Here is a 72,089-nt window from a genome sequence, read left to right as displayed (position 1 = left end):
CGTTATTTCTCATGCCCAAATTTCTATTAATAAAATTATATTTTGGACATTGGATCTGTGTCGACCGTAATAATTTATAAAGCAATGCGTATTGCTTGATGAATTATAAAATTACGTATACTATAGAAAATGTTAGTACGTAATAAGATCTGATCCAAAAATATTTATATAAGATTATAAAATCTGCACTATGTCATACATGATTCACATATAGGGACATATATTTATTTTTATTACCTCTCTCCGGTTTTATTTTATGATCCACCCATCGCACGAGTACATATATCAGTTTCTATTACTTCCTTTGCTTCAATTTGTTTGTCTGATTTGATTTGACATGAAATTTAATATAATAAAAAGATTTTTGAATCTAAAGTAATGATAAAAGCTTGCAACATAATAATAGGAAAAAACCTCGCTTCGCTCTACATAACATTTTTTTTTTCATTTTCAACCCTCTCTGATATTATTTTAACCTAAAAATAGTGGACACAAACAAATATGGCAACAGTAGAATATCCTTTTTCGTATGAATATATGAGTATTACACAGGATGCTATATAAAAACACTTAATGTGTCTTAACAAGAGAGGAGAATAATGCAAATACAATGACAATTTATAGGATCATTTATGTAGTTTTCCCTTGTGACTTTTCAGTTATATATAACAAGTTATAGGATCTATTCAAACATGTTCTAAAGGACATTTTAGTATCAGTTAAGCGAAATTAGTTGGGGGTATATAGTGTAATCATTTAGTGGGGTATGAATGTAAAGGGACATATGCTTGTAATTATTTTACTTTTATTATCCTAATTAACTTATTAATTTTGCCTTTAAAAAAATATTAAAAGCACTTTTTTTATTTTACCAAACGTTATGTTGGGGCCGTACCTTGACCCTAGCTAGTGATACCTAATATTATTATTTGTATTTATATATGAGTGTAAGGGTTAAGAGAACACTCTCAATATACAAAGGGCAGAGCACTAGCTAGAGGAAATTGAGAAAGTGTTAAGCTAATTGATTTAAGGCATGGCAAACAATCAATTACCAATTAGTAATGGCTCAGAAAAAGAGGGGAATTTTACATATGCAATGCAATTATTGTCATCATCAGTACTTCCCTTTGTGTTGAATTCAACAATTGAATTGGATGTATTTGAGATCTTAGCCAAAGCTAATGATACTCAACTTTCTTCTTCTCAAATTGTTTCTGAAATGCCTTGCAACAACCCTATTGATGCAGCCAATATGTTAGACAGAATGCTTTATGTGTTGGCTACTTATTCTTTGCTCACTTGCTCCATTAATAATAATAATGTTAGACTCTATGGTCTTTCACCAGTGGGAAAGATGTTTGTTAGTGATAATGAAGATGGTGCATCTTTGGGGCCAGTCTTGGCTTTGCTTCAACATAAAGTACTCATTAACACCTGGTAATTGTTTCGCCTTACACTATACCCTCTACGTTTTAATTTATTTGTCTAGTAATTGTTTCATCTTAAACTACACTATACCTTCTACATAAAGTACACATCAACACCTACTACCCTATTTACGGAGGAAAAAGGAAGGTGATTACAATATAGGGAATGAAACTCTCACTAATAAAATAGAAGTTCAAGTAGCCAATCAACTAAGCTACTTAGATTTTTTGTATTAGTACTAGTATATATAATAACCTAACAAATATATGTGTACTTGATTAATAATCTTAACGGAAGTTACATATATACTTCATGTATAGGTAAACTATATTCAATTTTTTTAGTGTACCATAATGTATAGTCAGTATTTAGTTCATATAGATAAGCTATATTGTATAGTTTGTGTATACTTTTCTATATGATTTTAGGCTATTTTCTATGTAAGTAAAATATGGCTATATTTATCATAAATTAATTACTTTATATATAGAGAGAGAGAGAGTAATGAATAGATATCACAATAACTCACAAAAGAAAAGAAAGTGAAGTAATAACAAAATAAGTTAAAGGTATAACAATAACTTAAGATGTTTCTAGAACTATTTAATTTTCTTGTTATCATTCTTGGTAGATTTTTGTTAGCGTGAAATTACATTTTTACCCTTGATCATTATTCACTTCATATATAGAAAAATGTTTCTAAAATTATTTATATCTTTCTTAATAGATTTTTGTTAGAATAAAATTACATTTTTACCCTTGGTCGTCCTCCCACTTCACTCTTCTATATAATAGAAATAGAAATAGAAATATATATATAAAAAATATTCAAATAAGGACCATATTGGGTCCTAGACTATTTCAAAAGATCTAAATATATACACTTTTCATCTACCTATTTTGCTAAAATTATCTGTCCGCTCGCTTTATCCCTTATAACCAACTGTCCTCCTAAAATAAATTTACTTAAAAGGGTATCAAAAAATGAGCAACGGTGATCATTAACTCTCTCAAACTTAAATAAATTTGCCGAGTCTTATTTTTATGGAAAAATTGATAAATTTAACCCATTATTCGCAAAGTTCAAAAGCAAATCAAATTAGAATTTAGATCATATCTCACTCTTTTCTATCTAATTTAAAATCACAGGTTTGGATTAAGTGATACGGTTCTTGAAGGGGGATTTTCATTTGAGAGGATGCATGGTGTAAATTTATTTGAATATCAAAAGACGGATCCCAAATTGAGTAATGTTTTCAACAAAGCAATGATTAGTCATACAACTCTGGTGATGAAAAATATACTTGACACTTACAAAGGTTTTGAGGACATCAAGGCTTTGGTTGATGTTGGAGGTGGTCTTGGAATAAACCTCAACATGATTACATCTAAATTCCCCTCCATTAAGGGCATTAATTTTGACTTGCCTCATGTTGTTCAACATGCTCCTTCTTATGAAGGTACCTTCCTTTCTTCTTTTTTCTTTGTTAATTGAAAAAGGATAAATATACCATCGAACTATCGTAAATGGTATGCAGATACCCTCTGTCATACTTTTAGGACATTGGTGCCCCTGCCATCCAAAAACTAGAGCATATATACCCTTTATACTAATGAACATACACGTGTCATAATCTTATCCGTCAACCCGACAGATAAGATTGCACCACGTGTCCCTATATAGTCTTCCGTTAGAGTGAAGGGTATATACACTCTAGTTTTTGGACGGCAGGGGCACTAATATCCCAAAAGTATAACGGAGGGTATCTGCATACCATTTACGATAGTTCGGGGTATACTTGTCCTTTGTCCCATTAGAGAATAGGCCAAAAAAGAGCATTCATTCATGTCACAAATTAATCATGTTTTTTTTACAATATAAAAATCCTAATTTCTGTGAAAATCATTAACAGAAGAACTAGATTTAATTTGGAACTTAATTGATGAAAAGATACCCCTTAATATAATTTCACATATCTAGAAAAGAAAAGAAAAAAACATATCTAACTTAAATTCTTGAACTGAGGTTTGAAACTCTAGAGTCCTAGTTCTTACTTAAGAGGAACCTTGAACATAATGATGATAATTTTTTTGTGTTAGGTGTGAATAGGGTGAGTTAGGTCGACTAAATTCTCCTTGATATAACTTAAAATTGGCTAAAACAACATAATACAATTATTCATTTTTTAAAAAACTAATTATTGCAGGGGTGGAACACGTTGGAGGAGATATGTTTGAAAGTGTTCCGGAAGGAGATGCTATTTTTATGAAGGTACGTACCTTAAATTAATTAAAAAATTAGCAGAAAAAAATATTTATTGTTTCTTTAAAATATTGACAATTTTTGTTAATGATGTATATATGAAAGTGGATTCTTCATGACTGGAAGGATAGTCAATGTGTAAAGTTATTGAAAAACTGTTATAAGTCTACACCAACAAAAAATGGGAAAGTGATTGTTGTTGAGGCCATTCTACCAGTTAAACCTGATCCTATGCATACCTCTCATGTGGTCATTTCACAAACTGATTTGGTCATGTTGGCTCATACTCCTGGAGGCAAAGAGCGTTCTCAAAACGAGTTTCAATTCCTTGCAACTGAAGCTGGATTCAGTGGCATTAACTTTTTATGTTGTGTCTCTAACTTTTGGGTCATGGAATTTTACAAGTAGCTCTACCGTGACTACTTCACTCTAAATATCATCCATTAAATAATCTTTCCGTTTATTTTTATTTGTCCAGTATATTTTCTCTAATTTATGTTAAGTGAATAGTTGGACAATTTTCATTAGTTTAAAATAAGTGAATTATTCAATATTTTTAGTGATGCACATGTCCTTTTATCTTCTAATAATTATATCCTCATCGTTTACCTTTTATTCATACTCCTATTAGCCCTCATCAACTATACACATTTTATCAGTTTCCACTGCATAGAAAATGATTTTAACAACAATAACTTAATTACCGCTAAACATGTTCATTTATAGTCAATTAACACTGTTTGTAAATGTTCATAAAGCTTGTAGCGATATTGAATCTAGATATTTGTAAAATTACTCTTTGTCTTTTCCCAATTGTGCGAAGTATTGTATGTCAAGAAAATTTTGGTCAAAAGGACTATAAATTACCTTGGGAATTTGAATTTAAGTGGGATCATTTGTGACCTTTTCAATCTTTCTTGTTAACTCAGTCTCATAGTACATTATTCACACTCTACCTCTTAGTTAATACACAAACTTTATAGGGCAATTTAAAAACAAATCGAAATTGATCATAATTTGAATTGAATTTTTTTTATTAATTTATTAGTAATGAATTAGTGGTTTAGCGGTTTCGATAATGATTTTGATTTTTTTTATTATCGGGTTATCGATTCTTAATGATTTGAGATTTTTTTTAACGGGTTAACCAATAACCCGATAGTAAAATAAATATTTATATTAATATCATTTGGTATATATATAAAGTCCTTGACTTAAGTGTAACATCCCGCCTTAAAAAGAACTAAAATTTGAAAGAACTATTTTTGGAAAGAATAAATTTGGAAATTTTGGCAAGTTATGCTAATTAGTATGAGTTTTGGGTCAACTTCAAACAGGGGCGAATATAAGGGTAAAAAATGGGTCACTCGAACCCGTGGTCATCCAACAAAACTCGATATATTATTTGTATATTTTTTAAATATAGTAAATATTAAATAAAGGAATCCATGATCACAAATGATTGGATGGCACACTGGTTCAACGGTTGGTTTTTGATTGTGAGGTTGAGGGTTCGATTCCTACAGAGGACCTCTTTTTAAAATCAATTAAAAAGCATCATTGTTTGTTATTTTTTTGAAAAAATTTCATTTTCTTTTTATAAAGTTTACTTTTTAAATTTCTTGAGATGCGAAATTGCATATATTGTTTTGGTTTCTTTTAATAATTCTTTTTCAATCAATAATTCATATAAAAAATGCATTTAATTTTTCTTGTGACATAATACTCGAGATTTATGAAACTTCTAATAATTTTTTCCTTTAATATTATTTTTTCCCGAAAATCGTATTTAATAATTTTCTTATGAAAAACCTATAATCTATTACTGCTAAATTAAATGAGGCCCTCAAATTTGTGAGCCTAAAATGGTTGCCTTTTTCTTAAAGGGCAGAGTCGCCCCTAACAATGATGCACCCGTCTTTTTGAAATCCTGAATTCGCCTCTGACTTCAAACGACCATAACTTTCAAAAGAATTAGGTGACCCATAAGATATCAAAAGAAAGGTCTTAGAATTCTCTTTCCAACGCCACTGAGTTTGCTAATTTTCGAGCTCGTATGACAAAGATATGCCCGTTTGAAGTCGGGTTATCTAGTTAAGAAAAGTTACCCATATTTAAGAGGGGTATTTTGGTCTTTTCCTTACCCAATTAAGTTAAAACAAAATTTGGTAATATCTAGGGGTCTAAACTGATTTGGTTCAGTTTTACAAATCCAAATTTACGCTAGGGTTTTGAGAGAAGTTCAAGAAGAGGAGAAGAGGAGAAAAAGTCAAGCGTTCGTCAAGTTCTTGAGGATTTTGTTGCGGATTTCGCCAAGGGTTGATCCCTAAGAGATATGTGATTTCACATAGCATTGGGTTTGTTCACCCACACACCAATCATAATTAATTCGGCATGATTTCGTTCTTCAAAGTAAAGGAATTGAGTTATTGATGAATTTTGTTGAAGTTTCATTCATAATCTTGATTGTTGAGGTTTTGATGAGTTCTTGAGATAATCGTATGAGTTTTGAGGTTGTTTTTAGTAGATTCTTGTACACTAATGATAGGTATTCGAATCTAAGTGATTGGGGAGGAAAACCATTCGATTCTAGGTGAATTGGGGTTAGAAAATGAGTAAGGAAATTCATCAAACTTTCTGGGAAAAGGGGTGGGGCGCCGCGCCACTCAGTGCACCCCACATCAAATTCTATTGTTTGGGCTTTGGGGCGCCACGCCACCCAGTGCGCCTCAACCCAGACTCTGTAGTGCAAGGTCTGGCGCCCTTCGCCACTCAATACGTCAGGTCCTCTACCCTTTCCCATTTCTTTCTGTTTGAGTTCCCTCGAATCGTACCTATGTTTTCTAGTTGATTTCTACATTCTAAGGTATGTCTAAACATCATTACATCATCTATAACATGAGATCATAACCCTTGAATCCATAATTCAAATTTAAGATAGAGCTAAGAGTCAAGTCTAGAGGTTATTCGAGTCTTTTTTAGTCAATCCAAATGGGCTCTAATACGAAATCTCAATCAAGAAATCTTTTTAGTTTCCCAAATCAATGATTTACTATAGCTATACATTGACAAGTGCATACATTAGGCCCATTTACCAAAATACTTTCAAAATATTCTTTATATCATTTCACACCTTGGAGTCTTGGACCATGGACATAATATTTGAAATGGAATTTATAGCCCAACATATATTATTATTATTATTATTTAGAAAAACTACTTTATTAGATAAATATTTCTTATATTTACTAATTCTCCTTGTAGTTTGAAATAATTACATATTGTTTCACTAATTAATAATTTCACATAAAATTTTATGTAAGCTATGCATTGATATATATATATATATATATATAAGTTTTCTAACACGTGCGTTGCACGTGATTACCAATTTCAAAAACATATGTTATAGTAAATAGTATTGCTTATTTAAGTGAAGATTTGAATAATACGATTGGCAAAAAATAAGATCATCATATGTATCTATTATTCACGCAAACCTATAAATATGGTCAATGAATAATTTTATTAGTTGAATGCAATTATGTATATATTTATTTCAATTTGATGAGGTTCAATCATGTAATTAGTTTTATGTCACTAATATTACCTTATAGACAATATTTGTTTTGTATTTTTCTTGTCATCTAACCAGATGTATTTTACTTTTACGTAAATATTTTGTTGATTAGTTTAGTTTAAATTATAGTTAATATTTTTGAATTAATTAGTTTGATTAAGTTAATTATTTCATTTAGCTAAGATTAAGAAGCTTGTTAATTAATCGAAAATAATTCATCTTATTTTTAATTATGGATCGAATTTAACCAATTACACCAACTCGGCTAAAATTACAATTCATGTGATTATTCTCCAAATTCAAGTCGACCACACTATGCTTCCTTTTCAAGACCCCAAAACCGGCCCAAATTCTACTCTTTTCCAGCCAGCCCAACAACATTAAAAAAAAAAAAAAATAGACCAAATCCATACAACACAACAGCTAATACATAATTAGCCCTTTATAGGTGATAATATGGATCTGTTGGGATTAGCTGCTAGTCTCTTTCTTAGTCCTGCACATGTCATATTTTGTGTAGATTAATTCAACTATCTTACACCAGCTAGATATATGGTTTAATTCTTTTTTCTTTGGATTAAAATAGTTATGATCTAGTACTATTGTTTTGATTAAATTTCTGAAAAAGTTTAGTCTTAATTTAATTAAGGTTCGAATCCGTTTAAGCATTTATTTCATCTTGAAAGTTTTATTCTATTGTCGAAATTACTGATTGATTTCCAGTAGTCCCTCTATGAGCTAATAGTGAATAATTTATGTGTTGCCTCTTTAGACTTAAAGAGAGCATAGATGGTGTAATCCTTTTAAAATCATGTCATATTTTATCTAGAATTTGCTATTTCTCTATCTAATATTCTAACTCACCTAGCATAGATATGACTGATTGTTTCTCGAAGCTTGAAATTGTGATAAATCCTATTGTTGAAGTTATATAGTCATTTAAAATTGCAATATACAGTGGTGTCTTGTATCTTTGCCTAGTTGCTCTCTTTTGTTTAGTTGAGGAAAGTCTTTTGTTTCTCTTTTGCTCCCTTTTTATTAAAAAAAAAAAAAAAATAGGATTGATTGGTTGAAAAATATGTGTGATGAGTTTGCCTTTTTTTGCTATCTCTGTTGAATCATATAGATAAAGTTAGCAGATTTTTTACAACTTTCTGCATGTTTTTGTCTACTGGGAAGTTTGAGTTTTTGTCAAAATGTGTGATCAAGGCTAGTCCTATCTTTCTGTAGCTCCATATGTATTGTTTTGACTTCCTGAACACAACTTCTAATATTGGATTGCACTATATCACTTGCTTGTCATCAATGCATAGAATTAATTAGTTTTTTCAGATAATTATAATTAAATAATTGAAGCAGATTAATAAGATAATTAAAATAGATATCTTATTATTTCTTTTAAAAAAATAGTTTAAAATAAAAGTTAATGAAAAATTATTTAAATTGATTGAGTGACTTTCTAAGTGAAATATTAATAGTTGGGTGACTTTTTAAGTGAAACACCAATAGTTGAGTGACTTTTGAGTTATAAAACAAAATTGAGTGACTTTTCAAGTGAACAACTCAAAGTTCATATTGGTTTTTGCTTAATGGTCTTGCTAATATTTGTTTCCACCATTTCTATGTGCATGAACCTTTTTGTTCGAGTCTAATGGGACTCCCATCCTTGCATTCGTTTCTCTTTGAGTCAATCTCCTTTAACCCGATTGGAAGGAAGCTAATATTATTGGGTTAAACACCCAAGAAGACAGCAGCAGCAGTAGCCTAAAGGGCTAAAAGAATAGCATTGTCTTGGACTTGAAAAGTCTGAAAATGGCACCAGCTGAAGCAGAGTTGCAACAGCCTTAAAAGGCCGAAAAGTGAAGTGCAAAAACTGTGCTAAAACCCATAAATAATAGAGCAGCAGAGGCAAAATAGCAGCAGTCCCAAATGACTAAAATTGGGAATTTTTTGGACTTTAAAAGGTCCAATTGAAACGGAAGCAACAACATCAACCATAAAGGCTTAGACTTGGGCTGAAATAAATTTTAGCAGCCCCCTCGTTTCCCTTATTCCCTCATTTTTACCTTTTCATGGTTATATATCTTTATTGTAATTAATTGTGGAAGCTAACAACTTTAAGATCTTTGTATTAACTTAGATGAATCCTTTGGAGATTTTTAAGGGCTTTTATGTTTAGTAATTTGTTATTCAAATTTTCAAAACGCAAACTAAGCTTCAAGACTAACTTGAGAATTATCCATATTCTTTCATAGTTAGTATTTAGCTTTCAAAACCATACTTAAGTTATTGTGTTAATCTTTTGGCTCAAAAACTTGACTCGAATAAAATGTTAAATTAAAATTATTGTTTTGGCACTTTAACATTTGACTTATTTCATTACTTGGAATAAGATGAGTGCATAAGTATCAAAGACTTTATTATTTTTCAAACAAGAATTTTCACAAGTAATCTTAAGTTTTTTAAAAAAAAATTAGCCAAACTTTTCAATCCGTCGGTCAACCGCGTGCTAGCGGATTCTCTAAGATGTCTAAACTTTTCCTTATAGGATTATTTGAACCCTTACCCGACTTTGGTTTATTAAAGGTTTTCATTTCAAAACTTTTTTTAAAAAAATGGTTTTCTTGATTTTTTCCTAAAAAATTAAGTGGCAACTTCAAAACTGTTATTTTCCAAAAAATCAGTAAATTGCCAGTTGCGAAATTGGTTTCGAAACCTTGATTTTCGAAATCGGTTCGTAACAGTCATATATGAACTTTTCTTCATCTAAAATACTAAAATATTAAGAAATAGTAAATAAGTAAAACAAATGGATAATGTTTATATAGTAATAACTATTTTGAAGCAAACTTTCTGGGAGTCTAAATCACATAAGTAACATTGATAAATAAAGTCATTCTTTTGTCTTGATCGTCAAAAACAAATCGTGACAATTCTCTAAATTTTGGAAAAAGTTATTTAGAAGCATATATCTACATCACAAGAAAAATTGTTAACAAAAACAAATGAATTTAGACTACATCATGTTAACTTCATATATTGGAACATTACATACTAATGTGTGTATATTAAGCAAAAATATAATTATTATATCATTAAAATTAAACTATTTTCCTCAAGTACTCGAGGTTATGGAATATACCCTCTTAGGATAGAACGACTTACTTCATCAGAATAGTGGTACCTCATATTCCGCTAAACTTTGAACTCACTCAACGACAATAAATTACACAAAAAAATTTAAAATGCAAGAAGAAAAAGAGTAGAAGATTAGAAAAAAATGTGGTTGAAAAATGAGAGAAAGTCCGTCTATTTATAGTAACAAAGGGTAGTATGAACAATTTTTTTTTTGTCTTATCTGAAAAATCATGACATTTTCGAGAAGTCACAACACTTTGGAAAAGTCACAACTCTTTGGAAAAGTCGCAACTTATTGAAAAAGTCACAACTCTTTAGAAAAGTCACAACTTGTTGCAAAAGTCACAACTCTTTGGAAAAGTCACAACTCTTTGAAAAAGTCACAACCCTTTGAAAAAAATCACAACTTATTGGAAAAGTCACAACTCATCGAAAAAGTCACAACCTAAGTTAGGGATATTATAGTAATATATATATATATTTGTCAGCAGATACACTAAAATAGAGAGAGATGCGAGCGAGAAAATGAGGGAGGCAAGATGTATCTCGGACACCAAATACATGGAGAGAAGAGAGTGGCAAGCACGCGAGATATATAGGAGAGAGCTCAGTGAGAGAGTAAGATACATGTAATCCACTTGAATATAATGTATCTTGAATAAATTACACCTAATTTTGACCTCATGTATCGAAGATATATGTATCTGGACCAGGCAGATACATATGTTTGAAGTCTAAAATTTTGATAAGTTCAGTAACAATGAAAAGTGCAGGGAAATGTTGTAATTAGGTACTAGCTTTTCATTTCAAATTTCCTCAATTTATTTGTAATTTTATTTGGTGTTACATGTATTTAAAGTCCAAATTTAGGTAATTTTCGTAATAATGAAAAATGAAGGGAAGGAAGATAATTATGTACCAGCTTTTCATTTCAAATTTCCTCCATTCATTTAAACTATTATTTGATGTTCAATTTGTCAATTCACATTGCCCCTCTAATATACTTATCCCATAATATAATTATGTAAGCTTTTAAACTAAAGAAACTTGCCATGATTTTGAAATATTCGAACAATTTTCGTAAGGATTGTTTGGGATGCTTCGAATTCAATTATGATAATATATGATAGTATTATATGAAAGTTTTCTATATTCAAATTTCACCTTAGTTATTAACGAAATATCTTCAATGTTACGAAATTGACCTTTAAAATGTTACGTCTGAATATAAGGTTGTCTTTTTCTTGTTATCAATTAGAGTACCATATTTCGACTTAGTTATCCTTGCAAAGATTAGAGATGTGTTTGGTAGATAAAAAATACTTTTCAATAAATCTTTTTCCATTTTATTATGCTTAATTGATTTAGATGTTTTGAAAAGTATTTTTCAAATGGACTTATTTTTTCTTAAATTCTAAAAGATTACTTCCTTACATATAGTAAGAAAAACATTTTCAAAATTCTATTCCAACCTCACCACCGAACCCGACATTTTGGCTCCAACCTCGAACGATATACGATACTCCATACCTAATTGGGATGCAACGCCCTAGCCAGGTTGAGAGAATCAGATTCTAAATCGTGATTGGGAGTCAAATCTCAAGTCAGAATCAACATCAAAAGTCGAATTTCAAATCGAGGTCAGATTTCGGGTCCTGAGTCGAGAATCCAAAGTTGAAAGTTAAATTTGTGTTAGGATCAGAATCAAGAATTATGTCTCAAATCTAAGTTGGGATTGAGAGTAGTCCTAGGTCGAGATTTAGGGAGATTTAGATTTGAGGGTATGGATAACCTTACTGATTCAAGTCTTTGATTAAGGTTGTGACTTGGGTCCCGAATCAGGGTTACGAGCGGATCTCCTATTAGGGTATGCCGGTATGGAGTGGAGTCCCTAGAATACTATTGAATAGTACGAGAATTATTTTAGACCAAACTACTAATTAAGAATATATATATATATATATTCAATTTTACATCATATTGAAGAACATTTTTGGTACAATTTCAAGCAATTTAAGAGCATTTTGCCTTTTTTTGGATATAACAATGTTTTAGTCGCACTTCTCAACAAGTGAATCATTTTTAACCGTAAAGAAAGTAGGTTAGGCCTATTTTTTTATTTTTTATTTTGCACTTAAAAGGGTTTGAATCTCAATGATTCAGATATTAAGTCATTAAATGCGTTTATTTTTTTAATTAGAAATCTCTTAATAGATTTGAAAATGTATGAATAAATTAGATCTGTAACATATTTTTATTCTCATTCAGACTCTTTTAAAGACAATATTGTTTTCATAAAAAAATTGTGCCCCTTATTTTTTTACTTCAAAAAATAAAATAAAATTCAAGTCTCTTTCATTCTCCAACTTTATTAGTTATCTAATTATTTTCTTTAAACTTTTGATTTTTGTTCTTGCTACATGTTTATTAAGAACTGATTATTTGATTAAAGTGCAAAGCAACTTTATGAATATGTGTTGTTGAAATCGGACTGTGATGTCTTTATAAATTTATTTAAAATCCTTTTAATGTATCATATTCATTATTTATTTTAAAAAAGACTACATGGGCAAACACATTATAGAACATAGAGATATTTCACCTATTTATTTAAGATTAATATGTGTTGAATATTTTTTTTCAGAAAAAGATGACTAAATTGTTTTCTAACAATTATTTTTATTATTATAATTTATATATGTAATTCTTGTAGTTCCATTTTATTTTTATCATTCTTAAAATATTTACTTATAATTCAAATATCTTAAAGTTTATCAAAGTATGATATTTTTTCTAATATTTTGTTAATGTAATATTTAACTACTATTTTATTTGAATCACAGTACTTATTGTGCTTACATATTAATAAACTATTTTTATTATTATTATTATTATATATTCAGATGTTCAATAACAAACGGTCTCAATCATTCAGTGTTCAGATTTACAGATATATTATATATGTAATTCATGTAGTTCCATTTTATTTTTATCATTCTTAAAATATATCTTAATATTTATCAAAGTATGATATTTTTTCTAATATTTTGTTAATCTAATATTTAACTACTATTTTATTTGAATCACGGTACTTATTATGTTTACATATTAATAAATAATAATAATAATTATTATTATTATTATTATTATTATTATCATTATTATTATTATATTTAGATGTATAACAAACTCTCTCAATTATTCTGAGTTCAGATTTACAAATAAGATCTTAATCATTCAGATTAAATCTAAATTCAGAAATCTTAATCTAATCTAAATCAAAATAAATGAGGCCTAACATGGACGAAGTAGGATCATTTCACTAAACAAAAAATTCAAGGAAATAGATAAGATATTATTGAATACCTCAATTTGGCACAACACATCAAAGCCAAATTCTAGTAAAAGGACTTCAAAAGTGAATCAACCAAACTACTAATTATAAAAATGAAAGTTTGATAAACACCCATATACTAAAGTACATTCACATGTAGTACAAAAAGTCTCATGATCATTATGTACTTATATAAACTTTATTAGGGTGTTTTTTTTTCGCAATTTATTTAATTGCTAGTAATATTTTTATCATCTACATATACAAATGTTGTTTTCACAATTGCCAATGTGAACGCAAAAGATGCTACTACTATTATTCTACTACGGCCGCACGTGCAAAGTCACGGACGTTTAAGTCTCCTTTGACGCTTGCGGCTGAAAATGATCCACTGGGCCCCACTCAAAAAGGTCTGTGCAGGTGCATGAACATATCCTGCAGCGGCGACATCTGATAACAGCTCTGAAACTGAGAACCTAACAAGCTATTATCCACCGTTGTCGCGCCGGTAGTGGCATCCATGTAATTAAACGGAAGATCGAGGGTAGCTTTCTCCCAATCAGTCAGTTTCGGCTGGCTCTGCACTTCTCTCTCGCATGTGAATTCCGGTGAGAGCACGTGCTCTGAGCAGCTTGAATCGGAGTGGATCTTCGGAACTGAATCGGACGGCAGGTAGAAGAAATCGTTGTGCAATTGCTGCGGCTGAGGCGGTGGAGGTAGCGGTGGTAGAATCTCCGGCTTCCTATCTTCTGGAGATCCAACTGTATCCATAGAGCAGGTAGTGTTCATTTTCCGATTCTTCTCAATCGATCCCTTTTTGTTGTAAATTCTACATAGAACCCAATCATCTAGCTGTAAACAAAATAGAAACCATCAAAAATCAATCGAAAACACAGTCCAGATCGTCAAAACAATTAATCTGTTCTGTACTCACCCTTAAGCTATTGTTGTTCTTACGAGCAGATCGATCAACATCAGCAAGACGATATTCATGCATGATCCAATTAGTCTTCTCTCCTTTAGGTGCCTTACCAGAATAAAACACCAATGCTTTCTTAATTCCCACCGCTTTCGGAATTCCAATCGGCTTATCCGCACCAGTAGCCTTCCAATATCCACTTCCAGCAGCTCGATTCGGCCGTGAACCGTTCGGATACTTCCGATCTCGAGGTGAAAAGAAGTACCACTCTTTCTCTCCATACAATGCCAAATCTAAAACACAAACACAAAATTTAATCAACACAAATCCCCAATTTCAACTGTTCACTACTAACAAAAACTAATTTACCAGGAAGATCCCATGGATCAAACTTGTAGAGATCAATTTCAGTTACAATTGGTACAGCAATTGGCTGGGAAGTGCATTTTCGGCATAAATAATGCGTCACAAGTTCTTCATCAGTTGGATGAAATCTGAATCCTGGAGGTAACTGCAATTCAGCTGCTGTCATTTTTCTTTTAAATATAAATTTCTGTTTTTAGTCTAAATACAGAGTATCTGAATGATTTCTGAATTCTTTCTGAATAGAAGAGAAGGAATAGGAAAAGGGTTGAAAGTTGAAACTTCGGTCACAAGGGAGAGAACTAAATATATAGAAAACGGAAGAAGGACACGTGGCGAAGATAAGCTAAGGGGATCTAGAATAAACGTGTTAAAATAATTAGAAATAAAATGAAAATTAAAAATATTATTAAAAAAAAAGTGGACACGTATGCAAAAATTGAGTTTGACGGGGGGGTGGGGGTGCATTTGGTCACTGCTTACGCACTGCTTTTTGGACACAAGTGTCAAAAGGGACTACGTGGCTCGGCGGGTTCATGGAAGTTTCTGGTTCGGTTTTGGTTCGGGAGGATTAGGCTCGGGAAGTTGACACGTATACCAGGTAGATGCACGCTCGGTAATTTTGTGTCGTTACTTACGACAAAAATGTGGGGGCCCACTTTATTTTTTATACTTTATAATTAAGTAAATAAAGTAAATTTAAATTTTAAAAAAATAGATGTGGAACTTTTATGGGTGAAGGTGGTAGTTGGAATTGACTGAGAAGGAGATGAACTAATGTGTCAATAATTAGTGAATTAACGTTGCTAGGAGTGCCACATATACTAATGAATTTATTAAGATTGTTAAAAAACAAAAACAAAAATAAATCAATGAATGTATTTAAAGAAAAAGAAAAACTAATTTTTGTGATTCTTTAAAGTAAACTTCAATTAAAGATGAAGAAATTTGATATATTTTACATTTTTTTTTTATCTATCGTAAAATATCTAAGTTTGATAAGGACTCATTTAGCAGGAAGCACGTCTACTTAAGAATTTTTTTTAATTTCTGATTGAGAAAAGAAGCAGTCTCATTCAGAATAACACATCTTTGCTATTGTTATTTTCCTATCTATTTGCGATTCCTTAAAGTAAAAAGGTGTAAGCATATTCTTTAGATGATTTTGTATAATCAATTTGCAGGAATGAGAAAGAAAAAAAAAAAGAACAATGTTTGGTTTGTTTACACCTTTCGTAATCAGAATATAGTTACTCAACAATTATTTTATTGTGAATAAGTTGCAATTTTTTCTTCTAAAAGATAAGAGCATATTTGAATCTCAAATATGATTGGCTAATTTTGAGTCAAATCGACTTCTGCGCCGTAGATTATCGTTTCTTCTGTTTTTCACTTCATTCATTTCTTACGTCTGACTTTATTTTTAAAAAAAAAATAAAAATTGTATGTATCTAGTAAGTTCTTAATTATGTCATTCCTATTCCACCAAATTCTTTATTAATGACACTTTTGCAGGGATAACATGACATCTGAAATTACAATAAATATATAGTGATATACCAACCTGACTACGGTGTAGTTGTGAGACCGTTTTATTTTTAATTAGAGGTTTTAAATTCGAGTCATGAGTATGAAAAAAGTTATCTTGAAAACACCACTCTCGAATAGATCCTGTAGTGTGCGATCCAAATTTTGTTGGGATTACAATATGAACGGGTGAAAAATCAAAATAAATAAATAAATAAATTATAATGATACTCTTTCTAGAAGATGGTTATGACTTATGAGTATTATATTGAGATTAGGTACTATTTAGGTGAAATGTTTATGTTGTTAATGGTTATATTATATTTGTTAAAAAGATATAGAAATATATACGGGTGTACAAAGTGTTTAATAGACAAAGTGTATCAAATCGAAAAAAACCGACTAGTAAATTCATTTGATATTTGATTTACATATATTTAATAGGATTGATATGGTTTTGATTTAACTTTTTAAAAAAGTTAAATATCAAATTAAATCAATTATGTTTAATTTTTTAATATCAAATCAATTCACTAGTTGATCCTTTCGATTTGGTACACTTGCATTATATATATTTCATTTTAACTGTCACAATTACTGTTTCTAAACATTTTAACATCATGTTTGAGATTTCAATTTAACTTAAATGAAATTTAAACCAAAAAAAAAAAAAACTTCACCTATCCATATATATTAACTTAAATGAAACTATTACAATTTACCCCCTAATATTTTTCTCGTCCGGACCAACAATCTAGCCATTTTTAATCAGGCCTCTTCGTGTATATATAAAGTCAGAGGCGGAGCTGGGTGGAGGTTCATGGGTTCAGATGAACTCAATAGTTTTTCCGTAGACCCTATATTTGTATTGGAAAATCAATTAAATATATATGTATATTAATTTGTGAACCCTAACAAAATTGATTGACTGTTATTAACGAAATTTAGAACCTCCAAACTCTTAATCCTCGCTTCACGTTTATGAAGTTAGAAAGATCCAAATGAATATAACAATCAGCAATAGCTAATAATTACGGTAACTAATAGCAGAGTATGAGTTTCTCTATATGTAGTGGTGCTAATGCTGGTGATCCTCGGTAGAGATTAATTGGTCGATGATTGTTGTGATAATGTAGTTGATAATAATGATTATAAATGATAGTTAGTGATGATGATAATTGACTGTGGTGATTATAATCATAATTGTAGATGTTATTGTATTAATTCATATTTGTGGTTCAATATTTGTGATTGAGAATGATGATATTGATTATTGACAATTATAGACGATAGATAAATGTTTGGAATAGTACATATTTAACATAGAAGTAGACAGAGTAGTAGCGAAATGTTATATTTGCTCAAACTTATAAAGTGTTAGTACAATAAAAAAAACAAATTTAATAATTAAGATTTGAAAATTAAAATTACAAATATACTTAATAATTGGGATTAAAATAATTTTTTCTTAGTACAATGTACTTTTAGGTCAAGAAAATATGCAGCCACGTTGAAAGACGCATAAGCCTTTAACGTGACTCACTGCCTAGTTAAAGTTAGGTAAAATATTAATATCTGACTCTAATCATGAACCATTGGACCTAAAAGATTCTTGAATTTTATGGATACGTGGAATTCAGATAAGGGAAATTTATTAAATTATTTTAGTTTTAAAAGTAACTTCTGTTCGACTTACCTTAATTTTAGTTTTAGGGTGTGGTTGGTACGAAGGAAAGTGTTTTTCATGAAAAATGTTTTTCTAGAAAATGTTTTTTCTGAAAAATAAGTAGATTTTGGACTTATTTTCTCATGTTTGGTTAGTGAGTAGAAAATATTTTTCGAAAAAGATTTTTAGTGTTTGGTTTTTGAATGAAAAATGTTTTTGAGAAATATCTTTTATTTTTACTAGAATAGAAAATAATTTTTGAAATTGAAAATATTTTTTGAAACAAATTTAAGTAGGGGGGTGAAAAAATAAAAATTTGAAGTTGAAAATATTTTTTAAAAACAAACTTAATTTATTTTTTTTGGGGATGGGGAGCTGGTAGGGGGTGGGTGGAGGGGGAGGGTCGAGGGTAGGGATGAAAAAATGAAATTTTGAAGTTGAAAATATTTTTAAAAAAATAAACTTAATTTTTTTTGGGGGTGGAGGGGCTGGTAGGGTGGGTGGTGCGGTCGGAAGAAAGTTTTGAAAAATGTTTTCCTTAAATTTTGAAGGGAAGTCATTTTCCTTAAATTTGAGGAAAATGAGTTAATTTGGAAAATATTTAACCCAACCAAACATGAGAAAATTGGAAAATATTTTCCCTTCATACCAAACACACCCTTAGTTTTAAAATAAGTTGCTATGGGATGAGAATGATCCGTTCAAATAATTTTAAAGAAAAACTATTGGCAATATGTAGAGAGATTTATTTTCCTCTTCAAACACACAAAATGCGTACAGAATTTAAAAATTAGAAAACTAAAAATGCATTTGCTACTACATAAAATGCTACTATATCAAAGTCTAATAATTTTAAATTCATCTCTACCTAATGTGATGAATAACTTAGTTATATCAATGTAGCAATAGCCAACATGTATTAGACTAATAACATAGTGAAAACAAATCATATTCATAGTCAAAGATGAGGAAAATAGTTTGAAAATAATAAGGGTCGTTTGGTAGGAATATCTCATGGAATTTAACTATTCCATTTTTATACTATGAGTTAATTAATTTCATTATTTTAATATAAAAGTTATTTTAGAATTAGCTAATATCTGAAATTAAATATTAGATAAAGTTAACTTTAAATTTTATTTTTTAGATTATTATTCTTTATCAAATGGCTTCTAATTTTATCTCATTATTTGTATTAAATTATATTCATATTGAACTTAGATATGAGCTTTGCGAATGGATTGTATGCTTTGAGAAACTAACAGGTCATTAAAATTATCTTTTGATATTTTAAAATCTTATTTTTGTAATAAATTATATTCAAATATCAGAGATTTAAAAAGGTGATTATTTAAATTTAAAATTCAAATTAAAAACAAAGAGATAAGAGACGAGTTACCACTCCATCATAATCTTTGATGGTGGGTTCGAGTCCTTTTAGGTACAGAAAAGGAGCGTCTTATTTTTTTAATGTGAAATTTTTTAGCATGAATTCGAATTTGTGCGAACTTTAATATAGATATCAAACACACCAGACGAGAAATTAAAAAAAATAAAAATCTTTGGTGGTGGGGATTTGGTTATTTATATCTTGATGAATCAGTCCTCTCATTTAAATGTGTTGTCATCCTACACATAAATAAGTTAAAAGTGGTCCTTCATTGTGGTGATCCCCATTTTTGTCCGCACCATTAATTTCTACCATTCTGAGTAACAATTTATTGAACTTTTGGGGTAGGGTATGCGAGATGTGATAGATTGTATTATTTTAAGAAATTAACTTTTCATTTTTTATTTAAATTAAATAATTTAAAATTAATTAATATTCATAATTAAATATTATAAAATAAAGTTATTTTATATTTTATTTTAAAATTATTATTTTTATCGCATCAATTCAAGTGATCAAAACATTTTTTGTTGTCATGACTGCTCCTCGAATTATGTACCTTCTAATCATAATTAAATGTTTTCGATGGTTTTTCACTTTCGGATATAGGGTCGAGTGTTTTCTAAGTATTTAAAAAAAAAAAAAAAAGTTCTACGTTATAAACATGTATGAGAACTGTCACTCAAGGTTGTTCTATCATTATTTTTAAGGACATGTAGAAGCGACAAATAAAAATAAATGGAGAAAATGATTTGCTTAGTGGAGTGAGTCAACTAAGAGCTGTTTAAAAGTTGAAAATTTCGCGGGGTGGAATATGCTATTTACCTTATACTCATTTTAAATGTTTTGTACATATATCTACTACATACATTTTTAATGTCCAAAATTAGTCTAGACTCTTGAATTTATAACTGAGTGAAAATCATGCATTTTTGTTTAAAACTTTGGTAGAAATATTGAATTTCGGTTATTTTTATCTGAACTTCAGGATCATATGTATATGGTTGAAGTTTAATCATGTTTGTCTGACTTCAGCTATTTTTGTTTGAATTTAGTCACACATCACATATACAAAATAAAAATAAATATAAGTTAAATGACAATACCAAAATCAGATTCGTGCACTTTAAGTCCGAGTTGGGTTGTAACACTCCACAACGTAAAAGCACAAATATTTTAAAGAAATCTACCGAAAGATCTTTCTTTTTTTTTTTGGTTTACATAATCCAATAACACAAAGACAAGAATAATTTTCAACCGACAAAATAAAATAAAAGATTTTTGCCAGTCCATCACTGAATACTGATCATGATATATTGTTATATCATACTGTAAAATGTCATACCATATGATTTGGAATAAGTTTGCATGATATTTGATCCAATGACGAATTTAGAGGCAAAAAATAGGGCACGGAAATATGTGGTTTCTCCGTACAACTAAGTATTGTATGCATATATATATTTTAAAATTTGTATAATATTATATTCTGGTACCTATACTCTAAGAAGTTTGAATGGTTTACATGGTTGATACAATTTTATTTTATCTTTAAAGTAATGCACCCATATTCTAAAAATCCTAGATTCGCCTCTAATTTGATCCCTTGATCATTGGGTGAAATTATGAATTAAATGAAGAACTTTTTTGCCATTTAGGAAGAAGGAAATGAATTTTAGATCTAATTAAACAGAAAGAAACCCTACGTTTAACTTAAAAGATTTGGAAAGATGGCTAGCTCTTGTTCCGTCATTGTTGCTTGACTTATTAGCTTTAGCAAATAATTTGATTGATTGACATATTTTTAGATTGAAATTATTTTTCCTTTTTCTGAATTTTTGCATCATTTTTTACGATGAAAGGTAGAGATATTATTTTTTTGAAACTATGCACCTTCCTATGTCTTGTTTCTAAAGTGCAAAACCGCGATGAGAAGTATAAAAAATAAAAATAATTAATGTATTTGATCAAAGAACATGAATGGTCTAGTAATAGGAATTATTCGAAGTCATGATATATATACATTAGCTTGAATTTCAATCTCGAAAGACAAATATCTAGACTAATATATTTTACAAGCTAGCCGATGGAATCCCTCAATTTTGGTCTTTCGAGAGCCACTATTTTTCAACATTATCATATGTATCGATTTTACTTTCAATTTGCTCTATAATTGACAGATGTCTATCGATTTTGTCGTTCATATATTATCATAGTGATTATCGGAGAGATTAACTATCTCTTTCTCTCATTGTAGATATGGCTATGATTGTAGCCTTGTACATATTAAGTAAAGAAAACATCAAAAACTTTCTTGTATTACTACACGTTTTACCTTAAACACAACTTGTTTTGTTAAAATCAAATTCACAAGGAAAGACAGGCAGACCACTCGTGATAAACATAAGTTGCTAAAAACAGAAGTGGGGTGGGGTATGAATGACTTTGTATTATCATAAATTTAAAAGTGTCTATGTTAAATGTACACATGATAAAAATACAACATTTTCAAGTCTTTGTTTTGACTAAAGCTCCAAATTAATAGCAAGTTGGCAGTGGCTGATTTGCAAGTTGTAGCCGACGCCGTACTTTTCCGCCGCCCTCTCTGCACTCCACCAAAAAAATGTTGTTTTTCTCACACACCCCCCCCCCCCTCCCACACCCAACTAGGGGAGTGAGACTTAAAAAAACGTGGTGCATTAGTTGGGGTTGCTCCTTATTTAATCAGACTCTTGAATTTAATTTTTAGATATGAAATTTTTTTAGTAGGAAACGTTATAATACGATTATGAAATAATCGGACTTCAATGATAGTAACGATCATTGAGTGGAAAACTAAAAAAAATACTAGTAAAGGAAGAGCGTAGTTTATAATTTACGAACTTTTATATAGGTTTGTTTGCAACAAATTTTAAACATATGGAAAATAAATAAACCACAAAAATAAAATCTGAAGAAACATAATTGTATTCATCAAGATAGCGGGTACAATTTTGTTCCTCCCTTGATTCTCCTCTCCTAAGATTTATCCATGATTCGAGGGCTGTTAGTGGCGTATTTCTCGAACTAGGATAATTTAAATTTGACCTCTATATGAATATTTCATGTCTTTTGTGGAATATATCGAGGTCTTGATCTCTGTGTGGAATTTTTGAGATCACCTTTTTAAGGAAATTTAGTACCCTTTATATAGGCATAAACTAGGGTTTTAAGGTTGAGTAGCCTCCAAGAATCATAATTTGAGTTGAACATAATTAGTAGAGTCCCAACTCGAATTGAACACATCTTGTAGAGTCCCAACTCGAATTGAACACATCTTGTAGAGTCCCACAAAATTTCAATGTCTACAAATGTCCCTTGCTTCAAGGCTTGTCAGACTGTAGACTTAATGAAACTCAAAGACGAGGCTTGAAAGTACTCATTCTTCCACCTTTGCAGCTTCAAATTTTCAGATTTGATTTAAGAGAGAAGAGATGAAGGGTAGATTTGGTCCCACTGGGCGTGCCAATTTGTTTGCAACAAATTTTAAACATATGGAAAATAAATAAACCACAAAAATAAAATTTGAAGAAACATAATTTTATTCATCAAGATAGCGGGTACAATTTTGTTCCTCCCTTGATTCTCATCTCCTAAGATTTATCCATATTTCGAGGGACGTTAGTGGCGTATTTCTCGAATTAGGATGATTTAGATTTGACCTCTATAAGAATATTTCATGTCTTTTGTGGAATATATTGAGGTCTTGATCTCTTTATGGAATTTTTTAGATGCCTTTTAAGAGAATTTAGTACCCTTTATATAGGCATAAACTAGGGTTTAGGGTTGAGTAGCCTTCAAGAATCCTAATTTGAGTTGAACTCAATTAGTAGAGTCTCAACTCGAATTGAACACATCTTGTAAAGTCCCACAAAATTTCAATGTCTACAAGGTTCTATATTTCTATTAAGAAATTCATAAAATATATATATAGTAAAACAGAGTGTTTTGTTGATGTACTTGCATCAGCAGGAGTATTTTCAGAAAAAGTTTTAAGAAAATAATTTTTTTTTGTTTTATTTTAATTTAATTAGTGTACCATTTTTATGAAATTATAGGACTTATTTTAGTGTACCATTTTACTTATAGTTTTATTACTTTAAATGTTGTTAATATTTGTATAGATTTTGTAACTATTTTGGAGTAAGAATTCAACAATTAATAGAAAACTATTTTAATTATGAATATCCCTATAAACCTCTTCACATTAGATTTGCAAGATAAAAGAGTGAAACGATAATACTACACAAATATATTTATGTTAGAACAAAAAATTAGAATTACCACTTTAAAAAATAAATCTTTTTTTAAGAACTCAATTAATTATTATATATTTATTAAATACTGTATAAAATTATAAATTTGGGATCAGTCAATCTTACCTTCATGGATATCTTAATTATTGTAATTTATTATGATCTTCTTAACCTATGGATCCCCATAACCCTATCTAGCTCATAGCCTTATTCTATTAAACATTGATACATACTTCTTTAGTTTCTTTTTATATGTCATCCTAACTATAAATAGTTGTCAATAATACTTGTCATTTTATAAATCAATACATGAATTACAATATTTTTCCTATTTTACCCTTGTGAGTTATTAGCCTTAAAAATATATATTTGACCAATTGACGTAGAAAAACTAAGTGAATCATTCATATTCATTGATTAAAAATTGACTTCAAAAAAATATTAAATAAGAATAAAATAGTAAACTTACTTAATTTTGTAATGCACGTGAAATTAAAAATGATAACATATAAAATAGGACCGGGGAGTAACACAACTGGACCAATTTATTAATGATGTTTATGTCCTCAGACACGGCCTACATTTCGAGATTTTAGTGGGGTAGTAAAATACTATATATAATACGTTAAAATATGTCATTGATATATCCTAGAATGACTTGTAGTTTTCTCCAACTAGAATAATGTTAGCAAAGTTGACAAGTTGATATAATTGGTCTAATGTATACGATAATGACGGCTTGATTTTAATATAATCGTTCCCATCTGAATGAAGAAAATATAAATGTTGAATACTACATTTATTAGTAAATTTCATTAAGAGGGAGAATTATAATATGTTGCTAATTGAATACATGATAAAATGTACTCCTATTTATTAGACATATTTTTCACCTCATATTTTAGAAGATAATTTGTGCATGTTTACGAATATCCACTGTCTTCTCTTTTAATTATATATATACGTATCAATTAATTGTAATATGTAATGAGATTTTACGATTTAGTGAGCTATGTTAATGTGTATAAAAAATTTTAAGAAAAAGTGACTTATTTTAAGTGATTACGAATCTATATAATGGATACTTGAAAAAACTTTGAAAATATTTTTGTAAGGGCGCGTATGATATGGAGAATGCTTTTTTAATTTTTTTTCATGTTTAGTTGATCAAAGTATTTAGAAAAATATTTTTCTGAAGAAAAAACAAGTTATTTAAAAGAGAGAGACTTTATTAGTGAAAGTAAAAAAAAAATATATTTGCTTAAATTATTATTAGATAGATTACTTAAATGAACAGAACTGATCGATGTATACTCCTAAATAAGAGAAAACTATAAAAGGAGTACAACGATTTTGGTTAGGAACTTTGCTAAAAAAAGAAGATGCTATTAAATTGGATTGAATGATTTGAATTTGGTTGATTACGAATACCTAATGCCACGCTTAGAAATTATTCTAAATGGGAAAAGGCATAAATTTCTCTTTGAACTTGTATCGAAAAGTCAGTTACATGTTCGAACTATTGTGGCGATCTATTACACACCTAATCTTGTTCAAAGTGATATTAATACCTCATTCCGAAGACAATCTCAGTTTTGTGTTAAAAAAATGTTGTACACGCGTTTTCACACATAAATAATATTATTTAAAAAAATTTAAACCTTTTCCTTGATATTTTTTTTAACTTTTGCACAAAATTTAAAACTTGGGCATCTTCCTTCTCTCACCATACATATCTCTTTTTAAAATATATTTTTTCTTTCTTCTCCATTGTTCATAAATTGAAGGAAAAGATAAAAACTTGAATTGAAAATAGGAGTCAATAAGTTGATTATGAAGTATAGAGATGTTGGCAGCGGTGATAGACGATGGGCAACACCATTAATATGATCGATGGAACAAATAAAAAATTTAAGATCTGTAAAATTCTTTAAAAATCTTGATAAGTATGTATGTAATTCATTAGTATTTTTTGTGTGTAATTGATTAATCAAATATGCTATTGATGATATGAGACAAAAAAATAACATTATGGTGGTTGTTGGTAGTTCTCCGGCGAGAATAGAGAAGACAAAGATTGAGAAATCATTTTATTCGGTGAACTTTTGAAAAATTTAGACAATATAATCATGAATTTTATGCATAAATGTCAATGAATTTTCAATAGAAATCACTATCTTTCTCATGAATCTTTTTCGGTGATCTTCTCCGGTGAATCTTCCGACAAGTTCAAACGGAAAAATCATGAACTTTAAGTTGAAAATTATTGACTTTTCGATGAAAGTCATCATCTTCTCCACCCTTTCTATTTTTAAGAGTTCATTTTTATGGATAGAGTGTTGAATGTGCTTTCATCAAACAATCAATATCGACAAATGCAGTGATTCCTTAAGAAGAAGAAGAAGAACTCAAAATAAAGAAAAATGAAAAAGCTTTAAAGAAATTATGGGCCACCAATAAAAAGATTTAAAATAATAATAATAATAATTAATATATTAAAAATTATAATACATAATTATATGACAAATAAAATAGTGCCATGTGTTGAAATTCGTCATTTTAACATATAATTTTTTCTTCTCACGCACCTTAAGGAAGGTGAAGACACTCTCTTTGTCATGTCACGTTCTAAGGGGATATTAATATCACTTTGAACAAGATTAGGTGTGTAATAGATCGTCACAATAGTTTAAGCATGAAACTGACTTTTCGACACAAATTTAGGGGGAAATTTATGCCTTTTCCCTATTCTAAATACATCTAGATTACTCATATCTTCTACTATCATTATGCTAGAATATTCGATCTAGATATTTCTTAAATGAACAAATATTAAAGGTATTACAATATAACTTTCTAAAAACTCTCCTAAATATCCACAATAATTAACTTTAATTTTTCACAAAATACATTAATTTAGCAGAAAATAAATAAATAATTTATCTTATGTGTTGTCTATGCTTCTTATGACTCTTTGCCCTCAAAAACCTTCTGAAATGTTCTTTCCTTTGATCCCTTTTTGACCTTTTTCTCCACTCATTTTTTCTTTGATATAATTCACCTTCTTCTTCAATATCTCTTCCAATTTGATGTCTTCTACTTGTTGTCTTTTTTTGTTTGAAGCATAAAAAATTGCAACAACAATCTAAAACTGAAAAAAAAGTATACAAACATGTCCATGTTGATCTACAAAGCATGTGACAAATGCACCCATATATGCCCAACTTGTATTGCAAATACAAGAACAAGAGAGCTGCAAAAATCACAAAATTAGGAGTACTAAATATAAATGCAATATGTAATTGTATTTTTTAAAATATCAATATGAATGACCATATGTTATTGCACCCTTTTTATTACGTGATGATAATTGACTTGACATGAAATTTAAGATAGAAAAATGGTATTGTTGGAACTTGCGTTAATAGAAAATAATACTTTTGAATAGATTATTCAGTAAAAAATCTATCGAAAATATGAGATTTCTGATGAGAAGTCCGTCGGAAACAGTTGCAATGAAGGAAATGTTGACTTAATTTCTTGTAATGTTGATATTAAATATGCATGATATTAATGTAGCTATCACTTTAACAAAAAACAACTTTTAGCGGCAATAGATATACACATTAATAAATAACACTAAAGTTTTTATCGGCATTAGTTAATTGTCATTGGATCTAATGTTGATATAAGTTTTAGAGACATTTACAAAGAGTGTTAATTGTCGCTAAAAATACATATTTAACTACAGTTAAGCTATTATCATTAATTAATTGGCACTAAAATTTATTTTTGAGGTAGTGTATAGAGCATCTCGTTAAAGGTAAAACTGAACATCTAAAGTTAATGAGATTTTAAATCTAGAATTATGATTCTTTGATTTCAACAGATTAGAAAATAAAATAGTATCATATAAAACGAAACATCTCAATAAAACTCACCAAAGTATAACAGAATTGAGAGAATAGCCAGTTTGAGCAAATGAGAAATGCAAAAGTTCTCTATGTAACACGACAAATCCCATGTTGGACCGCATATTTTGCTGAAAAAACAAATAGTATTATCACAAATTATTTCTTCATAAGGAAAAAACAAATCTGTCGAACAAGAGTATCGCCTAGTAATCAATTGAGTGAATTGAGAATCACAAAGTCTCTGATTTAAATTTCAACGGGGGCAAAACCACTAGGTGCTTATATTTATTCTTATTTGTTCAAAGCCTTTGTGGACAGAGTTATCAATATAAGTAGCATGTACCCCATGGAATTAATCGACGACTGTGAGAGTTATTCATAAAATTAGTTGAGATGTACGCAAGCTAATCCAGAGACCTTGATTAAGAAGAAGAAAAAACAAATATGTACACATAATTCTTAACCCATTTCATAAATCACTAGACCACACTACCCTCGGATGCTTCTTGAAACATATAGATTGACACATAAAAATTGGAATTCACTCAATTCATGCCAAAACTCCTTCAAAGTCAAGAGCAACTACCAAAAAAACATGGATTAAATTAAAATATGTCACATAATAGGGGACCTTTTATGGCTAAGATACTAACAAATCCATTTTGAGACTAGAAGAAAACCTAATGTGTGTACACATTTTGAATTTAGCAATATATACTTACAAATAAAATCATATACTACAGTATTATTTTTATTGTAAACAGCGGTTAATTAAAATTAAGCAAGAGATTAGGTAAATACCTGCAGGATTTTCCAGCTAAAAAATCAAATGGATGACCAAAAATTTTTCCTAAAATTGCACCAAACCCTGATAACAATGAACCAATTACATTGTCCATCTTATAAACCAATGCTTAATTAAGTAGTTTCCACCAAGGGAAAACTCCTTAATTACATTCTCATACACATGACTTCCATTTTCTGCAAAACATAAAAAAAAAAAATCAGAAAACAACAAAGGGTACTATATGAGAGTAGCAATTCAATCTGGTATCTGTGTTGACGTTCGATTAAATCCAAATTCACTCTCGTATTAAGTGTAAAATGTTCCCTAACAATAACAACTCCATACCAATCGAGTTACGCTCGCAATTTATGTAAATGTAAAAAAAAAAAAAAAACAGTTACATGTATGTTCTTTAGGGAAAAATTGGGACTTGCAGTTTACAAGTTATGAAATTACAGAAGAAAGTAAGTTTTTGAAAATTGCCCGTTTAAAAGCGGTTCAGCATTTGAAGTCCATGGGCTTTATCAAACTGAACAGACAGTGGGAATGGACTTTTAAATTTTGGGATTTTGAAGGCAACAAGGCCCAATAATGTTCCAAAGGCCCAATGAAGAGTATAAGTTAGGACATATTTATACAAGGCATAATACATAAATATGCCCTTTAACTTGGCCTCATTTCACATTTAAACCCTCCAACTTTGGGTGTGCACAAATAGACACTTAAACTTGTATAAAATTGAACAAGTAGACACATGAGTCATATGTGGCATAAAACACATAGGACACCACGTAGGACGCAAATTTCCATGTAGGATGCCACTTAGGACATGTGTGACTATTTGTTCAATTTTATACAAGTTTAAGTGTCTACTTGTGCACACTCAAAGTTGAAGGACATAAATATAAAATGAGGCAAAGTTAATGGGCATATTTATGTATTATGCCTTTATACAATTTATACTCCGTTTGGTATAACTTGTAGATGTTGTATTCGTCGAAGTAAATAATCTAAATGTCATGTATTTATAGAGTAAGTGCCAATTTTGTTTGTGGATAAATTTGTATGGGAACTTACATAAATTCACTAGTTTGGGATCTAATTACTTAGATACACTCTACTTTGCAGTATTACATATCTTATTATATTTTTGTGCATTGAGATACATTTAGATACGTCCAAATACATGTATCTGCGGATACATGGAGTCTAAATTAAGTGTAATTTGCTCTAGATACATTGTATCCAAGTGGATTCGCATGTAGCTGGGATAGATAACAAGTCCCGCTTGCCTCCCTCGCCTCTCTCCCCATCTCGCTCGCCACTTTTGCATCTAGTATCTCAAATACATGCAAATCATGTTAGATACATACGAATACATGTATCAAGTGTGTATCTTGTGTGATTCGAATGTATCTGAGATACATACGAATCTCGCTCGTCTCCCTCCCCATCTCGCTCGCCTCTCCCTATTTTAGTGTATCTAGTAGCAAAAATACATATATCTAAGAGTATCTTCTTCAATATATGATATAAAAAAAAATAGTGGTAAGATCTGTAATATTTTGAAAATATAAGTAATATTAGTAAATATGATACTAAAATATGTGTTATTATGTAAAAAAAAAAAAAAATCCAATAACTGGCGCATAATTAATCAATAACGCCATGAATAATCATTTGTTAAATTTATTTGTAAATTGTCAATACCATATTTCTTTCTTGTCAATTCAGTATATATTACAAATATTCATAATTGTGGGGCGGCGATGACAACAATTATTAATAAGTATGCGGCATTAGTGGTTGGCATGACACTTGAAAGTGGAAGGAGTAATCGGGATCGCGCTCCGAACATAATTTTTTTATCTCTCTCCTAACATGATTTTCTCGATATGAAGGCTCGATTGTGAAATCTCTAGTTAAGAATGATGAAACAGTCCTACTACCACATCACAAGTCATATTGATTTTGAATTTAAAATGTTGATTTTGAATTTTAATTAAGACTCCTATAAATTTCAAATTGTCTTGTATGGTTAACTTAATTTTCTTCAACTAATCTTAGCTATTAAAACGCTAGTGTATTTTTGACCAACCATCCAATCTAAAATTAGACTTGCAACTAATTATTAATTAATCATACTTTCTCTCTCTCTATCTTTCTCTGTGTAATTGTTTTCTTCAATTATTTTCTTCCATGGCAGATCATTCACGGGCCACATCTCATGAGTTTTGCGGCAGTTTTGGATTTGGAAGTGTTTGTAAAGTTTGCAAATCCTTTGTCTCCATTTTATCTCCTAAGAAAACACATCATAAGCCTAAATCCAATATCCTTCAAGATAATCATCACAAGGTATTTATTTTCAATTTTAACACAATATTGTAAATGTTAATTTTTTTTATAGCAAGGAATTTTTATTTTATTTTTTGGCTTAAGAATTGGAAAATAATGGTTCTAATCATCATTTGTTAGAAACTTAAATTAGACATGTGAAATCAAGAGAGATAGTATACTATTAATCAAACAACAATAATTTGAACTTTTTTTTCATATGTTTGAAAAAAATCCTAAATTGTCATGTTGGAAAAAAAAACGTTTTGATACATGAACGCATATGAAGAATGATTCAGGATTTAGATGTTGAGTCTATGTTGCATTAATTCATTCATGACATTGCGTTACATGTGGATGTTAACATAAGGTATTTTTTTTATAATCAAATTGCAGGTTAGTGTAAAGAAAAGTAGTGTTGATGAAGACATAGATGATGATGAACAATTTACATATAAGCTCAATGAAGGACTTAACAAAAAACACCAAAGCAATGAACATTACTACTACACAAGTTCTCCTAAATCAAGCCCTCCTCATTCAAGAAGCACTAGCCCATCTCGACTCTCCAGGACAATTTCTCGAATTTTTCGAGCCACGAGCGTGAAAAATCACAACCATAATGGTGGTGGTGGTGGTAGTGGACCAGCATTAGCGAGCACATTATCGCGTAATGCTAGTAGTCATGTTGACTTAACTAGTCATCATGCAGCTTCGAAATCCTTTTCACGGAGCGTGAGCCTAAGGAATGGTGGTGCGGAAGCACCCGCACCAGCAGCCTCAACAACATTACCAGCCTCGTTTTCGCGTAATGCAAGCCGGAAGAGCTCAACTCCGATAATGTTTTCAAGCTCAACTGGATTGGTAAAGCCACCACCAACGGAAAAGACACTTGAGTGCACCTTAGATGAGTTGTGCTTTGGATGTGTAAAGAAGATGAAAGTCACAATGACAGATAATGGGTAAGGACTTACTACTCTTTTATGATATCAATTTTTAATGATATTAGTTACTCTCCGTTTCAATTTGTTTGTCATAGTTTGACTAGTATCGAAGGTGAAATTCACAAATAGACACTTTTCAGTGCCTGCAGCTAGAAAACAGCTATTGTCATTGTGTTTCAAATTCCACAAGTGTAACTCCGTGATCTCCATGATATTGTCACGAAGTTTCACCTCTGGAATTTGAAGCTTAATCACAAAGACTATCTTTCAGAGATAGAGAGTAACAAAGTGGCTAGTAAACGTTATTTCCGCTAACATTTGTATGGCTATAAGGCCTTTGAACCTTGTAATCTTCAAATATTTCATAACGCTTGTTTGACTATAAAAGCTTCTCATTAAAAAGAATAAAAAAATACAACCTAGTCCTTTTGGCCATCTAGTTTACAAAATATGTACACAGTGTATACTTCACACTAATTTACTTATACATAAAGATACACAACATACGCACATCATATACAACCGAGTTATACGCATAGTGTATACTTCGGTCATATTTGGTAAACTAGATGGGTAAATGATATATATTGGCAACTATCCCTTCAAAAAATATAGGATACATTTTTTTGATTCCATTTTTTACATTAACTAGCTCTGTTCTTTTCTTACAGGTTAACAGAAGAAGAGGAAGTACTAACAATCAAAGTGAAGCCAGGATGGACAAAAGGGACAAAGATAACATTTGAAGGCAAGGGTAATGAGAGACCAGGCACTTCAGCAGCAGATGTAATCTTCGTGATCGTGGAGAAAAAACACCCTCTATTCAAGAGAGACGGCGACAATGTGGAGTTGGCAGTAGAAATCCCATTGGTAAAAGCTCTTACAGGTTGCACTATTTCCATACCTTTATTGGGTGGGCAGAAGATGAGTTTAACAATCGATGATATTATATGTCCTGGTTATGAAAAGATTATAGAAGGACAGGGGATGCCTAAACCCAAAGAGGAAGGGAACAGAGGGAACTTGATTGTCACTTTCTTAGTAGCATTTCCAACTGAAATTGCTGAGGAACAAAGGTCCGATATAGTCAGGATTTTACAAGATTGCTGTTGAGGGAACTGATTTGGTCATTTTATCTTCTTATCAGATGTACCAAAACAGGGTTTAGAGATTGATGTAGGTTGTTAAAATGTATGTTTCAATTACGGAACTAGTTCACTTTGAACCATTCATCACCAACTATTCAAAAGTCTCAAGTAGGAGTGGCAAACGGATGGGTCAAAAACGGATATAATATTCGATTAGAAGTTAATTAGGATAGCCAGTTAGCATTAGCACACTCCTTGAAAAGCATTAGATGACTAACCACAAGTAAAAATCCTATTATCAATAACAATTAGATAACGTTAAACATTTATACAAGAAAAAACAAATAGTATATAGTAACATCGCGAGACATGAAATTTATAAAAGGAGTTACTTGAAAATGTGAAGGTAATTTATGTCTCAAGGGTAGAAACACTGTGATCAGCTACTTACAAGTGTAGTAGTGGGCTCACACCAGAAATCCCAGATTCAAATTTTGAATGGAACTTTTACCACCCAATCAATGCACGAATGAGACCGAGTATATCACCATTTAACAGGGCTTTGAGAAATCGCGCCTTGCCAGTTGTATAAGGTGGATATCTTGCAGGTACATCCCCAGCAAAACTGCGACGCAGAACTGCCTTCTTGTGGCTGAAAGAATCAAACGAGAATTTGCCATGACATGAACCCATTCCACTTTCCCCGACTCCTCCAAATGGAAGAGTGGAAAGCGCAACCTGCATGATAAAAATATACAGTTCATCATTAGATTTGATAAGTGTATTGCATCATATATGTTAGATAAAACAACGAAATCCAGCAGCACATTAACACGTAAAATTTCTCATTCAGTTTAGATACTCCTGGGCATTCGTAATTAAATCCCAAGAATCTCTTTTAAAAATAGTTTCTTTCCCTCTGAAGTATTGCTTTAAGGTTAATGCTTCAGATATTGTATCCTATTTCACTTTCAACTTCAAAAAATCTTAATCGCATCTCCACCAGGAATAATCTAACAAATTATCACTTCGAATTTTCCCCAAGTTCCCCATCCCTATCAAAAGATAGATATCCACAATTTCACATTTGCTGGTAAAATATAATAGTCTGAGAAAGCTTGAGATCAGCATGCAGACTAAAAGTATATTAATGTGATAATTTCAAAGCACGTCTCGTAAGCAGATAAATAAGAAATTTAAGTCATGTTAGCACAAGTGAATTAGAAAATTTGGCTAGTAGGCAAAGACAGAATTACTTGTAAAGTGGTGTCATTGATAAGCAGACCCCCTGCTGATATATTCATGACGAACTCCTCCTCCAGTTTCTTGTTGCTTGTGAACAGATATGCTGCAAGTGGCTTTTCTCTGGCATTAATGAATTGTATAGAGTCCTCCACTTTATTGACCTACACAAAAGAAAAGCAAGACTTACTCGAGCCGAGAATTTCACCGAGGCAAATAGTACTGTCAACAGACTAAAAACAGAATTTTCTGCAGAAGGAGTGCTTGAGCTTTATTTTTATTTTTTTTGAAATAGGTAACTTTCTCCTGCTAGAGCTTTATTCATTCTCAAAGTTGGAAGTTGGTCATTCTAGACTTGACGTTAATGATGCTGCTAAAAAATTTATCTTAAACTTTCACAAATGACCTATTGTTTAAAACTTAAATGATGTATTTTGTAGTATATGGCCAGAAATTGCATAATAATTTCCATGAGGATTGAACTGCCAAAAGAGATTATCCTCATTTAGGCTGGTTCAAGTAAAAGTAAGAGCAGTAGATTTTCACAGTTATTGAAGTTTTGTTGCTGATGAATTTCAATACCGAAAATACATGAAACTGAATATATTGTTCTGGAAATATGACCATCTTGTAGACGAATCTAATTCATTAAGTCATAATTCATAACTGTGTGACCATTGTTATCAGCAAACTTTTTGTTACCAAAAAGGGATGTACAAAAGACAAGTCACCTTATACAAGCAGAGTAGGTCTTACCGTGATAATAGGAAGTAGAGGACCAAATATTTCCTCCTTCATGATTAAAGAATCTTCTGGGACATCCAGAAGAATTGTAGGAGAGATCTTTCTGAGATGAGAAAAAGAAGATGAATAATAAGATTTTTCATGTCATAAGCAGACATCTTTATAATTAATAGGTTAGTGGAGAAACAGTGTGGTCGACTCACAAATTATTTTCATCTCTCTGACCTCCATGGACTACCTTATCGACAACCTTATTATCATCCAATAACTTTGATAGTCGTTGAAAGTGGTTAGCATTCACAATGCGAGATAGATCTCCTGATTTTAGCGGATCCTTTCCATAGAATTTCTCCAATTCCTGTTTCATAGCATCTAGCTGGCGAAGAGGAATCAGAAGAGAAAAAAAATAAGAAACAAGGAGTAAATAATTTTGCATAATGTCACACATAAAAGTTACTTGGTCTCATAAAACGCACCAATTTTGGCACATTTTCTTTGGTAGTAATTATATAATCAGGAGAGATGCACGCTTGTCCATTGTTGCAGCCCCACTTGCCAGCAATAATACGCCTTACTGCAATCTTAAAGCCAAAAAAAAGAAAATAGAAAAATTGAGAAAGCTTATTATTATGAATTTTGGCACTATATGTTCGAACAACGCAGAGACTGTGAGCAAATAAGAAATATTACCTTGTAATCGATGTTTGAATCCACCACAACTGGAGATTTGCCACCTAGCTCCAAAACCACGGGTGTCAAGTGCTTTGCAGCAGCAGCCAACACAATCCGTCCAACTTTTCCATTTCCTACAGTATTATTTGCCCATTAGTTATCATTATAATGAACAGATCAACTCCAAATACGTCTTGCAAACAAAACTTGGCAATGTTAGCTTTTTTGTCATAATAATACTAATGCATGTGAACCTTGCAATCCAAACTAACCACAAGTAGTACTTAAGTCGATCAGACTTATTGTTGCACGGAAGACCACGTGCACATACAAGGGTGGGCTGGCAGATCAATGTCCATCTCAATCTCAATGCTCTTCTTTTTTATCAAATTTCCAGTAAGAATATCAAAAATGGAGAAGATGATATCCCATTGTAATGAGATCTAACAAATAACAAGAGCACAATTTCACTTAGTTCTGTTGTCTCTTTTCCCCTTCCATGGGAGAAGGGGGATGTGTATAATGGATCCATAAAGAAGTTTAAGCTCTTATAGCTAAGATAAATTTTAATAAATAAATCAACGACCATGTAGTTAAGGGATACATAACCCAGCTTGGTGGTAAATACAGCTCCTCTGCTAGAGAAGCTTAGGATTAAAAGTATTAAGATGATATCATGAATCTAATGGATACTCAATAAGATTTCAAATATACAAGTCAAAGTTTCTAAAATTCATTGTTGATCTACTGTACACTTCCTTCTCTACATAAGGCTGCTATGATTAGATAATAAGTGTAGTGTCAATCAATCAACTGCGCCTCAAAATCAAACTATTCGAGGTCGACTATATGAATCCTTTAAATCCATTTTGCATAATCTGGGTTCATTTCTTGGAAATAATGACTAATTTGTCTTTTAAGACATATTACAGTTCTTATAAACTCGAGGTTCTCTGAATCTCATCCTTAGTCCCCATACTGGCATACAAGTTGGCAAACCCAAACCTAATGTAAGTGTAACAATAACAACTACATTTTAATCTTAACTAGTTGTTATTGATTTAATCGATTGTTTGCTGGCAGCATTATTCCTAAGAAAGAAAGTTTTAAGTACCTTGGGGCTGTAATCCAAGGAAGTGGTGACATTGACGATGATGTCACACATCGCATTGGGGCTGCTTGGATGAAATGGAGGCTTGCCTCTGGAGTCTTGTGTGATAAGAAAGTTCCACCTAAACTTAAAGGTAAGTTCTACAGAGTGGTAGTTAGACCAGCCTTGTTGTATGGAGCGGAGTGTTGGCTAGTCAAGAACTCACATGTTCAAAAAATACATGTTGCGGAGATGAGGATGTTGAGATGGATGTGTGGGCACACTAGGAGCAATAAGATTAGGAATGAGGTTATCCGGGAGAAGGTGGGAGTGGCCCCTGTGGTGGACAAGCTGAGGGAAGCCAGACTGAGATGGTTTAGGCATGTGAAGAGACGGTGCGCAGACGCCCCAGTGAGGAGGTGCGAGGGGCTGGTTGTAGAGGGTACGCGGAGGGGTAGAGGTAGGCCTAGGAAGTATTGGGGAGAGGTGATTAGACAGGACTTGGCTCAGTTTCACATTACCGAGGACTCTAGATAGGAAGGAGTGGACGTCGCGTATTAAGGTTGAAGGTTAGTAGGGTTAGCGTGTTGTCTTTCCTTGCGAGGGTATGGGTTGGTAGCGTTTGTAGTAGTCCTAGCCTGCACTTGTAGTTCTTGTCTGTGATCCTATAGTCATATGTTATTTACTGCGTTTCACCTCTCACAGTATTTTCTTGATGTTATTGTCTCCATTGTTGATTATGCACTATTTTTCTTATTGGATGTTATGTTTTATATATTGTTTCCTCTTCTTTTACTTGGTTTGGATGTACTTGAGCCGAGGATCCTCCGGAAACAGCCTCTCTACCTCCACGAGGTAGTGGTAAGGTCTGTGTACACCCTCCCCAGACCCCACTTTGTGGGATTTCACTGGGTATGTTGTTGTTGTTGTTTGCTGGCAGCATTCTGTTCTTAGATAAGTCTGCGCTAATTCAGATCACAGGTAAGTTGAGACAACTTCTTTATATGTACCCCATCCCCTTTTAGCACCTTCAATAATTAAAATGGTATACACATGAACCAGTGTATTTTGAGGTCAACCTAAGATATTGTTAATCCAGGACACCACCTTTCTTATTTAGACAATAAATACTTGAAAGCAAAAAATATCACCACCGGTCATTGAACTGTAAGGAAAATTACCACATTGTTAACCAACCAGTTCAGTTGTCTTCGAAGCCTAAAAGATAAAAAGAAATTATGTTGCCACCAGAGATGATTGCAGATTTGGGCCATTGTCCATCTTTAAATAATCATCCCAAATATTTTATTCTATAAATGACATGGAGATAAAGTCGACCAGTGATGAAGTTTTTCAAACCTGTATAAAATATTTTGTCCCATTTTTGCTCTAGTAATGCAGTTGTCTCGGGTACTGCGCCTTCTACAACTCTAATAGCAGACACATCCATATACTGCCCTAAAAGCTTTGCAAGCACTGAAGATGTAGCTGGGGCTATTTCTGATGGTTTCAGAACTACAGCATTACCAGCAGCAATAGCTCCGATCACTGGATCAAGGGACAACACTGGAATAGAATGAAGGGGGAGGGAAGAACTGATTAATTAATCTGCATTGTAACTTTTCAACTAAATATCATAAAACAAACAGACATTACTAGTAAATTACTGATAAAGGATAATGGAAAACTCGCTATCAACAAGGACAAAGGCACCTTGGAAATCTTGCTTCCATCAGAAAAGGATAAAGCATTACAGTAATCTACTTAGTTTTTGGCCTTTTATTCAAGAAAAGCAGAAAATAGTTTGACCAGAGTGAAACTTTTGCACTAAATATGACCTAGTCTTCATTGACAGAAAGTTCAAACACAGACGATCAGTGTAAATGAGTGGGGGTATGTTTCTCTCTGCATTGTGAGTCACACTGATCTAATGTTGCAAAAACAAAAAGCAAGAAGATTCATCCTAACATTCACAGTTATTGACACTATCCATCCATATAATGTTCAGTTAGTTTTAAGAGTCACCACAACCCTTGATAATAAAAGTTTATAACACAACAGAATTTTCTGCAGAGGGAAGTGATTAGTCTGGTTTCTAAGTTGAGACTTGCTTAAAGATATATTGAAAGGAGAAGATAAGAGGAAAAATAATCGCATGCACTTATGAAGAAGATAAATAGATAGTTTTTCACATACAGAACGGATAGTTCCATGCTGATATGACCAATACAACACCGAGGGGTTCTGGAACTATTTCAGCTGATGAAGGAAACGAGGTTAATGAAGTTTTGACCTGTAATTTCCATATGTTAGCATCAGTGGACTTCTATTAATTAGTAACCAAGATAGTATGTATATCTATAAATAGGTATAAAAAATTACTTTTTCCGGCTTCATCCACCGTTTTAGTTCCTTCAATGCAAGCTTACACGCTGTTTTCATCATAGAAATCTGCAGTAAAAGAACATATAAATCAGAAGACAAAAAGAAAAGTGGGTCGACATAGCTAAGAAGTTCCTCAACTACAAAACCCTTCCCCTGAACTTCTATACATTCATGATAAAACTATTTCTGCTATAACCAAAACAGAATAAAAGAAATGCATTCCACCAAATACTTCAATGTAACTGAACTTCAAATTGATTTTCAAAAAGCAATGTGTAGGTTAAAATTCAGCCTTCTCAATCGTGCCATCATAAAACTCTTAAACATCAACCTAAGTCAAACCATCCAGCACATTCTTCCGGTGATCATTCACATTGATCATATTGGGCACAGCTAAAAATATGTACGCTACCAGAATTTCCTGTTTGTAAAATGTATATTTACTTTAAGTAGATAGGAGAAGATCAAAGGTGTTACAACAAAATTTGTTTCAGGATAATGTATTTAGTATCTGCTGCCTAACTGATTGTCCTCCTGATCCATTGGTGACAGTCATTTTTTCTTGGCACTGCTATGTTGTCGCTGTTACCATTTGTCACAAATATTTCCTCTCTCTATCTATTGGTGTAAATTCTCAGTCCCTCACAAGATTATAGTCAGTTCATGTATTGCATGATTGTCCACCAGTTAACCCTCAAATGATGTCCAAAATTCAGACCATCTATAACAATAAAAAGGAGGTCCAGTTCTCTCTGTGAGAACATTCAATAACTACAAGCCAAATCTAGATATAAGATTCAAAGGAGAACAAACAAAAACTAATCTTGGTGACATCAATACACTTCCTAGATTACCAACATCAGGAACAACAATGACCTTTTTATCTTGCTTATGACTGTCACTCTAACGAGCCTATGCAAAGCACAATAGCCAACATTACTCTTTTAAACTGTCGAAACGTTTTCAATTCCAGAAAAATAAACATGAAAAGAGGAGAACTCATTTTGCACTAGACTATCCAACTAAAATCTAAAACCCGGAAAAAACAAATACTACCAGTTTTCTTCTACAACAAAAAGTACTCAAGTGTGTTATGTAGTTATGCACTATTGACTTAAATGTAGTCAATTACCTTAAATAATTGACTTTAATACAGAAAAATACCTAACAAACAAAAGGAGCCTATAAAAATTTTAATTACTAAACCAATACTAAAATCGTATAACTTAGAGTCGTTGAAGATATTTTGCTAAATATTTCCATGTGATTGGCTCAAGTAACTATTGAAGTCATCAATAGAAGAAAAACACAAAAATAAACAAGTCCGCAAAAATCCAATGATTAATACAAAATTCATAAGCTTGTAAAACAAAATCAGCAGAAGAATGAGTTCCAAATCTGAGAAAAGCAGAGTATTGCACGCAATAATTCATAATCCCAACTTTATGTTCCATATTGCTGGAAACTCAAAAATTCCTATCAATCCTCAACTTTATTGTTCAAATATTATATCAATCAAAAGGAATCAGAATTTCCTTATCACACAACGAAATTAGCCAATTATGCAATTCACTCTTCCTCGATGTCTAGCAGCAGAGCTAGAATTTTCAGCCAGAGATTCAAAAGAAAATACATAGTGTATTCGCCCATAGTGAGGTCTGGAGAGTATAGAGTGTATGCAGACCTTACCTCACCTCTGCTCACACTCAGGTGAGGTATAGAGGTAAATTCGACATCTACTATATTGTAGATAATTTAAATTTAACCGGAAGCACATTCACACAGACAGATAGGGATAGGCGATTGATGAAAAGGAGAAAAGTGATAAACCTCATGAATAAAGGCTTCGAGCTCAGGCTTAGAGAGGTCAGAATAAAGAGCATCGGTAATCTCCTTCTCATGATTCTCAGCGATTTTAAACAGAGCTTTCAACTGCGACACTCTCCACTCATAACTCTTTGTCTTCCCAGTCCCATACGTCCCTCTCAGTTCCTTCACAATCGCCTCTGCATCCATTCCTCTGTAATATGCAATATGCAACCTTGATTCTATATCTACACAATATGTCTCTGTGTTGATTAGGTCGACGACTTTGTGCTCGTCGCCTGTGCTTCGCCGGCGATAATAAAGTTATAAATGAGAATTTTTGGATACATAAATAGTTGAATATTGTATTCCCTCCTCGTCTAAAATAAGGATAGTTTGCAAATAAAATTATCCCAAACAAAAATATATATATATATATATTTTCTTTCAATCAGTACTTTTTTTTTTTTGGTTTTCCATTCTATTAGTTTTTCCGTGTCCGCATTGAAATTTTGATTAAATTACACGGTAGGGTCTATGCTCCCAATTGGATTTTTGTCATATCCAAGGCGGAGTGGCACTCCCAACTGAATTTTTATCACACCTCGAGCCCGAATACGAGATCTCTAATTAAGGAAGAAGAGTTTAGTCTCATAACTGCGCCATAACTTAGTTGGTCAATCCTAATCAATTCTAGAAAGCATCTAATAAAGACAACTAAATAAATAAAATTTATTATTTTGACCGAAGAATTACTCTCTCCGTTCATTTTTACTTCTCATTTATTCCTACAATAAATTTTCATTTTTACTTGTCACTTTTGACATATCAACAAAAGATAATTATTATTTTTTATGTTTTACCTTCACAATAAATACTTATTCTCTAAATTATTTTTTAATTAATACAAAATATCATTTAATAAGAATAATGTGATAAAACACTCATATTAATAATTGTTTAGTATGTCAAGTCAAATAGTAACAAGTAAAATTGAACGGACGAGTAAATAACAACATATTTTGAGGTATGTGTTGAATATAGATATTCGAAAAGCCAAACTGCAGTCCGGCCAAAAAAGGGGACTGTCGTTCAGAGTGAGGAGTGCACGTGATCTGGATTGTCTTTTACTCCATCTCACTTTTGTCGTCTCATCTTATTTGTACACATTAATTATTAAAAATAATTATTTTAAATTATTTATTAACTTATAAAATTAATATGATTCTCACTCTCCAACCAAAAATACTCCTCACGCTCGTAATATTTTACCTTTTCTAAAGAAGAAAAAGTTAAGTAACTGATATTTTCTATTTTACTCTTACAACTCATTCTTTTTGAAAATTTTAATAAAATGTTAACGTTATAAAAATATATTAAGGTTAACTAGTAAAATTATATTTTGTATTTATAATTTTTTTAAATGCATATAAGAAAAAGTGATCAATTAATATAAAACAAAAAGAATACTATTTAATACCAATTTTATCATTATTCTTAAATATATATAATTTCTAACATTTATATGACTTATGATTAATATGGGTGAGATAATAAAAATTATCATTTTATTTGATAGTTTTTAAAGAGAGTGACAAAACAATCATGGATAAGTAAAAGATAGAAGGATGGAATAACATAGTAATTGAAGGATAAATCTCAAAGAGAAGATCAATTCTTTTTAAGAAATAATTAATACTCCATTCGTTTTAATTTGTTTTTTTAATTTTATTTTTTAATCTGTTTTTAAAATGTTTTTTTTACAATTTTTTGTTTTAATTTTCTATGTGACATGTTTAAAACCATAAAATTCAAAAACATTTAATATATTTGACGTAGCTTTAATTTATAACCATAAAATTCAAAAAAAATCACTTTATTAAATTTTGCACCAAATTAAAACATGATAAATTAATTAAAACGGAGAAAGTATATCTTTAAATATTAAAAAATCATTATTTCAAATTATAAAGGAAGTAGTACTATAATGTATTATGGAAAAATTTATTTGGTACTCTTTCTGTCCACTTTTAGTTATCATGTTGCGTTTTTCGAAAGTTAATTTGATTAATTTTCAGATTTAAATTTGATTACATTAATTCGATATTTTAAACAAAAAATTAAATATTTAAAAATTATACAAAAAGTATTATAAATTGTAATTTTTTGCATATCAATATGATGGAAAGTATATCATAAAATGTTGATTAAAATTTTTATAATTTAAATTTAAAAAATTCATGACAATTAAAAATGGAACGATGAAGTATCTCAGATACAATAATAGAGATGACAAAACTTGGAGGAGACTCCTCCTATATTCTACCAAATGGATGGTGGGTGCCACTTTCAATAAGAAAATTGGCCAACTCCCCTACCTACCTTGTTACACTCTCTCTCCACTCTCAATAGTAGCTAAGTCTGTCGGTTTTATTTCATAGTGAAATAAAAAAAACAAAGAACTTTTGAAAATTAGATTGTATTTTGTCCATAAATATAAATTAAAGTTATTTTTATATTTTATAAGCATACGTGTTTTTCAAAGTTGAACTCCGAAGAAAAGTAAATTCATAGCCAAATACTTATAAATCAATTTAAATTTGATAACAGAAAATTGTTCGGATGATAAACACCTCTCACTTTCAACTTGAAGATTGTGAGTTCAAGTTACCAAAAGAGAAAAAATAATGAAAGCTCTTAGAGAGGGATAAGAAAAGCATTCCGAACTTCAAACTTTGAAAATTCTTTGGTCCCAATCAAGCCAACGACCAATGCAACCCTCTAACTAAATTCATCTATAATGACCTACTATATTATCTACTTAGACTACCAACTAGTCAATAATATCATACTTAGAGGCGGCTCTTGCATACATGGATGCCAATGAAGCAATCGGGTGAATTTAACCCGCAAAATTTTTAATTTGTTTCGCATCATCTCGTATAATAATTTTTTTCATTTTCAACCCACTCAACCCTTCCGCATACAAAAATTGAGGCATATGTCTTAGGCCCTCTATTTTAGGAGGCCTCAAATTCTTACCAAGAATTAAAAAAAATTACATAAAACTATAATATTTTGATTTCCTTAACCCCATTCAAATAGAAGAAATCAATTGTTTTTGCTAACACTTATATTATTTATCTGTTTATATTTTCTTTCTTCAAATATTTGATAAGCTAGAGTAATAGTCACGGTCAAAAATACAAATCAATAATCGAAAAGTGTTGAACAAAGTAAATTGCAAATTCTTTTTTTTTAATACAAATCAATAATCGAAAAGTGTTGAACAAAGTAAATTGCAAATTCTTAAATTTTCAAGCAATACAACAAACATATTAAAGTAGGATATACCAAGTTATCAACTTCTTGAATCAAATTCTATGATTTTAAAGTTTGTCAACTTATTACTTAGAATTATGTTAACAATTCATTTAGTAGATGTCTCGGTAAAATAATGTTTTCTAATGTTGAATTGATTAAATCTTACCTAAAATTAATAATTAAAAAAAAAGTATTTGAAGAAACCATCTATAAAGAAATTTTAAGTAAAAATTTACATCTAAAAATTAGAAAAATAATTTTTAAATAAATACATATAAGTTTGTTTAGATTTTAGACCTTTAATTGAAATTTCGACTTAGACCTCCAATTACGTTGAGTCGTCCATGATCATCATACTCATAAGTCATAACAAGGTAAGAAGGAAGGGATTAACTTAAAAATAGCAAATTTCCAAATTATTGAACTTCAAAGGTTTTGGTGAAAATTGTTAATATGGACAAAATCAAATTATTAAGGATTTGGAAGGTAAAAATACCTTTTCTTTTTGGCACAATGGAAAACTAAATAAACTTCTTAATTATATGTGCAACACAATATGTTTTTTTAGAAGAAACCTTAGAGGATCAAATTCTATGATAGCAACGGCCAACGCCAATGGTGTGATCGCATATAAATTGATCTCACCCCTGCCTCTCTCTTTTTTGCTATCGCGTATTTCAATCTTTCTCTAGACCTTATTAGTAGGGGTGACATAATATTTTTTGTGGCCTAAAGTTAATTTTTTAAAAAAAAATCTTAATTTTTATTTTATTTTTTAAAGAATGTGGGATTTGAAATCTTTATTTAAAAATAAAATTAAAATATTATGCATATTTCATAAATAAATGTTGATTTCAAATCAAAACTTTGATCGAGATGTGTCCAAAATCTACTAACTCAATTTCATTTCAACTCTTTTCTAGGCATTTTAGCCCCTTCTCATCTGAAATCAGTTCCAAAATTTATTAACTCAATTTCAACACATATTTCCATGAAAAACATCTGTAACATTGAAATTTTGTGGAACTCGACAAGAAATGTTTAATTTGAATTGGGACTCTAGAAGATGTGTTCAGTTTCAATTAGAATTCGTGGAGGTTACTCAACCCTAAGCCCTAGTTCATGCCAATATAAAGGGTACTAAATTCCCTTAAAATGCATCTCAAAATATTCCATAAACTCTTGGGTATTTTTAAAGATCAAGATCTCGAATATTCCACAAAAATCATGAAATATTCATATAGAGGTCAAATCTATATCATCCTAGTTCGAGAAATATGTCACTAATGGTACTCGAATCATGGATAAATCTTAGGAGAGTAGAATCAATGGAGAAATAGAATTGTACCTGCATATTCATCAATAAAGTTATGTTTTTTCAAATTTTATTTGTGTGGTTTATTCATTTTCCATATGTTTAAAATTTGTTGCAAACAACATCAACCACGAAATTTCATCACTCCAAATTAACAAACGAGATCAATAGATTAGACAATTTTAACGTACATGACACAAATCTTCCATATTCATTTATATTGATTTCAAGTACTTAATCGTAAATAAGAAAACCTAAGATAACTTGTTACACTGATCCATATTANTCGAATATTCCACAAAAATCATGAGATATTCATATAGAGGTCAAATCTAAATCATCCTAGTTTGAGAAATATGTCACTAATGGTATTCGAATCATGGATAAATCTTAGGAGAGTAGAATCAAGAGAGAAACAGAATTGTACCCACATATTTATCAATAAAGTTATGTTTCTTCAAATTTATTTGTGTGGTTTATTCATTTTCCATATATTTAAAATTTGTTGCAAACAACATCAACCACGAAATTTCATCACTCCAAATTAACAAACGAGATCAATAGATTAGACAATTTTAACGTACATGACACAAATCTTCCATATTCATTTATATTGATTTCAAGTACTTAATCGTAAATAAGAAAACCTAAGATAACTTGTTACACTGATCCATATTACAAGTGTTGTTGCATATAAATTACTTCTTCATCTCAAAGTACTTATTTTGTTTTTGATTTACATGTTTTTTAAGAAAATATTAATTAGAGAAGTGATTGACTATTTTACTCTTATATATTATACTCTATATCTTAAGATATAATCTCTTTATCATTAAATATTTATTCTATTTATGTGTCATAATTAAAATGAAGTGGAAAATACTAATTTTGACTTGAAAAGAAAATAATATCAAGATATTAAAATTTATGCCGACACATAAAAGAGGGGAAAAATGCATTAAGAAAAATAAATCAAAATTGTGGAGCGTGCAACTACGCGGATCGAAGCGAGAGTGAGATATTTACGAATTAAACTCTCAATCAGCATTGAGTGTGGGTCCCCCTTGTACCTTCTCTATGATTGGCTTATTTATTATAAATTCCCTGAAATAATCCCATAAGAAAATTCAGTCAGTACAGAAAATCCCCAAAATTATAAAAGGACCACACCTTTTTATATTAATTTCATATCAACCACTTATGTAGGTCCCATTTCATAAGCCTGATCGGCGAAATAAGGATAATAGTTACCCGATATTTCATGGAATTAATTTATCCCGATGGAAGGATAAGTTAACACATATAGAAAGCGGATAAAATAACTTCACGAAATTTTGTTGTATATCCTATCCACTGACCAAACTATTCCTAATACTACTGTAACAATAAAGTATCAGTATAATCTCACAAATAAGATTTGAAAAGAATAAGATATGCTCAATTAACCTCAAAAAGAATGTATTATCCTATCCATTGACCAAACTATTCCTAATACTACTGTAACAATAAAGTATCAGTATAATCTCACAAATAAAGTATCAATATAATCTCACAAATAAGGTTTGAAAAGAATAAGATATGCTCAAGTAACCTCAAAAAGAATGTATCCTCAATTAACCTTGACAATACATTGTACAAACCTAATTTATGTGTCATATTTTTTCGTTTTAATTCATTATAGGAAAAGAATATATTTTTATATTTACTTTTTTTATAATGATCATTTCTATACAATGATTTATAAATATAAATATTTAAAGCTCATTTATCATAAAAATATAGTTTATTATTTTATCTTTAATTAAATTATATCATATAAATCGAGACAGAACATGAAATCATCAAAGACTTTAGATAGGTAAATTTTGAAATATTTTCCCCTAATGTTAGGTTAATTCTGTTGAGACCCAGTAGTGAATGTAGGTGTAACAAACTTCTCCCTTATTCTTGAAGAACCGCACGCTAAAGCAATCCCAACAAAGGAAAGTTGTTTTAATCTTTTGATTAGTCCGAATATTTCGATCGGAGTCCGATTTTGGATTTACATCTAGTATGGTTTTATTGGAGGATAATTTTCTCCGATTAAAAGAGGAGCATTCTCATTTACTGTACTACATTTTTTGGTAATCTAACAACAAAAAAGTTAATATTATATATTTCCAAACTTTTTCATATCCACGACTCGAACAGCAGTTTAAAACAATCCAAGAAAGGAATCAAATGTTGTGTTTCCAAAAAATCCTTTTTGTTCTTATTAATTCTTTGGATTAGTTCGAAAGCAAAGGAAAAGTAATAAAGAAATTTGAGAAGAATAACGTAACACCTTTGGAATTTAATAAGACCAAATAATAAAATCAGATACGTTTTTAATATAATAATTTTTTGTTTGCTTAACATTTGAATACTATTTTGTCACAAAGAGCCCGTTTGTTTTAACGTTAAAAAGACCTTAACATTTGAATATCGTTAAGGTTGCTTGTTCAGAAACTACTTATTAGTCAATTAAGCGAAATTATCAGCCTTAATAATATCAATACAATATACTTATAATACTTATTTAGCTTATTTAGTATCAGTTAAGCAAAATTAGGTAGGGGATATATAGTGTAATTATTTAGTGGGGTATAAATAAAAAAATGTATATGTTAGTAATTATTTTATTTTTATAGATTATTTGCTTAGTTTTCCAAAAAAAAATCCCACCTTAGAACATTGCACGTTTAAGTTTAAAGTCAATGATGCCTTAATGACTATCCAACTAATATGTCCAACAAATCAAATGTAATTTTGTCACGAATATAATATGATCGGTTAGATCAATAATTAAATATACAATCAAATCAAATAAAGATATTTCTTAATTATAAATCATATCTATTGTTTTAATCGATAAAAATATATTATTCATCAATTAAAACACACTCATGACAACACAATTATTCATCATATAATTTATAAAATTATATACGCGACAAAACAAATTCTCGTTCTTTGTGTGGTTTGGTTATCATCATGTCATGTAATGGCACTTTCAAATAGCATGGAGTGTAATGATTTAGCTTCAATCATGCTTGTGTAGTGCCGGTAAAATGAGCTCATATTTGGTAATTCGTTTAATCCGCTTATATTTTAATAGGTTGGGTGAGTAATTTTTTACATAGATAAAATGTGTTGATATTCATATTCAATCCCTAAAAACATGGGTAAACTATGGGTAAATTATGAATTAGCCAATGGGTTAAACTTCTAACTTTTATTCACTCAAAATTCATGATATCCCTAAAAAAATGTAACTTCTCTTTCTTTTTTTTTCTTTTTTTATGTTCTTCTATGGAACTAATTATTTTTCTCTATAGTTGAAAAGATGAAGTCTTTGGCCCCCTAAAAATATATATTTTAAATGTACATTTCTTTTGTTAATTATAATTATATATTTTTATTTGTTTAATTTTATATTGGATAATAAATAATAGTCTAAGATAAGCAAATGATGTATTAGTATTGACATTGCTTAAAGTGCATTAAGCATGTTTTAGTCCTAAAATGCAAATATTCATTTACTATGAAATCAAAAATATTTTCCCCTTGTTATTACATAAATTTATTTTATATTGAAAAGTTATAAGATTTTTTTTACTTTTATGATACAATAAAACTAAGTGAAGCATTTTCAACATTTTTCATCTAAAAAAAGACTAAAATATTTTCTCCATGTTGAAGTCTTATTTAGAATACTATTTACTATGAAAATATGGGTAATCTAGTATTTTACCCAACTCATTTGTTATCCAATTCATTTAAACCCATATCAAATATGGGCGGGTTGAATTATTACCCATTTTATGTTGACCCATTTTCAACCCGTTCAAATTTGACCCAACCCACTCATTTGTCACCACTACTCCTGTGCTATAGGAATTAGGAAATAACCAATAATTCATGTTTTTAAAGTTTAGATACAATTTTATGGTTGAAATAAATAAATTTAACTTAGATGATAAACACAGGTTTTGGGTTAGAAATGCTTTTGTTCGTCAAATAGCGAGCGCAGATGGATAGGGCGAGCGTAGCTCGAAAGGGATGGATGTCTAAGCAGTTGAAAGATACGATTTTGAAAATCAAAGTATTTTTAGAAATACGGGGGGTTCAAATCCCTCTCTCTCTCTGCTAGGTGTTGACACCCAATTTTGGACTTCCACAATATAAATTAATCATTGAGCTTCCTAAATTCTAAATGATTTGAAATAATTGACTTTATAAGATTCAAAAATATATTTTCAAGTCGTTTTAAGTAGTTTTGTCATTGTTATAAATGATAAAATAATAAATATAATATTTTATATGATTATGTGTCTAATTAGTATATTTTACGAATATTCAAAAATTGTCTCAAAAAGATTTTAGTTTTGTTTAAATATTTGGTTATTTAGCTTAATTAATTAATAGCTTATATTTTGAGTTAATTAGTTTATTAAGGTAATTATTTTGTTTCGTTAAAATTAAGAAGCTCATTAATTAATTTATATTAATTTGTCTTATCTAATTACTAGCCAAATCTATCCTAATTAAGTTCAAATCGGCTAAGTTTTTATAATACAATGATAACCACTTTTTCACCAAGTCTTTAGACTTATATTTAAGGGCCATTTTTAGGCCAATAATCTCAACATTCCCAGCAACCCATTCTCTAAACATTTCCCCAGGTACCAATTCTTTCTTCCAGCCCACCATTTTTATTCTTATTTTTTAAATGTCCAGCCCAACACCAAAATAATTTCAGCCGACCAGCCCATTTCCTGTGTCCATATCCAGCCCACAAAATACAACAATACCAAAGGAAACCAGCGACAACAACGTACAAAACCAACTGACCCACATGTTCTTCTTCTTCCTCTTTCACGCGAACAACGTGAACCCATAAACACTTCAAATCTAGTCCAGCAAATCGCGAAGCCCAGCAGCCTCAACCTTGCGCGTGCGTCTCCCTCATTCTCTCGTACGGAATCATCGAGGTGTCGAAATCTCCGCACCTCAAACGTCCTTGTTCAAAATCGGATGGTTCTCCTTTCAATTCCGTTGGGAATTTGTACTGTCCAACTCTCCAACCTTATCCCTTCAAGACCAATTTGAATTTGAAATTTCGAATGGGGCCACCCGATTTCCCCCCTATTTTTTCTGCCCTAATTCTCCTCTATAAAGACCCATTGTCTTTACTGTTTAAAGGGGATTTTTGGGAGGCGGCAGGATTCTCGACCAAAAAAAAATCATAGGTCATATAAGAGATTTGTTAAATTTTCATTCTAAAATACACTATTCTAATAGCCAACAAGAGAGCACCCCAAGTTCAGGGGCTCTTAGTTCCATTCTCTTCTTGGGCTGTCTACAATCTTTAGTTTGTTAGAATTCGTCAGAGTTCGGCAAAGATAAAGTTGGAGGTGGAAGTGTTGTTCTCAAGTCATTGTCTCAGTTCCTGCTCTAGAAAAGGTAATATTTCTCTTTCTCTTTCATTTTGTTCCAGTAATTTGCGTTTAAGAATCCTCTTGTTCGTGGTTTCTGTATGCATTTTGTAATCTGATGTGATTTAGCTGCGTAGTTAGGATTTATGTGTTATTTTTCTTTCATGTCTAAACAGATTGTTGCAATTGATTAAGCTTTAGTCTCATTAATTTATGTTTGTTATAGTTAGATAATATTATCTCTTACTAGATTAAGTCATGAAAGTTAATTACCTCATTCTTTTGTTAAGTAGCTACTTTTATTTCTACCCAGGTTATTTAATTATGTTTAGCATTTAATATGTTGCATTGCTTCTTTACTGCCAATTTATTGCATTCATTTTCTTAAATATTTGATTTAGATGTTAATCTTGAGTTCTCGACTGAGAGTTAAATTTGTTTTGTTAAAAAGATATTCTATTGATTTGTAAAAATCTAATCTTGCTTGAAAACGCTCTCATTTACTTTTGATGGTGTCATTTAGTTTGATAAGTATTATTTTGTTTGTTTTTGTTAGTATGTAAGTTTAATGTTGGTTTAAGCTTTACCTCAGATCGTTATCTCTATGGCTTAATGTGATCTGTTTTAATTGAATTCATTATTGCATTTTGAGTATATTAGCTTAGGTTGATTTCATCATGAAATTTGCTACTGATTTCTATTCAGATCAAATGGAATTTGTCCAAACCATGCATGATCAATTCACCTCTAGTATGATAATGATTCTTGGGTAGAATAAATCCTTCCATTTATTAGCTAATGTGGTGAAAATATTTTGGGCATACTGGAAGTATGAATTTATGGTTTCAAAATTATTTGTGCGCATTTGGTAATTGATTGGAGGTCCCTTTCTCGTATACTAATCCTTATTACTCGTTTTGTTACATGTGATATCGATTCGAGTCCACTTTGGACTCTCCCTTGCATATTCTTGAGTTGTTTCGAGCCTGCCTTGTCAAAGGAAGTTGTCGGACAGCAAGGGAAATAGGTGTACAGGTTCCGAAAAGCTGAAAACAGGCCGAGATATGCATGTATACACCGATATACCTAGTGTATACACTGATATACGGGATTAAAAATGGAAATACAGGTTGCGGGGGTCAAAATAGGTTGTATACATTTGGTATACGGTTCAATATAACAGGAAAATGGGTCGAAATGTGACCCGTATACATCGATATACACTTGGTATATACAGGTTCTCAAAGCCTCAAAATGAAGTTACAATAGGCCCAAATTTGACATGCTCTTCTTTTCCCTCTCCTATTTATTGTATTTGACTAACACTCCGATTATCTTATGATTTAATTTAATTAAATTTCCCAAGAATGGTCATTTCGTTTTATTTTCGAATTAAAGTATATATATTTTATTACCTTTTTTTTTAGTCTTGTTGACATTTTATGAACTTTTCCCCTTTAGAAAATTTCCCTTTAGTTCATTCCCCTTTAAGATGAATAAAATGATAGAAATAGTAGTAGTAATAAAATAATAAGTTAAAATAAAATAAGTTATTTACTTAGTTAAAATTTCAAAAATTAGTTAAAATGAATGAGTTCATTTACTTGGTTAACAGTTTAAAAAATAGTTGAAATAAATGAGCTCATTTACTTAGTTAAAATCCAAAAGAATATAGTTAAAATAAATGAGTTCTTTTACTTAGTTAAAATTTCAAAAATTAGTCAAAGTCGTTATGAGTTCTTTTTACTTAGTTAAAATTTTAAAATTAGTCAAAATTATTTTTGGTCAAATCGCCGGTCAACCGCGAGTTAGCGGGCATTCCGAGGGCCTAACACCTTCTCGGAATGTACATTGAACTTCGAACCCTTTTATTTTCAATTGATTTTATCTGTTTAAATCTTTTTGAAAAATCTTAAATTTTTTCTTGATTTTTTAATAAAAATAAAAATTAAGTGGCGACTCTGATCTTTTGGAAATTCGATTTCTCTTAAACTATAAGTTTGATCGATTCTCCAAAAAACTCAGTCATTTTCCCTTTACATGTATTTTTTACGTAAAACACTAGGTTATAAATTAGAGCAACTTTCACATATAGCAAACACAAAATTCATATTTGTATGCTATAGCAAACTTTGCATAATTGCGCTCCATAGCAAACTTAAATATGTATATTTCGCTATACATATACAAAAGAAAGCAGTTGTATAATCTGCTTTGGTGTACATATACAAAAAGATCAATTGTATACAGTGAGAGAGGCGAATGAGCGAGTGAGATCTGGGAGAGTGGCGAGTGAGATCTGGGAGAGGAGAGAGAGGAGAACGAAAATATATGTATATATACAATTTTCATGCATTTTATACATTTGCGTTTTTGTATAATGTGAGAGAGGGAAGTGAGAGAGTGAGATCTGAGAGAGTGGCGAGTGAGATCTAGGAGAGGGGAGAGAGGGGAACAAAAATATATGTATATATACAATTTTCTCTCGCTTTATACAAACACAAACACATTTTATACAATTTGCGGTTTTGGATAAAGTGAGAGAGGCGAGTGAGAGAGCGAGATCTGGGAGAGTGGCGAGCGAGATCTGGGAGAGGGGAGAGAGGGGAACGAAAATATATGTATTTATACAATTTTCTCTCGCTTTATACAAACACAAACACACTTTATACACTTGCATTTGTGTAAAAAACGAGAGAGGCGAGGGAGAGAACGATAGTGGCGAGCGAGATTCACCAGGAGAGAGGTTAAATAGCAATAGTTTGCTATGGGGTACAATTAAATCAAACTATATTTATAGCATTTAATTTGAATTAATAGTTTGCTATTATATACAATTTTCCCTATAAATTATCTCTTGCCGCAATTTTTCATTATTCAATTCTATATTGAAAATGAGCAATTGATCCCACGAAAGCAACACTAACTTTGTTGCGGGTTCAACTAAAATGGTAAGAAGTAAGGTAAATTGCCTTTCAAAGCGCAGGTTTGAAATGAGAAGAAAAGTTGACAATTTTTGCAAAGTTGGGAATCTTAATGAGTTGGGCAAAGTGATTCGATGATATGTTCATTTGGGTCATATTCAAATTAGCCCAATCACAAATCAGCCGTTCAAACAAGTTTTTGCACGGATCTTCCTATTTTGCGTTTATTTTTAATTTTTGCCCCTTAAATTGACAATTTTTAATCTTGTTGTCTAAAATATCATTAACTATGACTTAAATAACGATATAACTAAAAAAAATAAAGAAAGCAACAAAGTCCAAAATACCTTTATCATGAAAATTAAATTTAAGTTTGTGTTTCAAATAATGAAAGTTTCAATTAAAATGTCATAATAGCCGGTCCATATAACTATTTTTGGTCTTTTTGGCTTCGAGGGCCCTTCTCAAGATGCCCGCAGACAAATAACGTATACATCAATATATTAACTATATTACAAGCATTCACGTCATACGAAATACTTTCTTAGACATAACAAACTAGCTAAATTCATCATATTCGTCATCACACACACGTTCAAAGTCATGGAAAATGCAAATATTGCATACATGACCGATGTCATTTGATGAAAAAGGGATCATACTTTTGGACCTATTCTCCAAGTAGTCAAAAGCCAAGGAGTTGGTGAATTATGAGCCACAAAAGGCTACTTGTTTAACATTTCCAAAGCTACATCTTTGGCTATTTCTCAAAGAGCAGCAAATTAAGCTTTCCTATGGGCTATAGAAACTTTAATTTGCCAAGGCCCAAGGTGGATGAAGAACATGCAATATTACAAGTTAATGGACTATTAGCATTTTTTTTTTTAAATAAAAAATTATGTAAAGAGTACATGTTTGTTACTATGTAGTTGGTATTTAGTAAATATAACCTTTTTTTTTTTTGTAATTGAAAAATGTATATATATAACGGTAAAATTATCTTCACGTGACTTATAAATTACGAGCTCGGGTCGTGAAATCAACTAAGTACTTGCATTACCCTATAACACTCACTTTATCACTACTAGCTTCCACTGTTAGAGATACTGGATCACACTATAATGTTTTATAAAAATATATATTAACCATTAAGATGACTTTTATAAATTCACATAATTTAAGAATCTCACAACTAAGTAGATCTCAAAATAATTTCATATATTCAGAATAAGTTAAGCTTATTTTGAAGTGAAAATGACTTAAATCCACTCTTTTTAAGAAACAATCTACTCGAAAAGATGCTACAATCTCATCGAGTTATAATTTCCTTTTCCTTTTTTGAGAAAATTATTGAATTATTCATTTCCATACATTGCATGTTTATAATAAAATTCAAAACAATTAATTTAATACTTATAAAATATAAAATTATGTCAAAACACTTAACTTAATTTCCATACCTCTATCACATTTTTTGAAAACGAAATATAAAAATAATAGTAGTTTTTATTAACAATTTTACGGAGTATATCATAAATATTATAATAAAAAAAATATTTTGGGGGCTATAATTTTGAGGGACGTTGCTTCCCCCACCAGACGTCTCTGCCTACCTTACACCCTTTCTGAGACTCTTTTTTCGAATTTTGCATGAATATAAGACGGTTCATGCACAAAATCATTCTTAAAAAATATATAAATTGATAGAAATAAAATGTAAATGTGTTGCAAAATAAATTTATTCCATTTTATTTTAGGTTATTGATAAGTAGATAATAAAATGAAATTGAATACACTATAAACCCAAAAATTGTTCACCAATATAACGGATATATACGGACTTAATTCTTTGGAAATAAAACTTCATTCTACAATTATGTTATTTAAAGCAGTGCTAGAGAAAACATGAAGAGACAGTTGGAAGTATCAAAGACAAAACTTATCAGTTATCACCCATCCTACTCGATATTTTTTCTCTTCTAAAGATGCCAAGACATGCATTTAGTATCAACGAGTCTAATAAATTTGATGACCTTAAGTCAAAATATATTACAAAATTTAAGTTTTTTTTTCATAAATTCATAACAAAAGCCTACATAACATTGATTTAAAGGTAAGAGCGCAACACATGATGTGTGAGTTAGATGCACGTCATGATATCATACTCTCCCCTATATAAACTAGAGAAATTCAAATAAATAATAGTCAATTAAAATAATAGTTAGTGAATATATACTTGTCATATATTAATATATAATATACATAAAATATACATTTTTATACAGAATGGTGTACATATTTTTAAATATATTTTGTCAGCGAGTATCATTATCTTAGGCTACTATCCATCAAGTAATTTTGAACTTTGTGACACTTATACCGAGGATCAAATAACTTAATTTAAAAAGATGAGAAATTAAAAATTAATTAAAAACTATACATAAAAGAAGAAAATTAGATTAATTAAAAGATAAATATACTATTCAATTTAACATGAACTTTTTTTTATTTATGAAATTGTACTTGTATCTTGGAAGCCTACACTTGTACTACTCTTGAGCTACTCGTGGAGTCGGTTTATTTATGTATTCATATTTAGGGGCGGTAAAATCAAATTTAAGTTGTCTAACTTGTCCACTACGTTCATATCTGGACACGTTATTGATCTGTCTATTTATTATCTCAATCCATTTCGATTCAATCTATTTCAACCCATTAAAAATTGAGTTAATATGTAATTCAAAATTGATTTATGAGAAATCTTGTCAAAAATTTTTTAAAAAAACTTTTTAAAATTTGATATGTTATATATAGTCATAATGTTATATATAGTCGTAATAAAGAAAATAATAATTTTATTAGGTACTAAAATATTTTAAAAGAACAAATAAAATAATTAAATTTAATAAAAATTGGATTGGATCAATCTTGACTCGTAGTAAACACATTACCTAAATTTTAATCCAATCCATTTTAACCTAAATACATTTAAATTGAATTAAATCTTGACTCATTTATTATCTTGATCCATTATGAACCGTCCAAATTTAATCTAATTACCCCTGTTCGTACGTATTGTACGTATCAAAAAAATCATATACAGTAAGTATATCTTTAAAATTTTGCATGGGCGGGAGTGTCATTTCAACATTCTCTAGTTAGTGGGTTGGTAGCAAAATCGAATTTATTGAAGGTTGGCTCGACGGCTGGTCCAATAGATGCCACACTACCCAAAATAAAAGAAAACGCACCCATCGGCTCTTTCATTTATTTTTTTCTCACTTCACCAGCAAACTCTCTTCAATGGCTTCTCTCACCGGCGCCGCCTCTCGTCTCCTCCCGGCCGCCAGATTTACCGTCTCCAGAACTACTGCCAGACTCTATTTTTCATCATCTTCTGTTTCTCCTCTGAAGTGCCCCAAATCATCTCCTCTTTTATCCCATGTGTTTCGTTACCAGGTTGTTCAGTGCTTCCTTCGCTTTTCGTTGCGCATTTTGAATTCTATTTTAGCATTATATTGATGTTTTTCTCCCGATTATTGTTTTTGTAGAAGCAATCATTGGTTCGAGTATCTAGTGGAAGTTTCAGTACTGTAGCATCGGCTAAATCAGCTGCCTCTGATCCCGATCAGTTGAAAAGTGCGAGAGAGGACATCAAAGAGCTACTGAACACTAAGTTTTGTCATCCTATTTTGGTATATTTCTGATCTATTTTGGTATTTGACCAGAACTGTTTATAATATGTATAAACCTGTGAATGATTGAACTTGAATACATCACCTGCAAAGTGTAAACTAATGAACTTGCCAATTTTCATCGACATCAGTTTGTTTTAATGGCAATACCTAGAGAAGAATAAAAATTTCAAGAGAAAACATGAGACACAGACTCCGAATCAGAAAATGAAAGCTCCGTGCAAATGCTTCTAACCTCTCGATGAGGCACCAGCCAACTTTTGGCATTGATTGAGCTGAAGTGATATGTCTTCTGCTCAAATCAATGGTACTTATCTTATTTCCTGATGTTATCTCCCTAACTACTAAAGATGAGCGAGTGGAATGAATAAGAGAGTGAACAAAGTTACATCAGCTACATTGTAGCAGGTTAAGACCAACCTAATAATAGTTCTAAAAATTGCCCTTTGGAATATGAAACTGAATATCCTTGTAGATACTACGAAGCTTGGATGAGTGCTTCGACCAAATGAAGCTTTGCCATTATATACTACCTGTCAGTCCTTTGAGATTGTACTAGGGAAAGACAGGACAAAGAAATGCTTTACAGGTCTCCTTTCAGTTGTTTGGTTTGCATAGAGATGATTGTATACTGAATTTCCTCTTTTATGTCAGCACAATGATAACACGAGTTGTTTGGTCAGTGAACTATAAATTTTGGCACAACTTGTAGGTTTTGTGTTGTACTCATTTAGTAATATGATTGTGGTCTCTCTGTAACTTGTGTATCATGTTTTAATACATGGTCGTTTTTCTCGACTCTCTTTTTCTGTTTCTGTTCTTTTGAGCAGCTGAGGGTCCCTCAATACCTGTCGATCTCTCTGTGTATGACTCACTCCAACTATTATGATATTAGCTATTCATTGTGATGCGTTTGGCTAAATAAAGGAATTCATTTCAAGTTTGTTTAACTATGCTTACCAATGCCTCTGGGGAGAAATCTAGAACACAGTTTAACACTTCTAAATGATTCCAGGTTCGTTTGGGCTGGCACGATGCTGGTACTTACAACAAGAATATTGAGGAGTGGCCACAAAGAGGTGGAGCTAATGGAAGCTTAAGATTCGAAGTTGAACTGAAACATGGAGCCAATGCTGGTAAGTCCTCACTCCATTGTTACAAATTCTGTTGACTTTCTTGTCTTGTTAGTCTAACAAGCTAGCAACTCAGGACTTGTAAATGCACTGAAACTTCTCCAGCCTATCAAGGACAAGTATTCTGCTGTGACTTATGCAGATTTATTCCAGCTGGCCAGTGCAACCGCCATTGAGGTAATTAGTTTCTTTTCTTATTTAGTATTGACAATAAAATTAGCTCACACATTAATTGGTTTATTTCAAAACAATAGGAGGCTGGGGGCCCCAAAATTCCCATGAAATATGGGAGGATGGATGTGTCCGTACCTGAGCAATGCCCAGAAGAAGGAAGGCTTCCTGGTGAGATTTGCTATTTTACACCCATTTGAACTTTGATCTTGATTATAAAAAAGGGCATAGTTTGAACTTTGGAACTATACTGTCATTTTTGAATGCCAAGGGTGCAGTGTGTGATGGTAGGTTAAGCGCACATCACAGGTTTGAACCTTACTGTAGACAAAAGCTTGGTAGTTAAGTGGAGAAGGGAGAGGGGAGGGCTCATTATCCACCTAGTTTTGAACCTTGCTCCACTGCCCCTCGGAGATTTCTAGTTATAAAATGATAGTCTGTTTCTACTAATACTTTTAATCTTCATCAGGTACCTAGAGATACAAAAGAGATGGTGTGTGTGTTTATATAGGGATCAAAGAGGACGAAGAGGGTTATCATCTAGGTCTATTGTGACCATATTACCTTAGAGATGCAAGGGGAATTTGAGAGACTTATTAAGGTTTCTGTAGAGAAAATTCAGCTACAATGATCAAATTAACTTCAAGCATAATGTTTACCTTATTCCCCAAAGAAAAACAAGAGCCATAATGTTCAAATAGCGTAGCTGTAATATCTAAGAAGACACAGGTAGATTTATGATCCTTACTACTCACACTTAATTTCTGAAGGCTGCAAACATAGTCACTTCACAAAACACAATAATTTCTGAAGCTTCAAACATATCACTTCACAAAACACACACTATGATAGAGAAATAACTTAAATTACTATATATATTCAATCATCAAATTCATAGTTGCAATAGTTCCACATCGTGCGACAGGAACCTTTAGATTTTTTCAAATCTTTTCTGATTGGGTTTTGCATAATATAGTAACAACTGAGGACTTATAGAATTTAGTTTGCTACCGTGCATCTTTACGTATGTAATATATATATATATCTTGACACAAGTCTGGGTGTATTGGAGAAGAAAAGAAGTCATATCAAGATAAATACCATAAAAGGATATCTACGAAGGAGCAGTTACAAGTATGAGAGTAATGAGTATGGGGGGAGATTTAGAGGAGTTTCTCATTATCATGGATTTTACACTAGTGATCTAAATTGATATCGTACTTGTTTACCCTAATTATGGACGGCATCCACTATGAGATTTCTTGGTCTAAAATATTGTGTTAATTGACTTAACTAGTGAGGGTGTCAACCGAAAGATTGCACTATGGAGAAACACTTAAGAGAATAACACTTTAAGGATAAGTAGAAGACAGGGTGTATGCACTGCACGTTTAGCCAGCATAAGAGTGAGCGAAGTTGAGGTGAGATTAGAAGGTACTTTGGTGTCTAAATTCCAAAAATTAGATATCTATAAAGTATAATGTATGTAAAGTAGAGTGGTATGACAGATAAAGATATAATACACAATAATAAAATTAGGTGGTTGAAATGTAGGAGTGATAAGATCAGATGATACCTACCGAAGTGAATGAAAAGTGTTATTCTCCCTCTATTCTAATTTATGTGGCGGAATTTGATTGGGCATAAGATTTAGAAATAAAAGTACTTTTGAAATTTGTGGTCTAAAATATGTCAAAGACATTTATGACTATATAATCATGTTGTTAAGGTAAAATGAGAAATTTAAAGTTAAATCTTTTTCTAAATATACGAGTGTATCATTCTTTTTTGGACAAAATATAGAAGAAAACGTGCCATATACAATGGGACAGAGGGATTGGTATAATTAGAAGATCAACAAATGTTATATTGGAGCGGCAGTTAGGCCTCTAAGTTCAACATATCCACAAGATGAGTGTTGCAAAATAGGACTTCTCAGATAGATGTGTTTTGGACCAAATTAGACAAAATCACAAAGGATCACATTCTAGTGGCACGGCCACACCAAATAAAATGAGAGAAGGTTATTTAAATAGTTTGATCATGTGCTATGTAAACCTTCAAATGCACCGGTTTATAGGTGTGAACCATGATAATCGAAGGTATAAAAATGGACAAAATAGACCTAACATAACATGAAAGAGAGTTGTTACAGAAGGCTGTCAATATCTTGGAATTAATGCAAATTTAGTAAAATCTGGATGAATAGAAGCAAAAGATCCATACAGGCAACACTGACTAGTTGGAATTAAATCTTAATCAAGATGCTATGCTTAGTGCTTACATTAGGCCTAGAGTTGGTACTTGCAGGAGCCTTTTTTTGTCAAGAGATTTGTATGTTAGTAGAAAATGTAGAAAATCTCTGGTGTTAGATAAACCCAAATTAGTGAATGTTGGATGAAATGGTTCCACATAGAGTGAATTATGTTAATAAGAATTCATATGCCGACCTCAGGTGTAGTTGTCGTACAAGCCTGTGGTTGTTGGGTGATGTACTTGGTTAAGATGATATTGGTGTTATTGATGTAGGACTTGCAGCTTTCTGTTCCAGAATGTTTTATTTCTTCTGATCTTAGATGCTTTTTCATGTCATTCGTAATGCTTTAATCTGAGTATTCAACTCTCATGTTGGAGGAGAGACGTATCTGCAGTTGAAGTTTGTTGTATGAGTAGATGACCCATTATTATGAGTCTTGTCTTCACCCTAACTATTTCCGAGCCTTACCCTTGTGCTTTTAATAATTAATAGTATCTTATAATAAGGAGCAGTGTACCTTTTATTTCGTATTTTCAACTAACTAACTTTTGATGACACTAGATGCTGGTCCCCCTTCCCCTGCTGCTCATTTGCGTGATGTCTTCTACAGGATGGGACTAAATGATAAGGTAATATATGCTAACAAATTCATTTCCTTCGTGATTTAATGTTTCTCTTGTGGTATGTTAGTCAGATTGTGGTTTTTCAGGAAATTGTTGCACTTTCTGGGGCTCACACTTTGGGGAGATCAAGACCTGAACGTAGTGGTTGGGGAAAGCCAGAAACAAAATATACGGTATTTGTCCTTTAACCTGATGTTTGTATTAGTTATCAACAAGTTGAGACTTGAGGCATTCTTTTTAAGTAAGGAAATCTATTTCATTTTATTTATTTTGAGAACGGTAACATACTATTTCAAAAATGTTAGTCAATAAAGACTTGGTTTAATGAGAAACATCAACATAGAAAGGGCACTTTTTGAAATGTCAGAATGCTTTTCCGTGTTGATATGTGTGCATAGGAGGTGATTATAATGCTTTATTATTACATGGATGCTTCCTCTTATGCCAAATGCCAAGTTTCAACTTGTTAACACCTATTTTTTTGACCCAACCTAAATTTTGCACCTTTTTTAGCGTTTGAATATGTTCTAGGGTTAATCTTGACTTTTTAACTTTTATTTTATTTTGAGTAGGTTTTTTTTTGTAAATCACAAAATAATCACTCTTTAAGATGTAACTTTTGTTTTCATTAGCAATAGAAAAAAATTTACAAAAATATTTTTACCCTTGAATTTTTCCTTAAGGTTGTGTTCGCAATGAAAGGAAATATTTTTCAAGAAAGTAAGTGCATTTCTTACTTATTTTCTTGTGTTCAATCATAAGCAAAAAATATGATCCTAAAAGTATCTGTATATATTCTTAGACAAATACTATGAGATGTAGGGGTGGTGGGGATGGGGTCTACCTGTGTGGGGTTGAAGTTAAGGTGTGTTGGAAGGTAGGGAGAAAACAATCAATGTGGAATGCTTCTTTTGGAACTTGTTTTTCGTACTAAATTAATCTAATATTGTTGCTACTGTACATATCTAGTGTAATCCCACAAGTAGGATCTGAGGTGGGTAGGATGTATGTAGACCTTACGCCTACCTTTGTGGGGTAGAGAAACTATTTTCAATAGACCCTGGGCTAAAAGAAAATTAATCTAACACTATATCAATAAAATATTCTTAAAAGATTATATGGTGGTTGCTAGCGGTGATGACTAGTAGTGGTTGTTGTGGATGCCACTTGGGGATGATATTGACTAATGATGGTGTTGTGTGTAGGTAGTGGTGGACAGTTGTGGTTGATAGTTATAGTTAGTGGCGGTGGTTGAGAGTATGGTGGATGATAGTGGTAGCTGATGATGATGGCCGATAGTGATGATGGTAAATGATGGTGATAGTTGATTGTAATGCTTGATGGTGTGAGTGGTAGGGTGATGGTAGTTGATAATGATGGACGGTGACGACAGTAGTTGTTAATGGTGGGCGATGGTTGTAGCATGAATTGGTGAACTGCCATCCTTTGTTTCTCGGAGTCTTTGAAATGTCGATAGGTGCATGTTGAATCTTCCAAAAGTAGTGCATTTTTGGAGGATCCTACATGAGTATGGCAACAATTTGGAAAGTCTGAGCAACATAGTTGCCATCTTTGTAGAAACTTTTGAATAGACATTTTAGTGATATTAAGACTTCATTACAAATCTTAATCATTCAGACCTATTAAGATTTAAGGCACAGTAAGTGGTTGTAAAATATTAAAGAAAAAACACTTAATGATTAAGATTCATACCTAAAAAACTAATGGACTTAGAACACGTTTAGATTAGTTGATTAGCTTAAATGTTGAAAAGCATTTTTAAGTACTTAAATTGATTTTGTAAATAAGTAGTTACGTGTTTGGATAGAAGTGTTGAAATGGTAAAATAAGTGTTGATAAGTTGTTCTTTTGTTAGAATGACGAAAAAAACTCTTTAAACTTTGCAAAAAATTATAAATTTAAAAGTTTCTTTATAAAGAAAAGGAGAAACGACATATACAAAGTGAAGAGGAAGTTAGGAGTTTTGTTTTTGGGAAAGATATTTTGAGAATTAGGAAGATATATTAAAGGATAAATAGTAAAATACTTGGTCAAACCAAAAGTGTTTATAAGCTGAAAAATCATTAGTCGGGAATGATAAACTTGTGACTTCGACTGATTTGGGCTTGTCAGTACTTTGGTGTTTACCAATTGCATTATTAAGCTAGAAAGTGCTTATAAGCCAAGTTGATTAGCTTATAAGTTAAGCCAAACACCCTCTTATCTTATAAGTTGGTCAAACTGCCTTATAAGCTCTTTTTAACTTATCTATGCGTTTGGTTAACATTGAAGTGCTTATAAGCCAAAAGTCATAAGTTGGGACCAACTTATGACTTTTCAACTTATAAGCACTTTTGGTTTGACCAAGTATTTTACTATTTTATCTTTAATTTTTTTTAAAAAATATCTTTTTCAAAACAAAACTTTCTCTTCACTCCATATCCACCATTCCTCCTTTTTTGCACAGAAAAATATTTCTTGTAAAAATTTAAGGACATTTTGTCATTCTAACTAAAGACCACTTATTAGCACTTTTTACAGAACACATTATTAATAGTTTAAGCACTTCTATCTGAACACGTAAATGCTTATTTATAAAATTCGTTTAAGCACTTAAAAATGCTAATCAGCTAATCCAAACAATCTCTTAATAACTGAGATCCGAATAATTTAAGATTAAAGCCTTCATTGAGTGCAAACAAAATTAAGGCCTTAGTTTATATATTGTCCAGATTTAGGTCTAAATGTATCCTCATTTTGTGGATAATTTCGAAAAGACCCATGTGTATTGAATAAGAACAAATGGAGGTAAAAGATTGGCATATGAATCAAATCTGTGGAATATGATTTGAATTGGACTAGAAAGAATATTCCAAGTGACAAGCTCTTATTTAATTATTTATTTTTCAACGATCGTAGTGCCTGGACCAACTTTCGCGCAACTCGACTAATTCTACGGGATATCTGTCAGCTCGTGAGTTTTTGAATGATCATAGTTGCTCGTGGTGCTCGGACCAACTTTCGCGCAACTCGACTAATTCTATGGGATATCTGCCATCACTCACGAGCGACATGCAAATTTTTCCATCAAGGCTAGGACACATGGAAAAAATCACTGAGTGTTTTCTTGTTTCTAGTGTGATTTGAATCTGAGACCTCATGACTCTCAACCACTTCATTGGCTACTAGGCCACACCCTTGGGTACAAGTGACAAGCTCTTATTGGTCTCAATTTTTTTATTTTCTTGTGTTAATAATTAAAATGCTATCTTTTGAGCATTTACTAGAAATAACCTCTCTACGCTACAAAGGTTAGGGGTAACGTCTGCGTACATCATACCCTCCCCAGACCCATTACACTGGGTATGTTGTTGTAATAATTAAAATGCTAGCCAAGTATTTTTAGACTGGGAAAATATGTTAAAAAGGGCTAGACTTTTGGAAAAATTCAAAGAAAAACATTTTTTTTTGTACGTTTCTTCTATTGCAAATGAAAACAAAGTTACATCTAAAAAGCATGGCAATTTTTTTGGTTTACAATTTTCTCAGTTAAAAACTAACTAAAAATGAAATTTGAGTTAAAAAGTGAAGATTAACGCTAGAAAATATTTAAACACTAATAAAGGTGTAAAATTCAAGTTCGGTAAAAAATTAGGTATTCATGCAACTCTGTTGTCAAAACACATGTTTTCCTGGCATAAGTTTGATAAGATATTTTCAATTCAAGTGACTGTAGGTGTAGATCTATGAACTATGTCAAACATACTATTGGATTGATGCTCTTATGTTGAGAAAACTATATTTATTACAGTAGATTAGTAAAAAATTTTTACATAGAATTAATTGTAGAAGTACTTTTCACAAGAAAATAGAAATATCTGAATTTGAAATAAACTATCATCAAATAACAATATAAGAAAGCTGCCAAACAATTCATTTATGTATATGTTCCATGACACTTGAGCAATGAGCATTAAGGTGTGCACAACATCAAAAATTTAATCAAACTTAGATTTTGCAGAATGGTTGTTTCTTAATATTTTAGCTTGATTTGTTTGAGATTTTGTAAACAAGAAAGCAAATGCAGGAACTGACTATGCTCTCTATTGATCTCCTCGTGAAACTTTTTTTACTGTGATGTCGTATCTTTCACTGATAATTGCTGCCGGGTTTTACCCCTCCCTCTAATTCAACCGGTGTGTTCTTCAAAGAAAATGCTTTTGATTAATAACTTGCAGAGCTTAAAAATATTAAGCATGAGATCGAGAATCTCATTGTTCAATGTTGATTTAAGCACCTCCTTTCTGTCATTCTCATTCATTGATATTTTCTTTTCGCTGGCAACAATATTCTCTCTTTGGTTCTTGTTGGTTTAATTTTACAATTTAGGCAAGTTAACTTGATTTTGAAAATCAGAGAGGAACTTGAATTCTGAATGCATAGTAGTATTCTAGCACCAATGACAATGATGTGGCTGCATTGCGTTTGACATCTATATTTTTCTCATGTTTCTTTTTGACTTGCTGTGCTCCTCTACACCATGGTGCTTTTCCTTCTTCAGTGATCCTGAAAGAAATCAGATATTCACATTTTTCCTCGGTGCAATTACCAATCGTGAAAGCTGATTTCTGCGACATTAATGAGTTTGGTGCCTGAACTGTTCTATTTTGCATTGCAGAAAGATGGACCAGGAGCCCCAGGAGGGCAATCATGGACCGTCCAGTGGCTGAAATTTGACAATTCCTACTTTAAGGTGTGCTTTGTGATGATGATAATATGTATAGAAGTCTGAAGTAACAACCTGACTTATTTGTTCTCATTCTTCACCTAAAATTATTGGTATAGGATATTAAAGAGAGACGAGACAACGATCTGCTAGTTTTGCCAACCGATGCTGTTCTTTTTGAAGATCCTTCATTTAAGGTGGAATAGTATACACCAGCTTCATGAATCTATCATTACAATCTGAATTTGTTTCTATTTACAATTTTAAGTGCTTGCAGGAATATGCAGAGAAGTATGCTGTAGATCAGGACGCATTTTTCAAAGATTATGCAGAAGCACATGCTAGCCTGAGCAACCTTGGAGCTAAATTTGATCCTCCTCAGGTATGTTTGCAATCTTTTCCATCTATACTTCTGTTTGAGTTGTACATCCCAACCCATTCCAACTTAAAATAAAATAGAAAAACTCATCACAAAAACAGCTACCGACACCAACTCTTATCTTAACGACCGGTAAAACCCTCTCTCTAGGATATGGCACTTCACTGCTTGGAGAGGAATGAATTATTCTCCAAATCATCTCTTCCTTTATTTAAGTTAAGAAAGAAGTCAATTACGTTCGAGCTTTTTGTCAATTGATTCCACTCAAGCAATAGAAAGGGCTATCTCCTCTAATCTCTAACTATGCTGAGTTCAATCAAGCTAAGAACTAGTCGTGAACTAAAATCGTTGGCTCTTGTGACTATTTGGGCCTTTTGCATCCTCCTCCCGGTGTCTGTCTTCCATATGCTTGTGCTGTAAGCTAATTTTGAGGTGGTCAAATACAGGCTTTACTTAAGCATACATCACTAGACCGATCACTCATCCAATTCCTTTTGAATATTATTTTAGTTAGCAAGTTATTGAAAGATGCTAATGTGTTTGGCATTGTTTTAATAGGGGTTCTCCATTTAAAATAGTTTCACCTGATGTCAACCAGAGAAGTTTGTGGCAGCCTACCGGTAAGATTCATGTTGAATAGCTTATTACTTTGTCATTTATTTTGATATTAGTAAAAATTATCATCCACTTTTGCATTTTAATTCCTGGAGATACTAACATATGGTTAACCATTCCTTTTCTTGGTTGCTGCAGGATTAAGTACAACTTATCATCTTTACTTGTGCCGTTACTTTTAACCAGTCAAGATCAAGCTAATACTCAAACGTGAAGACAAATAATTCAGCAAAATTTCAGAGAGAGGTACTGGATGCTATGAAGTGAAATATGAAGGTTTAGGGGGTAGTCCAGAGAAGCCTTTCCCGACCAAGTATTTTCTAAATATCATTATTATTCTAATTGGTTTTTGAGTGATATGATAGGAAATACACATTGTTTTCAATCCCATATTCTTGATTTGGTAAATTTTGCAATCACTCAAGACTATTGCAATGCTACTTGAATTATATGCGTTGAAATTCACTTAATAAGGACTGGAATTTTCTACTTTAAACTTGGCTGTTGCTTCTGTGGCTTTTTCTGGTCGTACATACTTGTCTAGTTCGGACAACTAAACTCAATCATAAGATTAAATTGAAGATGTTAACAAGTCTATACAAGATTCTCTTCCAGTTCCAGCAGATCTACGGTCTTTTGTCTTCCAATATTTCAAATTCAGACGCACACTCTTCTCTAAAAAGCCTTACTTTCATATTCAGCAAACACCTTTCAATATCCCCCGCACATGTATTTTTCTTGATTTGTTAGCATGCAAATCTTTATTCGATATTATTAACAAATACCCATAAGAATTGCCCATATTTCATCGTATCTAGGGTTTGTAGTTTTGTTCCCAAATATCAATGAAGGGTGTGGCTTTGATGAAATTGTATAAGTAGTTGCTTTTTGAGATTTCCTTTTCACCTTCTTGCAACCCTGAGCTGCTTTAACTTAACTTTATTATCAACAATTTCAACTGCTTGTAGTGCTACAAGCTCCGTTAACTACTCATCATACTCAAATTTTGAAATAGTTATTGTGAATCGTGGCTCTACTTTTCATAGTAACATCAACAAGTCCGCTTCTCATAATTACAAGAACCCATCTTTCCCCGCCCAAGACTTTTCATATTATTTCTTTCTTGATTTTTGCACCTTCCTCAATGGCACTCCCCCTTTTATTCACAGCTTCATTTGTCACTTGTTCAAAACTGAGATATAAACTTGAAGCAATAATACTTGCCCCTTAAATAGAATAATGACAAATCTCAACTATGAAAAAACTTGACTATTCTGTTCTGATTAATCTTATCAACTATACATACTTATTTATTTTTTCCATCTCTCATGCTATATATATGTTAAGCATTATTTTTCAATCCTGGAGATTTTTCTACTCAACTTCATTATGAGTTACTGCAAATATCTACAAACAAAACTATAGCTATGGAGTGCAATTATTGAATCTATAGCTACAAAGTCTTAATATGTCTGTTGTGTTCGCTCTTTTTGAAATTTTATCTTTATATGGAAAATTATTTTGAGGTGTATACCTGTAACCGAATTCAAACTATTTACATAGTATATTTTGTGTGTGTCAATAGCGAACAATCCTCTCAATTCAATATCAAAATAAGAAGCATAAAAGATTTTGTACAATATGTTTGTAGTACAAACTAATGTATTGTATCAGGTTGTTTGGCACCTTAGAACATAAAAAAATATTACATCTCAATACGTTTAATATACACTCCAATTATATGTCATTAGTTTCAAATAATATACACGATAGTCCTAGCTAGCTTAGATGGTTAGCCTCCACAATATCATCACAAAATATGAAAAGCTTGTTATCGCCTTCAAAATGCAGATAAACACCAATCAACTTCAAGTTATACAACATTAATAAACAAACCCAATATAATTTCACAAGTAGGGTTTAGAAAGGGTAGAGTATACGCGTACCCTATCCATACCTTGCTGAGATATAGATACTGTTTCAGATAAACTTCAGCTCAAGGACCATAGTAGTGCTATAATGTCAAAAGAAATTGAAAACGTACATTTTCTTTTATAAAGAAAGCACTTTTATAAACTCATGGAAGAATCTACTTTGGAAGAAAAGGGACCAAATTGCTAGAACACAAAATAATACAAAATTATCTCGTAATCAAATAATACCAGACATTTATAAACTACTTGTTATTATTAGGCATTGATTAAATTGTTTCCAGAAAACTTCTTTACATGTAAGTCATCAAAACTTTGATCATATATTGGATCAACTAAGTAAATTACTGAAGAGACAAGTATTGAAAGCACCCCTAAACTTGACGTGAATTATTACTTTGGTCCACAAACTATTGACAGCCTTGAATACACCCCTCTACTTGGTTAAATAACTTAAAAACATCCCTCTTATGCCACATGTCGTATATATATATATATATATAGGTTCTTTTTTTAAAAAAAAGAAAAAAAACATACAAATAATTAAATGCTAAAATTTAGTAAAGAAGAATTTCTTTCCTTACCTCACCCCATCCTCTACCCGGGTACCCAACCCCCCCACTCACCCCCTCACCCCCAATTTTTTTTGAAAGTTTTGTTAAAAAAACTTTTTATCCAACACCACCGAGTCCCCCACCCCTCCTCCAAAAAAAACTTTTAAAATGAAATATATTTTTTTCTTATCCCGCCCCCTACCTCCCCACTATCCGCCAAAAAAAAAGTTTAAAAGAGTTTTTTTTGGGAGTGGATGGGTAGTGAGGTGTGAGGTTGGGGTATTAGGTCGAAAATGGGGTGAGGTGATGAGAAAAATTAAATTTTTAAAAAGAAAAAAAAAGGTTCTTTTTATCTTCTTAAATTGCTTAATTCTTAGCATTTAATTATTTAAATGTTTTTTAAATATTTTTTCTATCACATATATTTATGTGTATGTCATGTCAGCAGAAAATTCCACATATATGCATATGTGGTATAAGAGAGGTATTTTTAAATTCACTTAATCAAATAGAGTGGTGTTTTTAAGGCTGTCAATAGTTGAGGGACTAAAGTAATAATTCACGTCAAGTTTAGGAGTGTTTTAAATACTTATCTTATTACGGAATAAAAGACTATTTGCCCTAACTTCAAAAACTTCCCGCCAGCATGGCTATAGAATAAATGTTGATTTTTTTTAAAGGACATAGTTAATCAATATTTATGGTGATCAAAAGTAACATTTATTTCATAAAATTAATCAAAATACATATAAATTATTTCGAACACTATTGTTATAAAAAATAACAATGAGTGATTCATATTGTTATGAAAGCTAGATTAGCTTTCTAAAAAAAATTCTTTTCAAATTGTAATAATGTTAAGAGTATGAAAAAAAATTCTTTTCAAATTTTCTAAAAGATTTCCTTTTAGAGGCCATACCTCAATCTATCTTTTATGTTTTGTCCATGTTATAATTCCATGTTGGGACATGTTGTATCCTGTATAGTCTATGGATAACTCTTCATTCTATCTTATTGTTTCTCCTCTTTTATTTAATATGTTTCATGTTTGGTGCACATAATCTAATACATCAATCTCTAAGGATATCACTTTTTTGTTTTCCTTCCATGTCTCGAACTCACATTATAATGATTTTTTTTCTCATACTTAAAGCTTGAACCAAAATTTATGGTTAAGAATAAAAGAATCTTATCCATGAGTGTAGCCAGCCTTAAAGTTACAGATTCAACATAATTCAATAGCTTTGACGTTAACATTGTATTTATATTTAAAAAAATTATGCAGTGATAATTTATGGAGTATAAAATATTTATGCCATGTAGTCTATATTTTGAGTTTGTTATCCGATTTAGTCCATATTTGTGTGTATGAATATTTTTCGTTCACAATTATACAATTTTATCCTAAGTTGATACATTATGTATACTATTTTTCTCCAAGGATAATTTATATAATATTATTATATTTTGGTCCGTATATTTTTTTAAAATTTCCCCATTTAGAATCAATTGAAGAATCTTAGGTGATTTGTTGGATGGAGATGTATGTTTGGTGGTCACGAACTCCAAACAATTGATAATGAAATGTAACTACCCCTATTTATAGTAGTTGTCTCCCTCTTTGCTACAATTGGTTTCTTCAAAGGGTGAATATATACTCTAGAGGTCTCTTCTCCAATAAGTACTGAGGGTTGCTTAAGTTGTTGATCACTTTCATTATCGATCAGTAAAGTAAGTAGAATACTATTGATATTGATTTGATCCTCTTGGGATGGAGCGGATAAAAGGTAGAAGAAGTGAATATGATCTAATTTTTTTTGAATAAAGTAGATCGGAAATAAGTTTAGACAATAAATAAGTTTGACCAAACTGTTATTTATAGGTTTACCTAAATTTATATTCCTTCGGACAAAATGACTTTTTTGAGACCAATGAAAAGATTCTTTCCTCTTTTCTAAATTAGTTTTCCTTATTTTCTCACAAGTTAGTTGACGTTGTGTATAAAGTCTTTCTCCAACAAAAAAAGATAGTAGTACTTTCTAGTAGTTATTATTGTGACAATTCCATCATTTAA

At 31.3% G+C, this 72,089-nt stretch overlaps 6 protein-coding genes across 7 annotated transcripts in view; 3 read left to right on the top strand and 3 right to left on the bottom strand.

The window, feature by feature from the left end:
• Window positions 1–4,256, top strand: part of LOC125874421 (caffeic acid 3-O-methyltransferase 1-like) — a 124,839-nt gene extending 120,583 nt beyond the window's left edge. The window contains exons 1-4 of one of the 2 annotated variants that reach the window (XM_049555307.1): window positions 980–1,440; window positions 2,581–2,891; window positions 3,639–3,703; window positions 3,800–4,256. In XM_049555307.1, coding sequence (XP_049411264.1) covers window positions 1,037–1,440; window positions 2,581–2,891; window positions 3,639–3,703; window positions 3,800–4,102 — 1,083 coding nt within the window. In that variant the 5' untranslated portion in view covers window positions 980–1,036 and the 3' untranslated portion in view covers window positions 4,103–4,256. Of the gene's footprint in view, window positions 1–979; window positions 1,441–2,580; window positions 2,892–3,638; window positions 3,704–3,799 lie in introns of those variants that run through there. The other variant, XM_049555308.1, reaches the window with a different exon arrangement.
• A 9,735-nt stretch (window positions 4,257–13,991) lies between these two features.
• Window positions 13,992–15,309, bottom strand: LOC125873404 (NAC domain-containing protein 2-like). The gene is made up of 3 exons (XM_049554340.1): window positions 15,035–15,309; window positions 14,681–14,958; window positions 13,992–14,598 (listed from the first exon to the last, which is right to left on the bottom strand). Exons 1-3 carry the CDS (start codon window positions 15,195–15,197, stop codon window positions 14,149–14,151), a joined length of 891 nt encoding a protein of 296 aa, XP_049410297.1. The 5' UTR covers window positions 15,198–15,309; the 3' UTR covers window positions 13,992–14,148.
• An 11,536-nt stretch (window positions 15,310–26,845) lies between these two features.
• LOC125873539 (uncharacterized) lies at window positions 26,846–28,753 on the bottom strand. The gene is made up of 3 exons (XM_049554452.1): window positions 28,622–28,753; window positions 27,848–27,948; window positions 26,846–27,159 (listed from the first exon to the last, which is right to left on the bottom strand). Exons 1-3 carry the CDS (start codon window positions 28,717–28,719, stop codon window positions 26,846–26,848), a joined length of 513 nt encoding a protein of 170 aa, XP_049410409.1. The 5' UTR covers window positions 28,720–28,753.
• A 2,009-nt stretch (window positions 28,754–30,762) lies between these two features.
• Window positions 30,763–33,058, top strand: LOC125873382 (uncharacterized). Its single transcript, XM_049554316.1, has 3 exons — window positions 30,763–30,962; window positions 31,338–31,903; window positions 32,557–33,058. Exons 1-3 carry the CDS (start codon window positions 30,807–30,809, stop codon window positions 32,996–32,998), a joined length of 1,164 nt encoding a protein of 387 aa, XP_049410273.1. The 5' UTR covers window positions 30,763–30,806; the 3' UTR covers window positions 32,999–33,058.
• Window positions 33,059–33,247: 189 nt separating this feature from the next.
• LOC125873135 (aldehyde dehydrogenase) lies at window positions 33,248–41,312 on the bottom strand. Its single transcript, XM_049554012.1, has 10 exons — window positions 40,937–41,312; window positions 39,104–39,172; window positions 38,918–39,014; window positions 38,081–38,287; window positions 35,650–35,765; window positions 35,436–35,540; window positions 35,163–35,335; window positions 34,972–35,062; window positions 34,230–34,379; window positions 33,248–33,711 (listed from the first exon to the last, which is right to left on the bottom strand). Exons 1-10 carry the CDS (start codon window positions 41,120–41,122, stop codon window positions 33,481–33,483), a joined length of 1,425 nt encoding a protein of 474 aa, XP_049409969.1. The 5' UTR covers window positions 41,123–41,312; the 3' UTR covers window positions 33,248–33,480.
• A 15,853-nt stretch (window positions 41,313–57,165) lies between these two features.
• On the top strand, window positions 57,166–67,998 carry LOC125874359 (probable L-ascorbate peroxidase 6, chloroplastic/mitochondrial). Its single transcript, XM_049555236.1, has 12 exons — window positions 57,166–57,390; window positions 57,483–57,626; window positions 58,642–58,762; window positions 58,836–58,936; window positions 59,014–59,101; window positions 61,749–61,816; window positions 61,897–61,983; window positions 66,489–66,563; window positions 66,656–66,733; window positions 66,814–66,918; window positions 67,474–67,535; window positions 67,669–67,998. Exons 1-11 carry the CDS (start codon window positions 57,235–57,237, stop codon window positions 67,486–67,488), a joined length of 1,038 nt encoding a protein of 345 aa, XP_049411193.1. The 5' UTR covers window positions 57,166–57,234; the 3' UTR covers window positions 67,489–67,535; window positions 67,669–67,998.
• Window positions 67,999–72,089: the final 4,091 nt, after the last annotated feature.

The sequence above is a fragment of the Solanum stenotomum genome, chromosome 8 (genome assembly GCF_019186545.1).
Source record: "Solanum stenotomum isolate F172 chromosome 8, ASM1918654v1, whole genome shotgun sequence".
NCBI classification, from domain to species: Eukaryota; Viridiplantae; Streptophyta; class Magnoliopsida; order Solanales; family Solanaceae; genus Solanum; species Solanum stenotomum.
Note: the sequence above shows the minus strand (reverse complement) of the source record. Positions and strands in the feature narration are given on the sequence as shown.

Excerpts from the sequence above, each read along its gene's own strand:
- LOC125873404 (XM_049554340.1), bottom strand. The coding sequence starts at position 15,197 with ATGACAGCAGCTGAATTGCAGTTACCTCCAGGATTCAGATTTCATCCA. Across the intron at positions 14,959-15,034 it reads TGATCCATGGGATCTTCCTG|ATTTGGCATTGTATGGAGAG; the intron begins GTAAATTAGTTT and ends TTTGTGTTTTAG. Across the intron at positions 14,599-14,680 it reads AGAACAACAATAGCTTAAGG|CTAGATGATTGGGTTCTATG; the intron begins GTGAGTACAGAA and ends TTTTGTTTACAG.
- LOC125873539 (XM_049554452.1), bottom strand. The coding sequence starts at position 28,719 with ATGGACAATGTAATTGGTTCATTGTTATCAGGGTTTGGTGCAATTTTA. Across the intron at positions 27,949-28,621 it reads TTAGCTGGAAAATCCTGCAG|CAAAATATGCGGTCCAACAT; the intron begins GTATTTACCTAA and ends TTGTTTTTTCAG. Across the intron at positions 27,160-27,847 it reads CTCAATTCTGTTATACTTTG|CTCTCTTGTTCTTGTATTTG; the intron begins GTGAGTTTTATT and ends TGATTTTTGCAG.
- LOC125873382 (XM_049554316.1), top strand. The coding sequence starts at position 30,807 with ATGGCAGATCATTCACGGGCCACATCTCATGAGTTTTGCGGCAGTTTT. Across the intron at positions 30,963-31,337 it reads TTCAAGATAATCATCACAAG|GTTAGTGTAAAGAAAAGTAG; the intron begins GTATTTATTTTC and ends ATCAAATTGCAG. Across the intron at positions 31,904-32,556 it reads GTCACAATGACAGATAATGG|GTTAACAGAAGAAGAGGAAG; the intron begins GTAAGGACTTAC and ends CTTTTCTTACAG.
- LOC125873135 (XM_049554012.1), bottom strand. The coding sequence starts at position 41,122 with ATGGATGCAGAGGCGATTGTGAAGGAACTGAGAGGGACGTATGGGACT. Across the intron at positions 39,015-39,103 it reads GGTGGATGAAGCCGGAAAAA|GTCAAAACTTCATTAACCTC; the intron begins GTAATTTTTTAT and ends TGGAAATTACAG. Across the intron at positions 35,336-35,435 it reads AAGAAAATGTGCCAAAATTG|CTAGATGCTATGAAACAGGA; the intron begins GTGCGTTTTATG and ends CCTCTTCGCCAG.
- LOC125874359 (XM_049555236.1), top strand. The coding sequence starts at position 57,235 with ATGGCTTCTCTCACCGGCGCCGCCTCTCGTCTCCTCCCGGCCGCCAGA. Across the intron at positions 57,391-57,482 it reads CCCATGTGTTTCGTTACCAG|AAGCAATCATTGGTTCGAGT; the intron begins GTTGTTCAGTGC and ends TTGTTTTTGTAG. Across the intron at positions 61,817-61,896 it reads GGATGGGACTAAATGATAAG|GAAATTGTTGCACTTTCTGG; the intron begins GTAATATATGCT and ends GTGGTTTTTCAG.